The 60,948-nt window shown below is 48.2% G+C and overlaps 1 protein-coding gene across 1 annotated transcript; it reads right to left on the reverse strand.

Annotated features, from left to right (window-relative positions):
• Window positions 1–39,182: 39,182 nt before the first annotated feature.
• Window positions 39,183–58,433, reverse strand: DOK2 (docking protein 2). The gene is made up of 5 exons (XM_028742165.2): window positions 57,735–58,433; window positions 54,303–54,584; window positions 51,078–51,192; window positions 46,071–46,249; window positions 39,183–43,290 (listed from the first exon to the last, which is right to left on the reverse strand). The coding sequence occupies exons 1-5, from the start codon at window positions 57,795–57,797 to the stop codon at window positions 42,469–42,471; spliced, it is 1,461 nt and encodes a 486-aa protein (XP_028597998.2). The 5' UTR covers window positions 57,798–58,433; the 3' UTR covers window positions 39,183–42,468.
• Window positions 58,434–60,948: the final 2,515 nt, after the last annotated feature.

Genomic DNA, 60,948 nt, shown 5'->3' on the forward strand with positions numbered 1-60,948 from the left:
ATCCCACATGCTCCACATCATATTTTCAACGCCCCAAGGTGCCCCCTCAACTCGACACCCAGTGCAGGGAAACCAGTCACGCTGCCCTAAATCCACCTGTCTCAGGCCCAGGGATCAGGTGAGCCGATTCTGAAAAAAGCTAGGTTAGAATTGCTGGAACAGCAGCAAATGTCCCTATCTGTTTTGCTATTTATTCATTGCATTTAACTCCCCTTTTTCCCCTCCAAGGATCTCAAGGTGTCAAACATGGTTCTCCGCCTCCTCCCCACAACAAACCTGTGAGGTTTCTGGCACTGGGCTTGTGGGTTCCTCTTTGAAAACTCTGCAGGAATCCACAAATGCATCACACAGGGCATGTCATAATTTCTTTTTCAAAAATAGCTTTTATTATAAAGGAGATTATGAAACAACATGCAAGGATCTACATTGCCTTGACATTTTGCAATTTCAACTGCTGTAGCAATAGACGTTCCCAAGTGACGGTCAAAGGATGACATTTGAGTATGACATACCTTGTTATCTGTCATACATTCTGCAATACTCTACTAGCTTCCAAGATTGTGGGAATATCTCCCCCCCACCCACCCCCTAAAAATATGCACCAATAGCTGCTTTACATCGCCTCCACCCTGCCAAATCTCATTTCCAGATATTGACAGGAGTATTCCTTCCAAGATCTTTCTTCTATGTCTTTTAGAAAGATTTGCTAGTGTTGCTTAGTAAATAATTCTCCTCCTCCTTCTTCATCCCACCTTTTGATACACACCTCTTCAGGTTATCTCCATCGCTTTCTGTTGTTTGCCTCCTGCTTTCACATCATGCCCTGTTGTTAGTTTCCCAGTCAACCCACTGCAATTGGTGGTTGTCCCCTTGGTCTTTAGAAACTGTGAAGTTTCCACACTAAGGGCTCGTCCACACTTTGCTTTGCTCCACATTTCTAGGAGGTGGTTGTTGTTGTTGTTGTTTAGTCGTTTAGTCGTGTCCGACTCTTCGTGACCCCCTGGACCAGAGCACGCCAGGCACTCCTGTCTTCCACTGCCTCCCGCAGTTTGGTCAGACACATGCTGGTGGCTTTGAGAACACTGTCCAACCATCTCGTCCTCTGTCGTCCCCTTCTCCTTGTGCCCTCCATCTTTCCCAACATCGGGGTCTTTTCCAGGGAGTACATTTCTAGGTACAGGTCCACGTTTTCCCAGTCTGCAGCTGACCCTTTTTTTTTTAGCCCTGCACTTTCTCAGCGGAAAACCCAAATTGCTGTTTGTTCCGATTCAGCATGAAAGAGCAGGTTTCCTGGGGAAAGCAGTGGAGCAAACAAACGTGCTTGGACACGGATCAGGAAAGGGAAGACCTGTGCCTAGAATGTGTAGAGCAAAAGGTATTTGTGAATAAGCCCTAACATTGCTATATTCTATCAGTATGAGTCGTCCCTTGCTACATATCCTGCATATTTCTGTTTTAACTTTGCAGCCTTTCCCACTATATCCACACTCAGGCTGTGGACAAACACGGTATCTCTCTCTCTCTCTCTCTCTCGCTCACACACACACACACACACACATATTACACATATAATTTATTCATTTCTACAACAGCATTACATAAAACTGGTAGCAAGAACCACGAAGCAAAATGAAAGGCAGAAACAAAACCATTCCTCCGTCGCATGATTGGATTTGGGAGCTGCAAGGTCAGGGGAAAAACAATGCTGTCCAGGGTTGTAAAGACTGCAGAGAGAATAATTGGGTGCACTCTTCCCACCTTGGATCAAATCCATGCTTCCAGGTGTCATAAGAAAACTGCAGAGATAGTGCAGGATAGTGCGCACCCCGGAAATGATCTCTTTCAGCTTCTGCCTTTTGGAAGAATGTTGTTGTTGTTTAGTCGTTTAGTCGTGTCCAACTCTTTCTGACCCCATGGACCAGAGCACGCCAGGCACTCCTGTCTTCCACTGCCTCCCGCAGTTTGGTCAAACTCATGCTGGTAGCCTCGAGAACACTATCCAACCATCTTGTCCTCTGTCGTCCCCTTCTCCTTGTGCCCTCCATCTTTCCCAACATCAGGGTCTTTTCCAGGGAGTCTTCTCTTCTCATGAGGTGGCCAGAGTCTTGGAGCCTCAGCTTCAGGATCTGTCCTTCCAGTGAGCACGCAGGGCTGATTTCCTTAAGAAGGGATAGATTTGATCTTCTTGCAGTCCATGGGACTCTCAAGAGTCTCCTCCAGCACCATAATTCAAAAGCATCAATTCTTCGGCGATCAGCCTTCTTTATGGTCCAGCTTTCACTTCCATACATCACTACTGGGGAAACCATAGCTTTTACTATATGGACCTTTGTTGGCAAGGTGATGTCTCTGCTTTTTAAGATGCTGTCTAAGTTTGTCATTGCTTTTCTCCCAAGAAGCAGGCATCTTTTAATTTCGTGGCTGCTGTCACCATCTGCAGTGATCATGGAGCCCAAGAAAGTAAAATCTCTCAGTGCCTCCATTTCTTCCCCTTCTATTTGCCAGGAGGTGATGGGACCAGTTGCCATGATCTTTGTTTTTTTGATGTTGAGCTTCAGACCATATTTTGCGCTCTCCTCTTTCACCCTCATTAAAAGGTTCTTTAATTCCTCCTCACTTTCTGCCATCAAGGTTGTGTCATCTGCATATCTGAGGTTGCTGATCTTTCTTCCAGCGATCTTAATTCCGGCTAGGGATTCATCCAGCCCAGCCTTTCGCATGATGAATTCTGCATATAAGTTAAATAAGCAGGGAGACAATATACAGCCTTGTCGTACTCCTTTCGCAATTTTGAACCAATCAGTTGTTCCATATCCAGTTCTAACTGAAGCTTCTTGTCCCACATAGAGATTTCTCAGGAGACGGATGAGGTGATCAGGCACTCCCATTTCTTTAAGAACTTGCCATAGTTTGCTGTGGTCGACACAGTCAAAGGCCTTTGCATAGTCAATGAAGCAGAAGTAGATGTCTTTCTGGAACTCTCTAGCTTTCTCCATAATCCAGCGCATGTTTGCAATTTGGTCTCTGGTTCCTCTGCCTCTTCTAAATACTGCTTGAGCCTTCCTTGTAGAATTTTAAGCATAACCTTGCTAGCGTGTGAAATGAGTGCACTTGTGCGGTAGTTGGAGCATTCTTTGGCACTGCCCTTCTTTGGGATTGGGATGTAGACTGATCTTCTCCAATCCTCTGGCCACTGCTGAGTTGGAAGAAGGTATAGGGTTATAAAGACTAGGACTAGCTGCCTGAGAAACAGTTTCTATCCAAATGCGATTTTGGTTTTAAATGCAGTGTAAAGTAGTCTCTGTGGGAGTATATTGTATTTAATTATGGGGTATCAGAGTTTTTAGGGGGTTAACCAGGTTGGGATGGCTGGGATAGTAGGCTTGTTGGCTTTTGAATGTCTGATGTAGATTTTTTCAATTTCGCTGTTCTGTATGGGACAATGACAATAAAGAGTATAGTATCGTATCGTATCGGGTGGACTGCATCTATAGGATGTTCTAGAAACCAGTAAGATTTGGAGGGTGACAAATTCCTCCAAACAGATTTGTATTCAGATGTCAGAAACAAACAAAATGGCTGTGTATTTGCAGGACACTGATAAAGGAGGATGAGTGGAAAGCCATGCAACTCGTCTACATGGGTGTGGAGCAACGCTCTCAGAGACAGGGAAAAACCAGCCCAAGCAGAATTTGGAAAGTTAATAATTATAGGGGATTGGCAGGGCCAGCTAATTCTTTACTTGACACAGAGAAGACATGTACAGCTTAAGAACAACGCAACATGCCAGGGGATGTGCTTGCTGGTTTCCCATGGTGGCATGTGGCTGGGCACTGCAAGAACAGGGTGCTGGACTAGACGGGCCATTGGCCGGATCCAGCAGGCTCTTCTGGTGTTCTTAGAGTGTTGAACCAGGACCTGGGAGACCAGGGTTCAAATCCCCACTCAGCCATGAGGCTCTTTGGGTGACCTTGCACCAGACACTCACTCTCAGCCTACATCTCACAAGGATGTTGTGGGGATTGAAGAAGGATGGGGGGGTTTAAAAGTCTGGGAAATGATATATAATGAGTTGAGGAAAATGTTCCAATTAACATTTGTTAAAAAACCTGAAGCATTTCTGTTAGGGATTGTAGGAAAAGACTTGCCAAGGAAACTTAAGAACATTTTCATGTATGCGACAACGGCGGCAAGAGTCTTAGTACCACAAGGATGGAAGAATGAAGAAATCCCGACTGAAGAACTGTGGCAAGAGAAACTGATGGATTATGCGGAATTGGTGAAACTGACACACAAACTGGGTGACAGGGACAATTGTGACTTCAAAGAAGAATGGGAACCTTTTACACAGTACTTAAAGAAACAACAAAATGAACTGGACTCCTTGGCAGGTTTTGAATAAACATACACAAATTTATTATTAATAACACATAGATAGAAAAATTAAGGATTTTTATAACTTTATAATATGCTGAGAAGTACATGTATTGAAAACCCAGAGAGAGGAGCTGAGGGAAGTCTGGGGGGGGTTCTTTTGGGGGGAGGGAAAAGCAGGGGTGTTAGGGACGCGGGTGGCGCTGTGGGTTAAAGCCTCAGCGCCTAGGACTTGCCGATCGAAAGGTCGGCGGTTCGAATCCCCGCGGCGGGGTGCGCTCCCGTCGTTCGGTCCCAGCGCCTGCCAACCTAGCAGTTCGAAAGCACCTTCGGGTGCAAGTAGATAAATAGGGACCGCTTACCAGCGGGAAGGTAAACGGCGTTCCGTGCACTGCGCTGGCTTGCCAGATGCAGCTTGTCACGCTGGCCACGTGACCCGGAAGTGTCTGCGGACAGCGCTGGCTCCTGGCCTATAGAGTGAGATGAGCGCACAACCCTAGAGTCTGGCAAGACTGGCCCGTACGGGCAGGGGTACCTTTACCTTTAAAAGCAGGGGTGAATTAAGGAGGATATGTTTTTGATAAAATGTTATGTTGAAATTCCTAATAAAAAAACTTTTTTAAAAAAAAGAAGGACGGGGAGAACCATATACACCACCTTGGGTTCCCCGGAGGAAAACAGCTGGATATAAAGGCAATAAATAAATAAATATGAATCCGTTGTCGACATTTCAAAGATTACACAACCATAACACCGGTTCTTGTGAGGCTCTGTTCAGGCGAAGGGATGCTCCCCTTTGGAAAAGCTGCTCTGAGGTGTAGCCCAGATCTTACCTTCAGTGGCAGATGAGCCCTGAGGGGGAGCACACGGAATGTCTCCATGCAACCACATCGCAGACTGTGGAGGTGGGTGTGAGTGGAGGCTGCTCAGCGACAATTGCATGATGTGGCTGACAGATTATATAGAAGAGGAATCTCTTCAATTTGCATAATTTCCCTTAGTTTTGCAAAACAGCGCAGAGCATGAGAGCGGAAACAAGCAACCCATGCCAGGTACTACAGAGACAGCCCAGGGGTACAGGGGTGCCATGTGGCTGCAGCTGGCGGAGGAAAGGGGTGCGGTGGGTGCAGGACGCCCCGGGTGTCGCCACTGAGGGGGGTGACAAAATGCCGGGCGGCACTCACCACGGGGCCTGCAGCGCGCCCAATCCTCTCCCCCCCCCAGCTGTAGGGAAGCTGAGTGGGAGGAGGCAGGCAGACTCCATAGGCCCTTGCCTCACCCCATGGGCGGCTTGCACTGCCCCCGGGCACACCACCCCAGGCACCCAAGCGGCTTCCTCTGCTGCTGGCTGTCTGGAAAAGTTGAGGACCCATTTATACTAGGGTTACCAGACGTCCCTGTTTACCAGGGACAGTCCCCGGAATTGCAAATAAGTCCCCGGACAAATTCCATCCCTGGAATGTCCCCGGATTTCATCTAATGTCCCCGGGAAACGCAGCAGCGGCAGTCTCAGCAGCCCGGAGCAGTTGGCTCTGGCTGGCTTCAGGAGCTGCTCAGAAGTCCCCATATGATGGTGGTTCAAGGGCTCTAAGATGCAGTTTCCGGGCTGCCTCCACCTTCCCTGACCCCAGCAAGTAAGCTGTGAAGGGAGGCTTCATGCCGCCTATCAGAGCAGCCTCCCAATTCCTACTTGCGTGCAAGCAGAAGCGGGGCAGGGGGCCGCTCCGATGGGAAGGGAGACATTGCGCTGCCTGAGAGCTCCCTGCCCCCTCCTGCTTGGACGCAAGTAGGAGTTGGGATGGGGCTGCTCCAAAAGGCAGTGTGAAGCCACCCTTCCCAGCTGAGGGATCCCCGCCCCCTCCTGTTTGCACACAAGTAGGAATGGGATTGGGGCTGCTCCAATGAGAAGGGAGGCATCACACTGCCCGAGTCTTGCTGCCACCGCCACTCTCGGCCCTCCTTCTCCGCCTTCCCTGCCTGACCCACTGCACAACAACCCAGGGGCTGCCCAGGCTCATGGAGAAAGGAGATAGAAGCCTCAGAGGAAGGGGAAATATGGCGGTTGAGGTCAAGGCCACCCCTCTGCCATCGCCATCGCTGCAGGATCACCATCCCGAATTTGTAGTAATTAATTAATTTAAGTGTGCCAGAATTCATTGAAAAAAACTGGTAACCTTAATTTATAACCAACATTTCCAGAATTTTGAAGGATTCGTTGATTGCAGAGTAGGGCCCCATCCTCCTGCTACGTCCTTAAAGAGTGTTGTAAGTTTGGGGAGGTGTCAGTCTGGACGACGCCTGAGTCCCTTCCAGCCCAGCATGATCTGAGCTCGGAAGCAAACTGGAAGCTGGAGACGTAGAGACCTGCTTGGTCTGTGCTAGATCCAAAGCTATGACTAATGGAGAACTAAGATCTGTGGTTCCAGTTACAGATGGGTAGCCGTGTTGGTCTGCCATAGGTAAAACAAAAAAAAATTCCTTCCAGTAGCACCTTAAAGACCAACTAAGTTAGTTCTTGGTATGAGCTTTCGTGTGCATGCACACGAAAGCTCATACCAAGAACTAACTTAGTTGGTCTTTAAGGTGCTACTGGAAGGAATTTTTTTTGTTAAGATCTGTGGGGTATTAATGCTGTCGGCTCCTCCATCTTATGCTCAGGTTTATAGACTCCACTCGCCTTCATTCCAAGGAAACCAGAACTTGGTTAAGTGCCTGGAACCACTGGAATTTCATGCTGCTCAGAGATTGGGGTGACGTGGAACAAAGAGACTCTGTTTGCAGAGGAGGGAAACGTGTCCTTTTGCCAGTCTCCTCCCCACTCCCCTGGTCTCCTCATTCCTCAGCATCCTCCCCCAGCCCTCCTCCCCCCCCCCCCCACTCAATCTTTTCCAGCAGTTCTTGTCTTTCCCTCTTAGTCATCATTAGGGTCAGGCTGATCCCGTTAATGGTATTTCCATAATTGAACAAGGAGGATGGCTGTGCAATATCTCGAGAGCTGAAATACTCTCCAGGGCTCCATCAGCTCAGCTTTAATGCAGTTTATTGTTATTTTAGCCTTCGTCAAGTATTCAGCAGGAGCTGGGGGGGGGGGGAATATGCCAGGCTGACGGGCAGTGAAACGCGGAAACAATTAGCCAAAGAGCTCTTGCACTCGTGCAAGAGGGCAGCGGCGCAGCTGAACTGCCAGTCCAAGGACTGGCTCCCTGCCCCTGATACGACCAAACAGCTCCAAGGCCCATGACCTCCCAGGCTCAGCAGAAGGAGGCACCTGCCACTCACCTGCAAGGGCTCTCTTGTCACACTCTATCTTGCAAGGCCATCTCTGCTCAGATTCAAGGAATCTGGCACCAAGCTGGTCCAAGAGGAGGCCACAATCCAGATGCCAAATGCATATTCAGTCATCTTGCAAGACGCAGAGCTCTCTTGTCTTACCTGTGGAGAGTGAATGGTAACGTTGGATGGGATTCCCAAGGGACATCTAGTCCCACAGCTAAAGAATCCCTGACAGACAGCCACCCAACCTCTGTTCAGAAGCCTCCAAGGAAGGAGAGTCCACCACCTGCCAAAGAAGTCTATTCCACTGTCAAATAGCTCTTACCATCACAAAGTTCTTCCTAATGTTTAGCTGGAATCTCCTTTCTTGTTATTTGAATCCAAATAACATGGGGTTTGGGATCGCCACTGTTGAAGGGCAAGGGAGGTATGGCAGTGGGGGCAAAGCGTTTTGAGATGTAGTTATGTTCAAACCTCTTCCAATCTATGCCCCCTCCCAAGGGACGAGGGTAGGGTGAGCAGGGATTACCCACCTCCGTCACTGGTGTTGTGCAATGCCAGGTCTACAGGCAATAAAACCACCACCATGTGAGACTTTTTTATCTCTCTGGGGGTTGACCTGGCTTGTGTGACGGAGACCTGGGTGCGTGAAGGTGAAGTAGTCACCTCCCTATTTTTCTATGCAATGGCTGCAGCTCAGACTTTAGTGGCAAAGGGGTGGAAGGAAGAAGTAGTCCCGGCAATAACAGATTGGCATAACAAGCTACAAGAATTTGCTGAAATGATGCAGTTGACAAATAGCCTGAGAGGCAATTCGAAACAAAAATTTATGGAAAAGTGGGATAGATAGAAGATATATGTTCAAAAATACAGTAAAGGTTCACTATCTATGCTAGCATTCTATTGACATTGGAGAGAAACTGAGTTGAGAAATAAGACCAAGGGTAAAGATAAAGTAAAGGTACCCCTGCCCGTACGGGCCAGTCGTGTCCGACTCTAGGGTTGTGCGCTCATCTTGCTCAAGAGGCCGGGAGCCGGCGCCGTCCGAAGACACTTCCGGGTCACGTGGCCAGCGTGATGAAGCTGCAACTGGCGAGCCAGCACCAGCGCAGCACACGGAAACGCCATTTACCTTCCCGCTATAAAGCGGTACCTATTTATCTACTTGCACTTAGGGGTGCTTTCAAACTGCTAGGTGGGCAGGAGCTGGGACCGAACGACGGGAGCTCACCCCGCCACGGGGATTCGAACCGCCAACCTTACGATCAGCAAGTCCTAGGCACTGAGGTTTTACCCACAGCGCCACCCGCGTCCCAAGACCAAGGGTACATATTGATAAAGGAATGTATGTACCCTTGGTCTTATTTCTCAACCCAGTCTGTCTAGGGAGACAACCAGAACTGTACAAAGGCTGGATCTCCTGCAATTTTTTCAGGTGAAGAGAAGGACCAGAGGCTTCCCTCCTTGGTGACATCACTTCCAGGGGGGGAGGGCAGAGGGAGGAAACCGGCAGCCCTGCCCTCTAGAATTCACTGGTGTGCTTTCCATCTCACATTTTGAGTCAGCATTTCACAATTCAGAACACAGAGGTAGCAAAGGCTGCAGATGACTTGAATTCCCAGCTTCAGTGTGCTGTTATCAGCCTCTCCCTGGGCAGAAACCAGAGTCCGCCAGCAAAATATCCAGGGTTCGAGCAGACACTGAGGTCCAGCGCCAAGGGCATTCTGGCGGTTCCCTTGGTACGAGAAGCCAAGTTACAGGGAACCAGGCAGAGGGCCTTCTCGGTGGTGGCGCCCGCCCTATGGAACGCCCTCCCAGCAGATGTCAAAGAGAAAAATAACTACCAAACTTTTAGAAGACATCTGAAGGCAGCCCTGTTTAGGGAAGCTTTTAATGTTTAATAGGTTATTGTATTTTAGTGTTCTGTTGGAAGCCGCCCAGAGTGGTTGAGGGGACTCAGCCAGATGGACGGGGTATAAATAAATTATTATTTTTTATTATTATTATTATTATTATTATTATTATTATTATTATTATTATTATTATTAAAACACCAGGCAGGCCCCACAAATAACCCAGAGATGCATTTTAAATAAAAGGGCACATTCTATTCATGCAAAAACACGCTGATTCCTGGACCGCCCGCGGGCCAGATTTAGAAGGCGATTGGGCCGGATCCGGCCCCTGGGCCTTAGTTTGCCTACCCATGGGTTTAGATGTTTAAAGTGCAACACATCTGCAGGTAAGACGAATGGGGGGTGGGGTGGGGTGATGGCTTCAACAGGGGTTAATTGAGTGCTGGAACTGGGCTGGGGGGGTGATGACTGAAGGGGCTCCAAGCTGAGGGGGTTTGTGGTGAGGAGCTGAATATCAAAACCAGATTCAGCCCATGGTTGGGCGAAAGGCATTTCTGAGGCTTGAAAGGCCCTTGCCAGAGAAAGAGGGATGAGAGATCATAAGATCCCCCTGGAAGAAGGTTGAGGGGGGGTGCTGCTCAGGAGCAACCCCTGAGTAGGAATAAGCTCCAGGGGTGATGAACCCCAAAGCACCAGAGGGCGAGAATGGCAAGTGCCCGCCTATTATGGGGCGCCTTTCATGGAATCAGAGCGAAACCCCAGTGGCCGGGAGACCTCTTTGGATCAATAGGTGTTTGGGGTGACAGACTAATGAGCTAAGAGGTGTTAAATGAGCAGAGGAGGCCAAGGGGATCGATGGCGAATGTGAAGGAAAGGCAGCTGGGCCTTGGCAGCCCTCACAGGAAACACTTGTCTGGGTGTTTACGAAGCTCCAGTAATTGCCAATTAATTTCACTCAAGCGACGATAAAGAAGGGGCAGGAAATGGCTGCTTTCGGCAAGGACCTGGGCAAGAGCCCCAGAGGCCAGTTGACATCAGTGAGGTTTCTCTCCGTCCCCTGACTCTGGAGAGGCCTGGGTTTCATGTAAATGGGAATAAGAGGGAGGGAGGGAGGGAGGGAGGGAGGGAAGATATTATCCCCTGCCAGTGAGTGGCACAGAAGGCAGGACCCTCTGGGAGGGATGAGGAGGTGTCAAGCCAACTGGCCCTTCTGCATACGATTTTTGCATTAGCTGGCATTCCTGCAATTCAACGGGTTGGACTGGATGTCCTTTGGAGGTCCCTTCGAAAAACAACAATTCTAGGAGTCTGTGATTCCTTGGAGGTTTTTAAAAATAGGTCAGGGGGCCATTTTGGGGGGATTCTTTAGTTTATTCCTGCATGGGACAAGATACACACACACACTTTTTGGTAACAGATTTATGTCAAGTATGGAGAACCTATAGAAGTCCATCCAAGCCATACAACGGGGGGGGGGGGGGCAGGCAGGGTAACCACTCAATGTAATTTTATATTACAGTGGTGCCTTCGTTCTCAAACTGAATCAGTTCCGGAAGTCCAGTCCAAAACCAAAGCGTTCCAAAACCAAGGCACGCTTTCCCATAGAAAGTAATGTAAAAGCGGATTAATCCGTTCAACCCCTAAAACAGCAATTTAACATGTATTTTGCTATCGAACGAGACCACTGATCCATAAAATGAAAGCAATAATCAATGTACTGTACTATAAAATAAATAAGACAGTATCATAGATGATAAAAATTAAAATTATAAATTTTTCTTACCTGCACTCCTGATCATCATTGTTTGGATGGGGAGCTTTTATCCATTTCCGCAGTCACACAATCAAATCAATCAGTAGCTGAACTGGGTTCCACACAGCGGCGGAGGAAGTGGGGGGTGGGGGTGGGTCGAGGGTGGGGCACACCGCGGGGCCTCCGGAGTCTGCCTGCCTCCTCCCACTCACCTGCCCTACAGCTGGGGGGGAGGCAGCAGAGGGACCATTTGGGCAGCGCAGAGCCTGCGCGCGCCCAGGCCACCACGTCTCTCCCAGGAGTGCCACTGGGCATTTTGTCACCCCCCCTCCGTGGTGACACCCAGGGCGGCTCGCACCCATTGCACCCCTCCCTTCCTCCACACCTGGTTACACACAGTCACAAAAACAAATGAAGCGAAAAAGCCTCGAAAACAAAAACGCAAAATAAATAGCAAAAATAAAAGCACCAAACTTAATCCATCCCGGAAGTCCTTTTGACTTCCAAAATGTTTGAAAACCAAGGCGCAGCTTCTGATTGGACTGTTAAGTCCAGTCACGGACGACTCTGGGGTTGCGGCGCTCGTCTCGCTTTACTGGCCGAGGGAGCGGGCGTTCAGCTTCCGGGTCATGTGGCCAGCATGACTAAGCCGCTTCTGGTGAACCAGAGCAGCGCACAGAAACGCCGTTTACGTTCCTGCCGGAGCAGTACCATTGCGGGGATTTGAACCACCGACCTACTGATCGGCAAGCCCTAGGCTCAGTGGTTTAACCCACAGCACCACCCGCGTCCCTCGAGAACCATGGTACCACTGTATTTTGCATTTCTTCCCAGTTCCACAAATGCAAAAAATATTTGGGAGGAAAATATACCAGATGTTTCCATCTTATTTTGGAACATAGGAAGCTGCCTTCAGCTGAGCCAGACCCCCTGGGTCCTCCAGCGCAGTAATGTCTACCATGCCGGGGGGGGGGGGGGGTTCAGTAGGCCTGGCACAGGCCCCAATTTGGCAGGCCCCAATTGGACGCAGGTGGCGCTGTGGGTAAAACCTCAGTGCCTAGGACTTGCCGATCGCATGGTCAGCGGTTCGAATCCCCACGGCGGGGTGCGCTCCCGTCGTTCGGTCCCAGCGCCTGCCCACCTAGCAGTTCGAAAGCACCCCTAAGTGCAAGTAGATAAATAGGTACCGCTTTATAGCGGGAAGGTAAACGCCGTTTCCGTGTGCTGCGCTGGTGCCAGCTCGCCAGAGCAGCTTCTTCACGCTGGCCACATGACCCGGAAGTGTCTCCGGACAGCGCTGGCCCCCGGCCTCTTAAGTGAGATGGGCGCACAACCCTAGAGTCGGACACGACCAGCCCGTACGGGCAGGGGTACCTTTACCTTTACCTTTAATTGGCCCCAGCACCTTATTTATTTATTTATTTCATAATATATATACACCACTTAATTGTAAACAAAAAAAAACTTCTTGAAGCTGTTTACAAAAAGAAATTAAAAATGAAAGTATCAATAAGAAAAATTAATTTAAGACTTTCATAAAGTTAAAAATTAGGATTTAATTAAGTAAGTTTGATTTAGAACAGTAAGAAAAGAGAATAAAATAGTTAATAGCTGGAATATTTTTAGTTTAAGGATGATATTGGAAAGCTGTTACATGCAGATACAATTAAATTCAGAAGGGAGGGATTTGGGGAAGTCAATTAATAATGCAAATAAAATTGGGGTTTTAAGGGCTATGGGATTAAGATTGCTTTTTTATTGTTGTTTTGTTTTTTAGTATTGTATTGTTTTTTCTTTGGTATGTTTTCTGTCTTTTTCTATGTCATATTTGTTATAATTGTGGAAAATTTAATAAAAAATTGGGGGGGGGAGACCTTCATAAAGTTAAAATAGCAATAAACTAAAAACAGATTTTAAATGCTTTTCGCAGGTGGCAAAAACAGTGCAGCGAAGGTGTCTGCCTGGTGTCAACAGCATACCCTACAACATTTCTCTGATGAAAATAGGAGTGTCCTACCATATCCTCCAACATTTTGGGATCAAATTAGCAGGTGGCGATAGCGACGGAGAAGAGGACATTCTTCACCACCTCTGTTTGCACAGAAAACAGCAGCAGGAGACTCTTTCAGGTGGTTTGCAATTTAACGGAACCACCTGCACCATCGGGGCCTGTTAAGGCCCCCAGGATCTCCTGCAATGATTTTGCAAAGTTTTTTGCAGATAAAGTCGCTCAGATTCAGAAAGAGGTAGACTCCACCGTGGGAGCAGGGCCAGGGCGGGAGAGTGCTAGAGTCCTGTGTAGTCAAGTTGCGTGGGATCAGTTCCAATGTGTTACCTCTGAGGATGTGGACAGGCTGCTTGGACGAGTGAAGCCAACCACCTGTCTCCTTGATCCTTGCCCATCCTGGCTAATAAAAGCTAGCTGGGAAGGGCAGGGCGATGGGCTTTGCGGGGTGGTGAATGCTTCCCTCTGTGAGGGAGCCTTCCCAGACCCACTGAAAGAGGCAGTCATTAAACAACTTCTTTAAAAAACACCCCGATTGTTGCTTGGCAAGGGAGGCTCACTGGCCAGGAGGCTCACTGCTGTCAGCGAGCCGCACCTTGGCCATACACAGGTGCACCTTGATTTTGGATCATGCTACTAGCCATGATTGAGGCTCACACTGCCTCTACAGTTGGATAAAGCAATGCTTCTGCATTAAGGTTACCAGATTCTTTTCAATGAATCCGGGGACACTTTTCAACTTCAATAGATTTTGTATGGGTGCTGATTTGTAAATCCAGGGACTGTCCCTGGGAAAGTCTGGTAACCTTATTCTGAATACCAAGTTGCTTGAAACCTGTGATGGCCTGGGATTCGGACTCGGATGCTGAACCTGAGGGATCCCAGCCTGCACAGGATTCCCCGCCTCCAGAACCAGCTGAGCCGGGGCTGGGGCATGAGCCTGAAGGGTCCTCAGGTGCAGGCATCAGCTGAGTCTGCTCTGGCTCCTGAGGTGATGGAGGACCCATTGCCTGCAGGTGCTCCACTCTCAGCCCCATCAGAGGAAGCTGAGGTTGCCTCTGGGTCTGGTAACCCTCCAGCCTCTCCTGAGCTGCAGAGGCTCAGGGCAGAGAGGCGGAGGGAACTAAGTTCCCGCAGGAGGAATGCTTGCCTCCAGGCCAGGAGAGGCGAGTCACCAGAGGATCAGGGCCACCTTATGCCTCGGGGCAGATAGAAGCCGGCCAGCCCCAGTCCCAGGTTGTGGGAGCAACGTTGTTTGTTGCTAGTTCCTGCCTGAACCCTGTCCTGCTTTCCTGCCTGAGCTCCTGACCCGCCCTGGCTCCCTGCTTGCAAGCCTGTTCCTGACTTCACCCGGCTCCCTGCCCTGCACCCAGCTTCAGCTACTATGGACTGCCTCCACGTTGCACCTTTGATCACGGACCGGACTTGGACCTCGCCTTTCGGGTAACCCATGGGACCAGCACAAAACCATAGGAGGGGAAGAGCTCTTGTGCTCAAATCCTGCTTGCTGGTTTCCCACGGGCATCAGGTTGGCGGCTGCGAGAACTGGATGTTGGACCAGATGGGTTCCCTTTGGCCTGATCAAGCAGCCTCTTGTTAGGTCCTTAGGGTTGCAGTGCTCTCGCCCTCCGTTTCCACCTGTGGCTGCAGCACCTGTCAAGTTCTTTGTCCTGCTAGGAGTCCTTCCTCCCCCCTCTGCAGCAACAGACAAACCTGAGTGTCAGGGAGGCAGAGCGAGAGGAAAACCAGGCCTCCCCAATTATGCAATTCTGCGAGTGGAGGCCTCTGTATTGCCTCGCCCTGTCAGTTTGACTGACATAAATCCCAGCATCAGGGATGGGGATTGTCATTTAGCACCTCTAATACCTCCTGGGTAATGTCATTACCGCCTCCTCCTCCAGCCACTAATACGGTTTGGAGCTGCACCGTGGCGGCACCCGGGACTCGGCGCCCGCCCAGAGAGAGCATGTGGTAACAGAGTAGCTGCCTAATCTGAGGAGACAGCCAAGAAGGGGGGGGGGGGGCAGGGAGGCCGGAGCCTCCGAGTGGGAAAGAGCAGTGGCCGTGCGCAGGCAGAATGAAACCCACCGGTTCACCCTCAGAGGTCCCTTGTTTGCAAACCACTGCCCCATAGGTTGGCTCCCAGGGGCAAATCAAAGCACTCCATCCCTTCCTCTCCTGGGACCACCAATGGTTTAGAGGTGATCTATGGGGCTGGAAGCCAAGCCTTATGAGGAATCATGCTTGAGGGAGTTGGTTAGGCTTAGTCTGGAGAGATGATATGAGAGCCATCTTCGAATATCTGAAGGGCTGTCACTGTCACGGTCCGGTCTACGGGCGATCGAAGTCCTGGCTGAGGATGTTGGGACCGGGGGCAAGATGGCGGGGTGGGAGCAGGAACGAGAGTCCAGAAGCCAGGGGTCCGAGGGTCAGGAAGCAGGGAGTCATGAAGTCAAGGGTCCAAGGATCAGGAAGCAAGAAGCCAAAAGCAGCAAGGCAGGAAACGCGTTGCTGTGGCAAAGAGCCAAAGGGAATTGCTGACATTATATCCCTTCCTGGCTCTTGCCACCAGGTGCTGTGAGTTACCAAGCAGCCTCACCTGTGCAGCCGCGCTTTGCCTCTCCAGAACAAACTTAGGAAGGCCCCAGTCCTGCGAAGCCCTACTGGTCAAAGGGCCCGGCTCCTGCACACACTCCTAACAGTCGCTTGGAGGAGAGGATCTAAACCAATGGATTCAAATTACAGGAGAGGAGATTCTGATGAAACATTAGGAAGAATGTTTCTGATGAAACATTAGGAAGTCTTTGTCACCCCATCCGCAGGGTTCAAATTTGCTCTTTGAACCTATTGCACAATAAACTTTGGTCTACAGCTATTTGCTCCGGTTGGCTGGAATCCTTCCTTTGTTCCGCAGGGACCCGCGGGCTCTGCCCGACGAGCTGGGTGACTGAGCAGCCTCACACATAGATTTTTCCGTAACACCAAGCTAGCAAGGCCAGAGCTCAGGGATGATGGAAGTTGTAGTCCAACAACATCTGGGAACCCACAGGTTGAGTACCGCTGGTCTAGATGGTCCCTGGGATCCCTATGACTCTTAGGGTCCCTTCCAACTCTACAATTATATGCTTCTATGACCTCTGGTCTGCTGCTTAGATTGCGAGTTAACACCCATCATTGCCACCCTTCCCTTCATTCATATGCCAAATTAACTCGTTATGTCCTCCTCCTCCTCTGCCATTGGGGTTAGCTAAGTTTGAAAGAAGTGCTAAGGCGATATCTCTCCAAGATTGCCAGGCAGGGCCTTGACACACCCACAACTGACAAATCTGAGGTGGTTTGGGACCCTGTATTTCCACAGCACGGGTGGTGCTGTGGGTTAAACCACCTGTGCCACTTGGGCTTGCCAATCAGAAGGTTGGTGGTTCGAATCCCCACAACGGGGTGAGCTCCCGTTGCTCGGTCCCAGCTCCTGCCAACCTAGCAGTTCGAAAGCAAGAAGTGCAAGTAGATAAATAGGTACCACTCTGGCAGGAAGGTAATTGGCGTTTCTGTGTGCTGCTCTGGTTTTGCCAGAAGCGGCTTAGTCATGCTGGCCACATGACCCGGAAAAACTGTCTGCGGACAAACGCCGGCTCCCTTGACCAGTAAAGCGAGATGAGCACCGCAACCCCAGAGTCATCCACGACTGGACTTAATTGCGAGGGGTCCCTTTACCTTTACCTTTATTTCCCTCTAAATGGTTGTTTGGCTTACCATTCACTTGCAGACCCAACTGTATTGTTCCCAAAACAATGAAAAATAGAAGAGGAAACTTAACCAACTAAAGTTTGAAGGTTATGAAGCACCTGTTGTTGTTCTTCCCCCTCCATCCGCAAAACAGAACATAGGGAACTATGGAACTCACCCCCACAGGAGGCAGTGATGCTCACAAATCTGGATGGCTTTAAAAGAGGATCGGATAGATTCATCGAGGGCTGTTGATGAATACCAGCCAGAATGACTTTGCTCTGCCTCCAAGGTCTGCGATAGCAATGCTCCTCAATTCTAGTTGCCGGAAACTGCAGGAGGGGAGAGTGTTGCTTTTGTGCTTGGGCTGAGAGTTTCCCACAGGCATCTGGTAGGCAACCATGAGAACAGGATGCTCCCCCAGATGGACCATTGGCCTGATCCAACAGGCACTTTGTATTGTTGCAGGAACACCCCCCCCCCCCATCATTCAGTTTGTAAAAACATGGCATACACACACACTCACACACGACATACGTGACGCTTCTGTTATAAATTCATAGAAAATCAACCATACATCGGATCTGCACCGTTCCACTTTTATTTTACTCCATGAAGGAAGGACTACAAAATGGAGAAGGTTTGGTACAGGGCAGCCATAATCCCTTGAGCATACCAGCACATACACAGGAGCCCTGCCCAGTTGCTATGCCAACACTGATGGTCCTAGACCAGGGGTCTGCAACCTTTAAGACAAAAAGAGCCACTTTGACCTGTTTCCGAAGGGGGGGAAAACTGGGAGCCGCAAAACCGGGAAGGTGACGTCGGGACGGTGTGCAACTATCGCACGCACCGCCCCCATGCGACGTCACTGCCAGTACAGCGCCCGCCACAGTGGGGAGTGTCAGGGCGCACAATGCGCCTCCTCCCCTCGCTAGTATCTGCCCCGGAGCCGCAGCAAAGGTGTAAAAGAGCCACATGTGGCTCCGGAGCCGTGGGTTGCAGACCCCTGTCCTAGACAAAAGACCATCAAGGTCACAAAGGACTTGCATATAGGAGTGGATTCAACATGGACTGGAACAAAGGACAATGATCTGGGGGCAGGAAACTGCCAACTCCCTCTGGAAATGACTCATGGGGAGGGGGAAAGGAGGAACCAGCCAGGTGACAAGATACTCAGGTTACCTCCACAACTCCTCCCTAAACCCCTCCTTTTTGTGATGTAGTTGTGATGTAGTTCTAGGGGTGTAGCTTGGGGGATTAGTAACTAATAAAAGTTGGGGTCTTCTTTTGTTCTGGGCTTCCATTTTGTTTCACCTGGTGGCAGGTGGGAGTCCTTTCGTGACAGTCTTCAATAAAGACCAAGCCTACTGGCTGCTGTTTTGCTCTGGTATTCCTGGCTGGTGTCCTTGTTTTTTTGTCCAAGGGAGCCCTCGGATTTCTCTGTTACCAGTATGTTCTAATGCTCTCAACCCCTGTCCTCCTCCTCCTCCCTGCCTGGAATCGTTCTCTGCCATTTCGATGGAGGAGGTGGCTCTCATTCAAGAGCAGCAGTGACAGCAGCCCTGACTCTCCCCACAATCTGATCGAAGCCCTGGGCTTTGCTCTCTCACTCTCTCTCACATACACATTTGTTCCCCAGCTGAGCGGCTCCTGCCAAACAGCAGCCTCTGGATGCGGAGCTGGGCTAAGTCTCTGTTTTGATGAGCCAAGCTCTGAAATGCATTAGGCTCAGTGTAACACAATCCGAGTGGGAACTCTCTAATCAGGTTAGGTTCCTCACCTGATGACAAGCAGCGCCTCTCTGAGGAACATTTCATTTGCAGGCTCCTGTTTGCTCTTCTGCCAGCCCCGGTTGCCTCTGCATCATAGCCTCCAGGGGTGTCTCAGCAACACTTAGCATCCTGGGCCCCTTCCAGGCTGCTGCTCTTTTGCATTCAGCGACATTAATAGCAGCAAACTGATGCACAAAGTGGATTTGGCACTTTTGCAGAGCAAAACTGCTCCCCTCCCCCCAAAAAAAGAACCCCATGCTTTTTCTAAGAAAGGAAGCGGTGGGAAAATGCACTGGACAATTGCTTGACACAGCGCAATAACACCTCCCCTTTTGCAGCATTCGAGGAACTTCAGTAATGGTTGCAAGGTAAAGGTAAAGGTACCCCTGACCATTAGGTCCAGTCGTGGCCGACTCTGGGGTTGCGGCGCTCATCTCGCTTTACTGGCCGAGGAAGCCGGCATACAGCTTCCGGGTTGTGTGGCCAGCATGACTAAGCCGCTTCTGGCGAACCAGAGATGCGCACGGAAACGCTGTTTATCTTCCCGCCGGAGCGGTACCTATTTATCTACTTGCACTGGTGTGCTTTCGAACAGCTAGGTTGGCAGGAGCAGGGACCAAACAACGGGAGCTCACCCGTTGTGGGGATTCGAACCGCTGACCTTCTGATAGGCAAGCCCTAGGTAGATATAAGAAATTAGATATATTAAGAAAAAGTTTAATTATGCTAAAAGTGTGTATTGGCAATAGGTAATATGAAATCAAAATATGGAATAGACGGGAGGTTGGGTCTTTAGTGTTAAGACCAATTTATGTTTTATTGTTTGTTAAGAAAATTATGTGTCTATGGTTATTCCTGTGTGTAATTTGGTATTTGTGTTTTTTCTTTCTTTTTTTCTTTTTTTCTTTTTCTTGCTGTATCAATAATTTTTTTTAAAAAAACAAAGACCTCTGCTCTTGTAAACCAGAATGAATGCTCCGCAAACAGCCATCTGCTGCTTGCGTTCAGGATGACAGCTCCAGGCTCCATAAAGATCCCTCATATGCACCTGCCCAGGTTTTGAAGTCTTCAGGAGAGTCCATTTTCTCGGTCCTGCCACTCTCCCAGGCGCACTTGGTGGGGACGCAGGAGAGGGCCTTCTCGGGGACTTGGAACTCCCTCCCTAGAGAATCCAGACTGGCCCCCTCCTTGCTGTCCTTCCACCAGCAAATGAAGACTTGCTTTTGCCAACAGGCTTTGGGAAGCGACTGCATTAAATGAAAGGGCTGGCACTGTTCTGTTTTTATTGTAATTATTTGTAGGTTTTTAATTATTCTTCTTCTTTGGCGATCCCTCGTAACCGAGTAAGATTGTCTTCCATAAACACGGTTTTAACAATGAGTCCGTAAGTGACTGTGGAGGCCAATTCTGGATCCACACGTCCTTCCACAGTGGGGACATTGGTTTCCGGGCGGGAGTTGATCACGGTGTGGATTTGCCAAGCGTGCCTTCCTCTTAGCACGTTTCTCCCTTGCGTCCTGAGTTTGAGTGTCTTCAAAGCCCATGACACCTTTGGTAAAGGCTTTTCTCCAGCTGGAGCGCTCACAGACTCACAGTTGTCAGTGTTTATACTACATTTTTTTAGATTTGCCTTGAGACAGTCTTTAAACCTCTGTTGTTGACCACCAGCATTACACTTTCCATTTTTAAGTTGGGAATAGAGTAGTTGCTTTGGAAGACGATCATCAGGCATCCGCACAACATGACCAGTCCAACGAAGTTGATGTTGAAGAATCATTGCTTCAACACTGGTAATCTTTGCTCCTTCCAGTACACTGATATTAGTTTGCCTGCCTTCCACACACACAAACACATATAATTATATTAATGTTTAATTGTTTTTTTAATGAAGGGAGGGCATGTATCCCCCCCCCCCGCACACCCGACAGTTGGCTGAGAGTACCCTTGGGAGCCAAGACTGACCAACCCCCTACAGGAGACACCAGAATGCATTAATGAGAATGAATAGCTGCAAATGATGGACGTGAATAAATAGCAGCACATGGCGGCTATTAATTAACTATTGACGGTTTTTGACTGGCAGATCCTCATTCTGAAATGTTTTTATCTGCCACGTTTGTTTCCATTATTTTTTGCTCTCGCGTTGGTTTTCTTTTTATGGGATTCTTGCAGACCACACTTAGCAGTGTGAATGCCTCAGAAGGGCAGGCTGAAAGATTTCTGCATTAATGAACACATGATGAACAACAGCACCACAGGTTGGCTTGGTTAAGAATTAGTGATTAATTGTTAACCATGAACACCTGCTCTCCTCCAAGTCAGCCAGACTTTCAGAGTTGACAGGGAGGGGGAGGAATGAAGAGGGCCTACTCCGTGGGTAGACAACCTAAGGCCTCGGGCCCGGATCTTTCTAAATCCAGCCCGCAGACGGTCCGGGAATCAGTGTGTTTTTACATGAATAGAATGTGTCCTTTTATTTAAAATGCATCTCTGGGTTATTTGTGGAGCACTGGAATCATTCATATATTTTTTCAAAATGTAGTCCGGCCCCCACAAGGTCTGAGGGACAGTGGACCGGCCCCCTACTGAAAAAGTTTGCTGACCCCTGGCCCTTGTCCTTTTTGCGGCTTGTACTTCCTGTAATGTCTGTTCCCCCTGTTATGTACTGAGTTGAATAGGATCCAAAAGGCAGCAGTCTGATTGGTCCTAGAACAACAGGATTCAGAATGCAACAGTCTTATTGGTCCACAGGAGCCACCCAATCCAGCTCCAGGTGGAAGGGAATCCGCAACCTGATTGGCCTACAGGAGAATCCCGGAATTAGCCAATCACATGGGGCCCATTGTGGAAATAATGTATATAAAGCAGACATTCTGGGGGAACTTCCATTCCTCCTCACCACTATGAGCTGAATAAAGAGCATGAAATCCACTCTCGAATCCAAGTATATTTCACCACCACCCCCCAGGCACGCTTTGAGCACAGACAGCCCAGTTGCTCCCCGTCACCCAGCTAAATGGCTTTAAAAGAAAATTAGACACACTCGTGGAAGAGATGGCTATTGCAGTGGCGTAGCGTGGGGGTGCAGGGGGGGCCGGCAGCACCGGGCGCAACATCTGGGGGGGGTGCGCGCTCGTACTCGCAGCTCTCTGCCCCTACCTGGCTCACTCACTCTCTCTCACTGCAGTGCTGACTGTGCAAATCCGATCCGAGCCGCAGGGTCGCCGCCCACTGTGGGGTGGGGTGCCAGGCGTGCGGTGTGGAGAGAGAGGGCGCAAATTACTTGCCTAGGGGGCGCAAATTACTTGCCTTGCCCCGGGTGCTGACAACCCACGCTACGCCACTGGGCTATTGACAGCATTGGCTTGTTAGCTTATGCTCTGCCTCTACGGATGGAGGCAGCAATGCTTCTGAATACCAGTTGTGGGAAACCACAGGAGGGGAGAGGGCTGTTCTTGTTGTGCTTGAATCCTGCCTCCTGGTTTCCCACAGACATCTGGTTGGCCCCTGTGAGAATTGGATGTTGTCCTAGATGGCTTGATCCAGCAGGCTCTTCTTATAAATGATGGAACATGTTCAGACAGGAAGCAGGGATGGCCACCAACCCCTGGACAGCGACAGCCTCTGCACCCATCTTCCTCTGGAGTGTTTTACCTCTTCTGTCTTTTACCTCTTCTGGATTTAAATTTCTCCTTGCAATATACCGAGTCCACAAAATAAGCTGGGGAAGTCATTAACATAGCTCATCCATGTTGTGGGACAACATGTTGTTGTTGTTGTCCCGCTGCTTTCCCAGAGGAAATTTGTGTTTTTACCACTTTGGGTTTATCCAGACTTCCTCATCTCCTGGCATTTTCTGACTCAGTCAGAATAAACAGCAATTCTGGTTTTCCCTGATTGCCATTTGTTCCAAACGGCTGCTAAAGAGCAGGTTTCTCCCTGGAAGGAAGTCTGACCGACCCCTTGGTCATCTCTGAAATGCACACTATCAAGATGTCAGCTGTTTGACAGTGGGAAGGACTCCCTCAGAAAATGGCGGCCTCTTCTTTGCTGGAGGTTTTCAAGCAAAGGTTGGGTGGCCATCCATCGTGGGTTCTTTAGCTATGATTCCTGCTTTGCAGGGGGTTGGACTAGATTGCTTTTTGGGTTCCTTCCAACTCTACAATTCCTTGATTCTAAGATTCTGTCCCCATGCAAAGCATTGCAGGGAACACACACGACCACACAGAGATGTTAATTGAAAAGGTGCTAAACGCAAGCAGTAGGCTCAGACCAGGAGTCAGCAAACTTTTTCAGCAGGGGGCCAGTCCACTGTCCCTCAGACCTTGTGGGGGGCCGGACTATACTTTGAAGGGGGAAAATGAATGAATTCCTATGCCCCACAAATAACCCAGAGATGCATTTTAAATAAAAGGACACATTCTACTCATGTAAAAACACACTGGTTCCCAGACTGTCCACAGGATGGATTGAGAAGGCGATTGGGCCGGATCCGGCCCCTGGGCTTTAGTTTGCCTGCCCATGCCCTAAGCCAGGGGTCAGCAAACTTTTTCAGCAGGGGTCCCTCAGACCTTGTGGTGGGCCGGACTATATTTTGGGGGGGAAAGAAAGATGAACGAATTCCTATGCCCCACAAATAACCCAGAGATGCATTTTAAATAAAAGGACACATTCTACTCATGTAAAAACACACTGATTCCCAGACCGTCCGCAGGCCAGATTTAGAAGGCAATTGGGCCTGATCCAGCCCCCAGGCCTTAGTTTGCCTACCCATGGCTTAGACCTTTGATTCACCAAGCCCAGGTTCATTTATCTATATCCCATCTTGTCTCCTTCACTGACATGGAGCTGCGTCTTCAGACCTTGCCCTGGTACCAGATTTCCCACTCAAGGCCTTATGTTTTCTTACGGAGTGTTTTGAAGAAAATCTGGGAATGACCTGAGAAGGAAACTGCCAGGGGTGTGGTTGTCCTCTAGTTTCAGTTTCTCCTAGTATCTGAACATCTATAATACCCATCTTATGTGGGTTCACCAATGTAACTAATGAAACTGATGCAAAAGGTTGAAGAAACTGGCTCAGTCTATGATCAATATAATTGCCATCAGCTTTATTTTACTAGCCCTTGAAAGCCTTGGCAATTTTTGATGAAAGTTTCAATGTAACATTTCCAGTATAAAAATTCTAGTTATACAAGTTGCAGTGAAATAATTAAGTTAAAATAATTTTCTTATTTCCCAGTACCATAGCATCCCAAATTAAATGAAGCTTAAAAATACCTGTAATCAGTGCTTTTTTCCTAGAAAAAAAGGTGCTGTTACTGCGTACCAGTGAGTACCAGCAGAAAAAAGCACTGCCTTTTAGACGTCTGCAGCAGTTTCTGCCCCGATCTTTTCTGTTTCTTTCACAGTAAGTTTCCGTGCTGTTAAACTGATGTCACAAAAGGACAAAATGCCTTTAACAAAAAACAGATGACTTCTTGATCAGAACAAAATGTTAATCTAGACAAAACGTTTCCCTGGTTTTTTTCCCTTTGGCCCATATATAAGGGACATTTTTAATGCATAATATACATTCTCCGTCTGATTCAAGTTACAGATACAAAGCCGTATGGAGACAGGGACCTGCTCGTGCCTGCCGTCCAACATGGCAGAAATTCAAGAGAAGAGCTGTGCATGATGAAGAACAATGAATTGTCAAGGTCCCAAGGTCTTTGATGGATTTTTTTTTTTTTTAAGTCCAGTGCTATTGAGAAAATTTTAATGCTTGCCACAACCATTTGGAATTGTGGCTCCTTTGCGATTGTGGGATGCATCTAACTAGCTTCTGTTCAGAGTAGATCTACTGTAGGGTTACCAGATGTCCCTGGTTCCCGGGGACAGTCCCCGGATTTGCAAATATGTCCCCAGACAAATTCCGTCCATGGAATGTCCCCGGATTTGCAAATCAGTCCCCGGGAACTATTATCCTTTATATACACCATAAATTTACTCCAACTTTCTGGAAACCTCTGATCGTCCTGATCCCAGATTCGTCCCATCAGTTTGGCTAGCTCTGCATAACTCATATCATTTTCATCTGCCACTCCGCAATAGTAGGAATTTCTTGTGATTTCCAGTTTGGGGCGAGCATGTTTCTTGCCGCTGCTGTGGCGTACGTAAAAAGCATTTGATCGACTTTCTTAATTTCTTTCCCCATCAAACCTAACAAAAAGGCTTCTGGTTTTTTGTGGAAGGTGTACTTAAATATTTTCTGGAGATTTTGAACTACAATTCCCATCAGCCCTAGCCAACAGAGCCACATCAAGCTGGGGCTGATGGGAGTTGTAGTCCAAGCCATTTGGAAAGCACCAGGATGGGGAAAACCTGGCTTAGGCAATCTGAAACAAACATAACACATTGATTCTGCTCTGTGTTTGTTTCTCTTGCCGGTGATCTCCTGGAAGCACTGGGATGCTAAATGTTTGTTTGTGGTGATTTCTGGGTAACAAACACATTGATGGAAAGAGATGCTGCGATAAGGCACCTCCAGCTCACTTCCAGGCTAGAAACCCCTATGCCATAGCTGTCAACCGTCCCTTATTTGGTGGGAAAGTCCCTTATCCCAGCGCAGTGTCCCGCTGCTGTCCCTTAAATTTCCCAGGTTTCAAAGGAAGCAGCTCCTCTTCCTCCCTCCCTGCTGCCAGGGAGGAGGGAGGCTCCAACTGTGTTGCTTGGCTGCGTTGCTCACCCAATAAGGAGTCGAAGAACGACTGGGGGGTGGAGCTTGCATGCCTTGTGCCGATCAAATCGGCCGCGTTGCCTGGGGACTCGCCTTTGCTCATTGCTTCCCAGCGGAGAGGTGATGGTGGTTTTCCTTGCTGCATCCCCTTTGCCGGGTTGCTGCGCTGTGGGAACCACCGCTTGAGGCTTCGTTTGGCTGCTGGCTGGGCTTTCTGTCTTTGGCTCGGAGGGGCTCAGAAGTTGAACATACCTGTGCCCTGAAAATCCCTTATTTTGGCTGCTGATCCCTTAATTTCGAGGCTGCTGGTCCCTTATTTTCAAATCTGTAAGTTGACAGCTATGCCCTATGCTGTCTGGGATGGTAACAGGACCCCCTTGGCACATCGACATTCTGGAAGTGGCTGGATGTGGAGAGGCAATTTCACCTGCCCTGCTTGACTTGTGAGGGGCCATCTCCATACTTCTTCTACCCCTCTGCATTAATGGTGCCCCTGTGCCAAGAAACACCATGAACACAATATAACCTCGGCCCCCGGTGACTCTCGACAAACATCCAACCAAACGAAGTGCCCTCATTTGACTGCGAAATGAGAAAAAGAAATGAGAACATCATTTCAGACCAGAACCTCTGAGGATTATTATCGCAGCAATTTTTTTCAAAAAGTGACCAGCAGCAACAGACCTCCGGTTTGGACCAGGAAATGCCTTTCTCTAATTTGTGGTCCCTGGAAGAGAACTGCAAGCTCCGTCCTCACCGGCACAGGGGCGAGGAGAAGCCCAGGGCTCCACAAAATGGACATTGGCTGCCACCAGCCCTCCTTTTTCCTCTAATCTTGGAGTGAGGACCATTCACTCGGGGGGGGGGAGGTGTTAATTTTGGTTCTGGGGAGGAAGTAGCATCCAGTCCATCTGAAATATACTCGGAGTCGAGTATGGATTTCATGCTCTTTATTCAGTGAGGAGTGCCAGTTCCCCCGAGATGTCTGCTTTATATACATTATTTACACAATGGGCCCCCATGTGATTGGCTAATTCCGGGATTCTCCTGTAGGCCAATCAGGTTGCGGATTCACTTCCACCTGGCGTTGGACTGGGTGGCTCCTGCGGACCAATCAGACTGCTGCATTCTGGAGCCTATTGTTCTGGGACCAATCAGACTGCTGCATTCTGGATCCTATTCAACTCAGTACATTACACCATCCCTCTCACATTCCTCAGAAGAGCAAGGGGACTTCTCTTCCCATTCAAAATCCCACTGACTAATTAATGAATGTTAGAATGATGGGATGTGGGTGGCGCTGTGGGTAAAAGCCTCAGCGCCTAGGGCTTGCCGATCGAAAGGTCGGCGGTTCGAATCCCCGCGGCGGGGTGCGCTCCCGTTGCTCGGTCCCAGCGCCTGCCAACCTAGCAGTTCGAAAGCACCCCTGGGTGCAAGTAGATAAATAGGGACCGCTTACTGGCGGGAAGGTAAACGGCGTTTCCGTGTGCTGCGCTGGCTCGCCAGATGCAGCTTGTCACGCTGGCCACGTGACCCGGAAGTGTCTCCGGACAGCGCTGGCCCCTGGCCTCTTAAGTGAGATGGGCGCACAACCCCAGAGTCTGTCAAGACTGGCCCGTACGGGCAGGGGTACCTTTACTTTTAGAATGATGTTGGATTGAAATTAAGTGGTTTCTAGCTAATGGTATAAAAGAATATGAAAAAATGGTTTTTTATAAGTAAAAATTTAATGTTATAACAATTTAAGATTAAAGATCTGGGTAGAATAAAGAGGGAAAGAAACTGCTGAGCTAATAAATTGAACTGGAATACAAAAAAGGGAGGTACGAGGAGGTCCGGGAAACAAGTAAATGAAAAATAATGTGATGAAAGGATTGATTGTTTTTAACTGTTTTTATTTTGTATTTTGTATTTTTTTCTTTTTCTATTTTGTAATGTAAAAACCCTAATAAAAATTTTATTTAAAAAAAAAAACAAAATCCCACTGACACACACACAGCAGGGTAAATGTCAATAATCCTACACACACACACACACACACACACACACACACACACACACACACACACACGTCTGGACACATGAGCAGGATATGTCCATATGAGTCTGACACAAACACACACACAGACCCCAACAACCATTTTAAGAAGTTTTATGTAAAGGAAGGCTTCAGCCGGCAGGAAGGGAAAAGGTGCATGAATGTTTTTGTGGCTAAGTTCAGAAAAAGGCCAAAGAGCTTCAGGCCTTCGCAAAAGTCCATTGCTTTCTGGGTGCACCTGAATGTTCTTGGCCTCCCAGCGGAAGGTGCCACCCATCTACATGGAATCTATTCCACCTAAGTTCTGAGCTGCGACGACAAAATCTGCATCAATCATTTGGTTTCCCATAGCATTCTTTTTCTTAAGAAATCATCTCTTTCTCTTGCAACATCTCCTTTGGTGGCAGTGTGTCAATCAACTCAGCATAATTGTCCCAAGCTAATGTTGCATATAGAGTTGAAATTCCTATTTGAGAAAGCAACAGGCTCGTTCTCTTATCAACACAGCGCTCTCTCTCCCTCTCTCTCTTTGGTACATTGTCTTCGGCTAAATGTAATTTTCAAAGCAAATGTTTGTTCTGTTCTCCTTTTCTTTTTCCTCGTTCGGCCATAGAATAAATCTGTGCAAGCTTGGAGACCCTCTGGATACGGACGTCTCGGGATTCTGAACAGCCTCCTTGTCTCCATGCACACACCCAGATGTACACAGGAACCCAGCTGGCAAGCACTTGGGTCCTTCACTCAGAGTCATGCTGCATAATTGGGCAAATGCCACTTACAACGGGAAATTAACAATCAAGCAGCATACCAGGGCTTAGAGGGAAAGAGGGTGCAGTTTATTACAAGAGCAGAAGAATCCATTAATTACCTAGGCTGTACTCAGACTGCACTGACACTGACAATTGCTTGTTTATTTCTAAGGGGTGGTAAAAAAAGAGGAGCAAATAAAGAGAAGGGGAGGGAGAGTCAAAGGAAGAAGAGAAACAGGCGTCAGATTCCAAACAAGCCTTGGCAGCAGCAAAGTGGCTCCTTGTTGAAGAAGGTAAAAGTGCAGACTTGCACGCTTTATCATAAAAATATTAGAAAGACCTGCTGGAATAGGTCAGTGGTCCATCTGTTTTGGGGGGGCAGGGGGCGGGCAGGTGTGGGGAACTCCCTGGTCCTGAATGGGGTAACTGTGCCCCTGAAGGACCAGGTGTGCAGCCTGGGAGTCATTTTGGACTCACAGCTGTCCATGGAGGCGCAGGTCAATTCTGTGTCCAGGGCAGCTCTCTACCAGCTCCATCTGGTACGCAGGCTGAGACCCTACCTGCATGCGGACTGTCTCACCAGAGTGGTGCATGCTCTAGTTATCTCCCGCTTGGACCTTTGAAGGGGACCCGGAAACTGCAATTAATCCAGAATGCAGCAACTAGACTGGTGACTGGGAGTGGCCACTGGGACTATATAACACTGGTCCTAAGAGATCTGCATTGGCTCCCAGTACTTGCATGTGTCGAACTGCTAGGTTGGCAGGAGCTGGGACTGAGCAATGGGAGCTCACCCTATTGCGGGGATTCGAACCGCTGACCTTCTGATCGGCAAGCCCTAGGCTCAGTTGTTTAGACCACAGCACCACCTGCATCCTGTTATGGGGGTTAGATCCTCCTAAATGTGTTATGAGTTGGGGAGCAGATCTCCCTAATTCTTAGATTTAGTGAATGTCAGGAATAAACCAATGCTTGCAGTATTAAGGGAAGTTGCTAGATGCTGAATCTAGCAGGGTCAAAAAAAGGCAGGCCAAACCTGTATGGCTGGCTGGAGAGGGGTGGAGCCCTCCCCACCACATACACACCTGAGTGAGTAGCAGAGGCAAAGGCCAATGGTAGCAGACGAAGGGCAGGTTTAAGATTTAAAGTTTGAGTGACGTAGGCTGGTGGGAGGCCCTTGGAGTGGTTTAGCAAGAAGGAGAAGCAGGGGCAGAGCTCCATGTGAGTTGGGGATGATGGGATGGAGGAAATAAATTGCAGAGGATGGCTTTTTGCTGTCCTTGGAGTCCAAGGCTGCGCTCCTAGAATCATAGAATCATAGAGTTGGAAGAGACCACAAGGGCCATCGAATCCAACCCCCTGCCAAGCAGGAAACACCATCAGAGCACTCCTGACATATGGTTGTCAAGCCTCTGCTTAAAGACCTCCAAAGAAGGAGACTCCACCACTCTCCTTGGCAGCAAATTCCACTGTCGAACAGCTCTTACTGTCAGGAAGTTCTTCCTAATGTTTAGGTGGAATCTTCTTTCTTGTAGTTTGGATCCATTGCTCCGTGTCCGCTTCTCTGGAGCAGCAGAAAACAACCTTTCTCCCTCCTCTATATGACATCCTTTTATATATTTGAACATGGCTATCATATCACCCCTTAACCTCCTCTTCTCCAGGCTAAACATGCCCAGCTCCCTTAGCCGTTCCTCATAAGGCATCGTTTCCAGGCCTTTGACCATTTTGGTTGCCCTCCTCTGGACACGTTCGAGTTTGTCACTGTCCTTCTTGAACTGTGGTGCCCAGAACTGGACACAGTACTCCAGGTGAGGTCTGAATACAGTGGCACTATTACTTCCCTTGATCTAGATGCTATACTCCTATTGATGAGGCCCAGAATTGCATTGGCTTTTTTAGCTGCCGCGTCACACTGTTGGCTCATGTTGGCTCCAGCAGGAAGCCAGCCCCTCTTGAGTTGTGAATGCTCTGAACTCTCTCCATCTAGACGCAGGTTGTAAATATGTGTAAATAAACCATATTTCATAAAGACACTGCAGTCTCTGCTGAGCCTCATTGTCTCAAAAGGGAACACAAACCCTGGTAAGCATTTCTGCAGCCCCTGGAATCTCACACCTCCCAGCAGACATTGGGGTGGCATGTCACAATATATAAAGCACCTATTTGAATGCTTTTGAGTAATGCTTGCACATTACTTAAGAAACCATAACCATTACTCAAAAGCATCCAAATAGGTGGCTGACATATAGAACTGCACGTTGTCACAGGATGTGTGTGTGTGTGTTTTAAGTTACAGTGAAAGTCAGGAAATTGCAGTGAACGACAGAGAGATGATCACTTGCAACAGTAGAATGGGAGGGAGAAAGCTCCCTTCAAATAATTTTGCCCTCCTGTGCAAAACAAACAAAGAAATGGCCAGCTTAACTTCTGGATTGTTGCATCAGCAATTGGGCCCATATGGCATAAGAGAGTGTGATGGTTTTGCTTACTTTATTTCATAAAATTTATACACTGCATGATTGTTAAAAATCCCAAAAACCTCAAAGCGGTTTACAAAGAGAATAAAACAATAAAATTGTTAGTAAAGAAACCCCATCAATAACTTAAAACATAAAATCAACAATAAGCCAAAAACAGATGTATCCACATTCTATGTGTCTGGGTAGGCTTGTCTAAACAAAAATGTTTTTAGCAGGCTTCCAAAAGAGTACAGTGGTACCTCTGGTGGTGAACGGGATCCGTTTTGGAGCCCCGTTCTCAACATGAGCAGAACGCAACCCGCGTCTGTGCATCTGCACATGCACGGGTCACGATTCACCACTTCTGCGCATGTGCATGACGTCATATTGAGCATCTGCGCATGCATAAGCAGTGAAACCCAGAAGTAACCATTTCCGGTACTTCTGGGTTGCCATGGGACGCAACCTGAAAAGATTTAACCCGAAGCGTCTTTAACCCAAGGTATGACTGTACAGCGAAGGCGCTTGCCCAATGTCAATAGGCAGGGAGTTCCAGAGTTCAGGTGCCTTCCACACTAAAAGACTGAGTTTTTAGAAATGTGGGACAGGTATTATGTGACACCTGTAGCAGTTCCAGTTCCACCAATTGAAGCAGCTGAGTGGGTGTGTATACCAATAGTATGACTTGGCCCAGTAGCAAATTGGCAACCAGTGCAGTTTGTCAACCGCAATGAGATACACGTTTACCATCATAATGCTGGAACTTCTGCTAATTAACCTGACGGCAGTCCAGTACGCACTTAAGTGACCTCTAGCTCAATGGGAAAGGTACGCGGGTGGCGCTGTGGGTTAAACCACAGAGCCTAGGACTTGCCGATCAGAAGGTCGGCAGTTCAAATCCCCGCAATGGGGTGAGCTCCCGTTGCTCAGTCCCTGCTCCTGCCAACCTAGCAGTTCGAAAGCACGTCAAAGTGCAAGTAGATAAATAGGTACCACTCCAGCAGGAAGGTAAACGGTGTTTCCGTGCGCTGCTCTGGTTCGCCAGAATCGGCTTAGTCATGCTGGCCACATGACCCGGAAGCTGTACGCCCTAACCCTCAGCCAGTACAGCGAGATGAGCGCCGCAACCCCAGAGTCGGCCACAACTGGACCTAATGGTCAGGGGTCCCTTTACTTTTAGCTCAATGGGACACATTGCTGAGAAGATGTGTATAGAACTGTGCTGTAAATAAAGCGGCAGAGCCAGGAGTGATACTTTCCCAGACCACCCAAAAGCGTTCCTCTCGCTGTCAGTCGCATCTCCACACACCGGAGCCCTTGGAATCGGGAAGGCGTCCATCTCTGCTCCCTTGTGCTGCCGCCGCGCCGGCACCTGACATTTCACGAGCGCAGAGTCTGGATCTTGCCGGCAACCAACTGCCGTCTCAGCAGCCAACGAGGCCCATGGGTGGCGCAGGACAGCTGATACCTGCCTCTTTCCCCCGCTGCAGCAAAACCCCAAGTCCCCAGAGAGTTGTTTCGTTTTTATGGTGAAAGCTTTCGGCTCCAGCAGCATCCAGGAAGGAAATTCAAGCTCTCAGCACGACAGGAGCCCCCGCTTCAGTATTGCTGCGTTAATTGCTTAAAACAAAAATCCCCTCAAAACTATAACCTGAACTTAAAAGCGAGCTTGGGGGCGGGCGGAGGGGGGGTGCGGTTTGAATCCTTCTCCTTCTGCAAAAGAGCCCTTGATGCCAAGCCCGGTTGGTCCACAGCGAGGCCTCCTGCTGCTCCGCTCTGCCAAGGAAGCCACTGGAATCAGGATGACAATAAAGCAAAGTGTTTCATTTATAATTCAGAGGCAGCTGGAAAGTGGTTTTTAAAAACGGGCTGAGGCAGTCAAAACTCTGGTCTCTTGACATGCTTTCCAGAAGAGGCCCCTTGGGGAGGACGGTGACTTTCAAAAGAGTCACTCGGCCCCCGACACGAGCCATCGCCAAGGCCTCAGCCCTTGAGAGGTTCTCCCCTAGGACAGGACCTCCTGGGGTCAAAATGCCAAGCAGCGCTCTGGCCTGGGCTTGCCAGAGGTCAGGGGCAGCTGGTCCTTTGGGGTGAATGGGGCGCTGGCCCACTTGCCACAGGCAGCCCTCAGCCAGCCCCCACCCGCCTGCCCGTCAGGGATGGAGACAGGTGCGCAGGTCAGCACAAAACAATGAATCACCCAGTGAAGGTAGCTCTTCATTCAAGGAAATAAACCACAGCTCAGACCTAGTGGGCTCAGCAATTCTTCAGGTCACAGGCTAGTCATACACAAATGTGCCCTTAAGGCAGGATTTGTGAGCACAGAGACAATGGGGCGGCTTTCCCCATTTCCATCCAAACTGCAGAGGAATATTTGAGGTCACTGAAAGAGTCAAAATGGCTTCAGGACTGTTTTCCTGTACTGTTTCAGGCATGTGGTTTATATATTTATGTATGTGTTTGCCTGCTACATTTATGAACATTTATTTTATGTCTTAGACTGTTATGTACTCAGTTGAATAGGATCCAAAATGCAGCAGTCTGATTGGTCCTAGAACAATAGGATTCAGAATGCAGCAGTCTGATTGGTCCTAGAACAATGCAGCAGTATGATTGGTCCGCAGGAGCCACCCAATCCAGCTCCAGGTGGAGGTGAATCCGCAACCGGATTGGCCTACAGGAGAATCCCAGAATTAGCCAATCACGTGCGGACCATTGTGTAAATAAATAAATAAATATAAAGCAGATATTTGGGGGAACTTTCATTCCTCACTACTATGAGCTGAATAAAGAGCATGAAATCCACACTCGACTCCGAGTGTCGCCTGTCTCCACCTCCACCTCCAGCCCCAACTACCACCTGGGAGTCTGAACTGTGCTCTGCTGCAGCCTCTTCCCATCACTAAACCCTGTTACCTCTTCTTTTCCCCCCTCCTCCCAGTCTGCTCCTCCTTCTGTCTCTGACCACTCACTGTCTGACCACCAATCCCTTGGCTTGGAGCCCTCTTCCCATGGGGGTTCCCTAGGGGGATTCCCTGGCCGGTGCCTTCTTCCCAGAGGCGGCAGTTTCTGAAGGAGAATGCAGGGGTCGACGTTGCGCGGTGCATGCCAACGTCATGCGCGTGGTGTCAGGACGTCGGAGGAGCCACTGTGAAAATAGGATGTTGGGTGGTGCCCACTGGCCGATTCAACAGGCTCATGTTCCTCTGTTCTTAAAAAAGTGCAGCGTGGTATAATTTGAGGGTGGGCACTATAAGACAGGGCAGGAGCACCAACGCTCTACCTGGCCCACTCTGGGTGCCCCTGCTTAAAATAAGGGTGTATGAGCAGGCTTAACTCTAGCTTGCCCCTTCTCTCTGGTCAGATCGCACCCAGGAACTCCGCTCAGTCCCAGCTGCGTGGGCACAGCCTCCTCTGGCAGTGCCCGAGGCAAGGAAATCCGACATGGGCGGCCCAGCTTTCCAAGATGCTCTGCGGCTCCTCTTCCCTGCTCGCCTCCTAGGATCAAAGGTTCCTGCTTGGGCGAACGCTTCATTCAGGAGCAGTTCCTGAGCTGGCAGTGGGACAATGCTTCCCCCCTGTGGCAGAACTGCTGCACTCCACCAGCCTCCTGGCACACACTTTCTCAGCTGAAACTGGCTGTGGAGCAGACCTGTCTGCCTGCTCAGAGGTCACTTGGGGCTGGGATATGTGATACTTACATTTGCCAATGGCCAACCAGTGCCAAGGCAGAAGGGAAACTGAATGAGACCCTGTTTAGTTTTTCTCTTTTAATCTTTAATATTATTACATTCCATTGAATCTCCTTAATACTTCAGTGGGGACGCGGGTGGCGCTGTGGGTTAAACCACAGAGCCTAGGACTTGGCAATCAGAAGGTCGGTGGTTCGAATCCCCGCGATGGGGTGAGCTCCCGTTGCTCGGTCCCTGTTCCTGCCAACCTAGCAGTTTGAAAGCACGTCAATGTGCAAGTAGATAAATAGGTACCACTCCGGCGGGAAGGTAAACGGCGTTTCCGTGCACTGCTCTGGTTCGCCAGTCATGCTGGCCACATGACCCGGAAACTGTACGCCGGCTCCCTCGGCCAATAAAGCGAGATGAGCGCCGCAACCCCAGAGTCGGCCACGACTGGACCTAATTGCCAGGGGTCCCTTTACCTTTAATGCTTCATTGACATAAGAACAGAAGAAGAGTCTGCTGGAACAAGCCAAGGGCCTGTTCCAGCCAGATGGACAAGGGCACTCTGCTCTCCTTCCGTGGTTTCCAGCAGAAGGACATTCAGAAGCACTTCTGCCTAGAACCGTGAGGGTAGACCATAGCCGCCATGCCTAGTAGTCATCAATAGCCTTCTCCATTCCATGAATTTGTCCAATCCCCTTTAAACGTCATCTCAGTTAGTGACTGTCACTGCCTCCTTTGGCAGTGGGTTCCATTAACTCTGTGCTGCACAAATAAAAAGGTAAAGGGACCCCTGACCATTAGGTCAGTCGTGACTGACTCTGGGGTTGCAGCACTCATCTCGCTTTATTGGCCGAGGGAGCCGGCGTACAGCTTCCGGCTCATGTGGCCAGCATGACTAAGTCGCTCCTGGCGAACCAGAGCAGCGCACGGAAACGCCATTTACCTTCCCGCTGGAGCGGTACCTATTTATCTACTTGCACTTTGACATGCTTTCGAACTGCTAGGTTGGCAGGAGCAGGAACCAAACAACAGGAGCTCACCCTGTCGCAGGGATTCAAACCCCCAACCTTCTGATCGGCAAGTCCTAGGCTCTGTGGTTTAACCCACAGCACCACCCGCGTCCCTATAAACACTTCCTTTTCCCTGCCCTGAACCTTCCAACATTCAGCTTCACTGGAGTCCAGTTCTAGTGTTATGTGAGAGGAAGGGGAGAGGATCTCTCCACTTTCTCCATGTCATACATGATTTTTTAAAGAAAAAAATCGATTGTGTCACTTCTTTCTGCCAGAGTGGTGCATGCTCTAGTTATCTTCCGCTTGGACTACTGCAATGCACTCTACGTGGGGCTACCTTTGAAGGTGACCCGGAAACTGCAATTAATCCAGAATGCGGCAGCTAGACTAGTGACTGGGAGCGGCCGCCAATACCATATAACACCAGTCCTCAGACACCTGCATTGGCTCCCAGTGTGTTTCTGAGCACAATTCAAAGTGTTGGTGCTGACCTTTAAAGCCCTAAACGGCCTCGGTCCTGTATACCTGAAGGAGTGTCTCCACCCCCATCATCCACGCTGGACACTGAGGTCCAGCGCCGAGGGCCTTCTGGCGGTTCCCTCATTGCGAGAAGTGAGGTTAAAGGGAACTAGACAGAGGGCCTTCTCAGTAGTGGTGCCCTCCCTGTGAAACGCCCTCCCATCAGATGTCAAGGCAATAAGCAACTATCTTACTTTTAAAAGACATCTGAAGGCAGCCCTGTTTAGGGAAGTTTTTAATGTTTAATACTGTATTGTGTTTTTAATATTCGGTTGGAAGCCATCCAGAATGGCTGGGGAAACCCAGCCAGATGGGCAGGGTATAAATAATAATATTATTATTATTATTATTATTATTATTATTATTATTATTATTATCCTTGCCTTATCTCTAAACTAAAAAGTCCCAAACAAGGGGACTCCCTCCATCCATAACTTGACACTATCACTCCAAAATTTAACCCTCTCAGGCTCCAGGTATTTTGGTTCTGGGTGTTCCGCGGTCTCCCCTGGGTCGATCGAGACCCCTTCACCAAGCATATTTGGCCTCCACCAATCGTGTCTGAGCAGTTTTCCTTTTGGTCCTGCCACTTTCCCTAGGAAAACTCAGTTTCCTGCCAAATCTGAACATACGGCAATTGGGTTTTCTGTGGATTGCTATTGTTTCTGATTCAGTGGTGGGCAGTGGGTATTCCTAGGGAACGTAGCAGGACACACAGGAAAAAGGGAGACCTGGAAAGTGTGGGACTGTGCCTGGAAAGAGTGGGGCAAAGAGTTTGTGCACTTGTGGGATCTCTCGTACTCTGGAAGCTCACAGTCTGAATGGCAGCACAGAAGATACCCAACAATGCAAGAACATAATTTTAGCTGCTCTGGTCTGCCACAAAGATTTTTCCTCGAGTCTGCTTAGTTAACGAACCATGATAATTTCCCCAAGAAATATGTCACTGTATTGGGGATAGATGCTTATATATGCTTCCTTTAATTTGCACTGAAATTGCCAAGTACTGAGACTCCCAGATTTTATCCAACCTAGTTTTTTGGTTTTGATTTGGCTGCGACTGAAAATTCTCTGCCACCATCAGTGGGTGTGAGACTAGTTCTCTCCAGGTTTGTGGGACCTCTTTGATGAACAAGCTCCCAACTGGGTCCCGGGCCGGATTTAGGTTTCATGAGGCCCTAAGCTACTGAATGCAGGTGGCGCTGTGGGTTAAACCACAGAGCCTAGGACTTGCCGATCAGAAGGTCGGAGGTTCGAATCCCCGCGACAGGGTGAGCTCCCGTTGCTTGGTCCCTGCTCCTGACAACCTAGCAGTTCGAAAGCACGTCAGAGTGCAAGTAGATAAGTAGGTACTGCTCCGGCGGGAAGGTAAACGGTGTTTCCGTGCGCTGCTCTGGTTTGCCAGAAGCAGCTTAGTCATGCTGGCCACATGACCCGGAAGCTGTACGCCGGCTCCCTTGGCCAATAAAGCGAGATGAGCGCCACAACCCCAGAGTCATCCACGACTGGACCTAATGGTCAGGGGTCCCTTTACCTTTACCTTTAAGCCACTGAAGGTAATGGGGCGCTTTATATGTCCAAATGTCCTTTGCCAAAAACAAATTGTCACTGTTTTTTTTTGTGTTGAATATATATGCTATATGGTAATTTATGGACCTAATAGGTATCTAAAGCCGTTTGCACATAACAAAATATGTATTTTATCAAAGTAATTGTTGAACTGAAATACAATTAAGAAGTATATTAATAGTGATATGGGGGGTGCAAGAGAGTGGGGCCCTAAGCTATAGCTTGTTTAGCTTATATGTAAATCTGGCATATTTACCCGCATACTTATATGTAAATCTGGCATATTTACCCGCATAGGTAATATTTACCCGCATACTTGCACCCGCATAAGGACGCGGGTGGCGCTGTGGGTTAAAGCCTCAGTGCCTAGGACTTGCCGATTGAGAGGTCGGTGGTTCGAATCCCCGCGGCGGGGTGCGCTCCCGTTGCTCAGTCCCAGCGCCTGTCAACCTAGCAGTTCGAAAGCACCCTCGGGTGCAAGTAGATGAATAGGGAACACTTACTGGCGGGAAGGTAAACGGCGTTTCTGTGTGCTGTGCTGGCTCGCCAGATGCAGCTTTGTAACGCTGGCCAAGTGACCCGGAAGTGTCTCCGGACAGCGCTGGCCCCTGGCCTCTTAAGTGAGATGGGCGCACAACCCCAGAGTCTGGCAAGACTGGCCCGTACTAAATCTGGCACTGCTGGGCCCAATGGTGTTGAATGTTTAAGTCCCATTTCCACAAATTGCCAAAAAACATGGGCCACTGTGCCACCGGAGCACGATTTCTGTTCTCATCCTGAAGCAAAGTTCTTAACCCGAGGTACTATTTCTGGGTTAGCAGAGTCTGTAACCTGAAGCCTCTGTAACCTGAAGCATCTGTAACCCAAGGTACCACTGTATATGTTTTGACTCCACAGAGTGGGAACTGATGGAGACAGGATGTTTATGTTACTGTGTTCTGTGAAATGGGACTATTGTCCTTTGTTCTTTTTCTCTTTGCTGTCTGATGCTAGAGAGAGAGGGAGCCATCTTGCAGTGCTCCGTGTGTGTTTATATGTAAATAAAGTAGATTAGCCAAAATGCTGAGTTGTTGAGGTCTGTTATGCAACTGCGCAGACTCTGCGGATCCCTAAGTGTGCCGGTGTCGGTTGGCATCGGTCACTGTAATGTTGCTGAAGAAAGCTTTTGAAGCTCCTGAACAAACGACTCTGCCAGGGTCCTACTCGAGTGTCTCTGCCAGGGTCCTACTTGAGTGTAGGCTGAACTCCTGACAGGTAAATGCAGCATCCTGCAGACCTGCAGCTCACCACCAGGGACACACATATCCCAAGACTATGGGTTTGAGTCCCACTAGCTCCTGACAGCCACCTGGCCATAATCTTGAAAAGTACTTTCCATTGAAAGAACTGGGATTGGAGCTCAGATTTAATATGCAAAAGCCGAAGTGAGCAAGGATACAAGATGATATCATAATATATACGAAACAATAAATACAACTTTAATTAACACACTGAGAAACAATATTATGTAGAGAAGATCGCACATGGGTGAAGGGAAGCAATGGATCGGGAAGAGGGAGGCATAGGGCGATACTTGGAAAATTGTCAAGGATACATAGGTGGATTTAAGAGGCAAATAACAAGGAGTTAAAAGAAGAAGTTTAACATTAAAGAGTAGAAAAACAAGAGAATTTGGTAGAAATGAAAATATGTGAGTCATGTTTTTGCTTATATTCTGGTTTATTTTGGATGTAAAGTCTTCTGTTGAAAGGACTGAACATAAAATAAAATAAAAATAATCATGAAAAGTATTTTCTGAATTGTTAGGTTTATGGAAGAGGAAGTGGAAGTGGCAAAGATTGTCAGATGTGAGTTCAAGTTTCCAAAGTTGTTGTTACCCTAGGTAACAGTGATACAGTAATACGCAGTGGCTTTCTGTAGTGAGTGAGATGTAGTGAGTTTGCAATATTAATTTTCTCGTTAATCATTTAGTATTTATTGATGATTTAAACTATGTTTTATGGGTGCTTTTTGCTGATTTGTGTATACATGTATACTGCCTTGATTTTGTTTTTTAATGAAAGTGTGAATTATGAATGCGTAAGTAAATAAACAATGACATAGGGGGTTTGGGTGCTTTGAAGACCCAAAGTCGGAACTTCAAAGCGCCTCGCAGGCCCTGCTAAAACAGAGGGGTTAAACCTATGTTTTAGAAACTGTTTAAACCTGCTGTGATCAGGAAGGAGTTTGCATTGAATCCTGCCAAACTGAGTAGGATTTAACCCCTGGATGGGGAATCACTGAGTGCAACCAACAGATAATTGAGCCCCACTCATCAGCTGATATCCCTGACCCATCAAAGTGACATCAGCTGACTGACAGCTGGATGGTGGCTTTCAGAAAATGGTCTCATGTGCCTAATTTGAGTTCCTTGGCCCATGGATCATACATTTCCCACCCCTCACTTACTTCTTCATTAGTTGCTCTCCACAAGATCCTCTTTAAAGCTCCAGGTGGCTTGGGGCCAAAATTTCTGAACTCAACACAAGGGCCTTTTCTTTGAATTTGACTCTTACAGGATGATTGTTGACATGGGACAGAGACTTTCTGTGGTGGCCCGTCTGTGGAATGCCAACATGACTGTCCTTTCAGCAACAAGTGAAGACATACCTGCTTACTTAAAGACTTTTTGTAGGCGTTTAATGCTTTTTAGCTTTCTCTGCTCTTTTTAGCAGTCTCTTTCGAGAGTTAGGAACCCCACAGAGATCCCCAGAAACACCACTCCAAAGGGGGAGAAAGAGAAAGAGCGACATGCTAAGCCATCAGAGTGGGAGCAGCTCAGAAGACTGGAAGAGAGACCAAGGCCTCTGGGTGGCTCAAGGCAGAACTTGGCTTCACCTCAGATCAGCTGAGCCACAAGTGGAAGGCAAGCGCCCTGCAGAATGAAAAACCTTATGCGTGTTTGCAGAGCAGCTATATATATCATAGTCTTCACCCTTTAATATATTTCATGTAGGGAAGCCGTACTGGCGCATAATGCATCACATGGCACACAGCCTTCAAAATTGCAGCAAGCCTGCTCTCTCCCACTCAGTTGGATCTACCTGCAATAATGATGGCCAGAATACTTCCTTTTTTTATGTTTAAAATTTTTATGATTTACCAACAACCAAAACACAAAGTGTGAAACCCCCCAGGTGACAGATACATTGGGTATACATAATCAATAATAACATATTCAAATCAACCATATGTACAATTTTATAAACGTTAATACTCCTCCATCCACAAAGTTTATTTGACTTTTAACATTTTAATTGCCCCAAATTGTTCAAACCTACCCAAATAATTCAATATCTTCTCAAACCATTCCTCCTCTTTCTCACTGACCTTAAACCCTTTCATTCTGTGTATCTTCACAGTTAGATATTCTAAAATTATAATATTCAATTTTTTTCCTCCATTGGTTCACCCCAACACTTCTACATTTTTCCAGTTACTCGCTATAACCTGTCTGGCCGCAGTTACCATCCATTTTACCCATTTACATTCCTCTTTTGTTTTGAACTCGGTGCTACTCAGACTAATAAGAACCATTAATTTAGATATTCCCACCTTCCTACCCAGAATTTCTATACCAATCTGTTTCCAAAATTCATTAACGAATGGACAATCCCACCACATATGACTGTACGTTCCCATCACTCCACATTTCCTCCAACAATTCTTACTTCCAGATTTTGTAATATGATATAACCTTACAGGTGTATAATACCATTTTTGTACCAACTTCAACCCCTGTTCCTGGATTATCCCAGAGGGTCAGCAGACTTCCTCTATAAACATACCACATTTCGCTCTATAAGATGCACCAGACCATAAGGCGCACCTAGTTTTTGGAAGAGGAAAACAAGAAAAACAATATTCTGAATCCCAGAAGCCAGGACAGCAAGCGGCAACGCTGCGCAGCGATCCTGCTTGCTGTCCTGGCTTAAGGGATAGCCGCGCGCAGCTTCTCCCGGGCAGTGGGATGAAGGCTTCCATTGCCTGGGAGAGGCTGCGTGCGGCTAAGGGTCCCCCAAGAGCCGCACTCCCTTTAAAGAGCGTGCGGAGTGTGTGTGCGGCTCCTGGGGGCTTTTCCCCGAAGAGCCGCACACACGCTCCGCGCGGCTCTTTATAGGGCGTGCTGAGCAGAGCCTCCTGCCTGCATTCGCTCCGTAAGACGCACACACATTTCCCCTTACTTTTTAGGAGGATAAAAGTGCGTCTTATATGGAAGAAGACTGGAAGAAATTTAAAGACTATTTGCAGAAATACTGTAAAATTAATGAATGTTAAAATGATGTTGGATTGAAAATAAGTGGTATTGGTAACAAGGTTAATAAGAATATGCAAATATGGATTTCATAATGGATGAAAATACATAGTAATAATAGGTTAAGATATAGAGTTAAGATAAATGAAAGAGGGTAAGGATTTGCTGAATTGATTATGTAAATGGGAATACAAAAAGGGAAGGTGTGAGGAGGTCAAGGAAACAAGCAAATGAGTTTAAAGATATTGAAAAATTGATTTATTTTTAAAGTTTTTCTTAGCGATTTGTTTTTTGTATTTTGTATTTTTTTTTCTTTTATGTATTTTTTGGTAATTCCTGTATTTTTCTTGTTATCTTTTTTCTTCTCCTTTCTATGTTTTCCTTTTAGTTTGTTAATTTTTGTTTTAATTTTCTTTATTCTGTAAACCTATGTTTTTTGTAAAATGCTAATAAATATCTTATAAAAAAAAAGAAAAAAAGAAAAGTGCGTCTTATAGAGCGAAAAATACGGTACTTGAGCTCTGAGAGGAGGGCAGGCAGGGAGGCTGCACCTGGGCTCATCTCCCACAACAAATGAAACAAAGTGATCCTCTCATTTCCCATCCACCCCCTTCATATTCATTCATTCATTCATTCATTCATTCATTCATTCCATCCTCTCCTTTCACTGTGCATTTTTCTTGTTCTTGAGGCTCAAGATCACCTGATCATATGCACTTTCTCCAAGCCCATTTTGATCTTGCACGGGGGCATAAGCTGCCGCCATCTTAGGCACAGAGTAGTCATCCAAGCTTGGGTTGTAGGGGTATTCGTGGCCGATAGGGTCCTCAGGAGTGGCCTGCACCTTCCAGGCGTCCCCTGTGAACTCCTGAGGCTCATCGTACACCAGGTGGGCCAGACTCTCTGGGTCATCATAGATGTGGTGCAGCCCCAGAGAGGCAGGGGACAGGCCCAACCCTCTGGTCCTGGCATGCAAGCCGGCTGCCCCCGGTGGCTCCTCGGTGGCAGGCAAGGGGAAACAGCTGCCACCTGAGCTTCCCAACGACTTGGGGATGGCATCAAATGGCTCCGAGTACTCAGACATTGATTCCTGCTGGGGTTCTCGCCTGTGGTGGGCATCAGACCCCTCCATGTAGGGGCAGTTGGTGCTGGAGAGAGGGCAGCTGGCCGTGGGCTTGACTAACCTGCCCTTTGCTGGTCTTCCTTGCCAGGTGGACTCGAAGGAGAGGGATTTGGTGCCCGCAGTACGGAATGACTGCCCTTCTACCAGCACAGTGGCTTTCGCCCCCTGGGCACCTTCGACAGGCTTGGCTGGGCTGGCGGCCCCGGCAAGAAGGGTGGCAACTGAAGATGCACTGGAGGAGTTCCTCTGAGCGTTGATGGCACCTTCAATGACCTGGATGATCTCGCTGCCCTGCTTGGTGGCAAATTCAAAGCTGCCTTCTCCAGAGGCACATCTCCGCCCAGCTTCAAAGGAGAAGATGGCCTAGGAGAAGAAACACAAGGTCTCCTGGGGTCAGTCTGTAGGGAGGGACAAGTGGACCAGCAGCTTGAAATGCTCCTCTCTGCTGGGCAAAGTCAGGTGAGGCCCATCAAGGTAAGCAGAGAGTCAATGGCACCAGGTGAAAATGATGTATAGATGGTACTTAACCCCTGTAAAACTAGCTGTTGAATAAATGTTGAAATACACATTTATTAAGAAACCAGAAGCCTTTCTACTTGGAATAATAGGTTTGGAATTGCCCCAAAAAAGATGTTAGATTGTTTTTGTATGTCACAACTGCAGCTAGAATTTTGCTGGCCAAAAACTGGAAACTACAAGAAGTACCAACAGTGGAGGAATGGCAGATGAAGATGATGGATTTTTCGGAGCTAGCCAACCTGACCAGAAGAGTCCGTGACCAGAGGGAGGAGGAGCACCAAGAAGAGTGGAAGAAATTCAAACTTCGCTAAATATGTTAAGATAATATACCATATTTTTCGCTCTATAAGACGCACCAGACCATAAGACGCACCTAGTTTTTGGAGGAGGAAAACAAGAAAAAAAATATTCTGAATCTCAGAAGCCAGAACAACAAGAGGGATCCCTCTTGCTGTTCTGGCTTCTGGGATAGCTGCACAGCCTGCATTTGCTCCATAAGATGCACACACATTTCCCCTTACTTTTTAGGAGGGACAAAGTGAGTCTTATAGAGCAAAAAATACGGTAAATAGAATCACTTGTGAGTACCAAATAGGCTTAGGATTTGAAAATGTGATGTGTAAAATACTATGTTAAAGTTAAAAATGAAAAGAAAGAAAGATGTTAATTGACCAAGTAAATTTTATGTGAAAATAATTTTGGAAAAGTTACAATGATTTATATGGAAACTCAGCCAGGGGGATTTGAGGAAGTCACCTAACAATGTTAATAAAAGTGGAACTACTATAATCAGGTTAAATGTTTGTCGGTTTGCTTGTTTGTTTTTTGATATTCTTTTTTCTATCTGTTCGTTATAAATTTGGAAAACTAATAAAAAAGGGGGGGGGAGAGTCAATGGGACCAGGAGGCTAGAAGACCGGAGCTCCCATAACAATTCTCCATCTTCTAACAACATAGGAAGAGCCTGCTGGATCAGGCCAGGGACCCATCTAGTCCAGCACCCCCTTCTCACAGTGGTCAACCAGATGCCTCTATTGGGAAACCAGCAAGCCCAAGAACCACACCACCTGTGGTTTCTGGCAACTAGTATTCATTAGCATTGCTGCCTCCAATTGAGGAGGCAGAACAGAGCCACCATGGCTGGTAGCCATTGATAGCCCTCTCCTCCATGAATTTATCCAATCCTCTTTAAAAGCTATGCAAGTTGGTGGCCCTCACTGCTTCCTGTGGGACTTAAAATGCTCCTCTCTGCTAGGCAAAGCCAGGTGAGACTTAGGACCGCCAAGGTTGGGTGGCAGATATTAGGTAGGACCAGGAAACTGTGAGATGGGGAGTTTCCATCACAGCCCTCCATCTTCACATCTGGTTCAGCCCAAAGACATCACCCTAAAGAACTCAAACACAGAATTGTAGAGCTGGAAGAAGCCCAACCGGTCATCTAATCCAAACCCCTGCAATACAGGACTTACTTCCTCTGCATGGTTCCTTCCCTGGGATGTGGGAAGAGAAGAACTCAGGGCATCCTGCAGGAGGGAGAGTGGAGGGGGGGCAGGAAAGCCCCACCCAGCTGGCACAAAACTTCCTCCAAAGACAGGAAATGGCTCTGCAAAATCATGTGTGATGGCTGGGATTCGGACTCGGATGCTGAACCTGAGGGATCCCAGCCTGCACAGGATTCCCCGCCTCCAGAACCAGCTGAGCCGGGGCTGGGGCATGAGCCTGAAGGGTCCTCACCTGTGCTGGGTCCTCAGGTGCAGGCATCAGCTGAGTCTGCTCTGGCTCCTGAGGTGATGGAGGACCCATTGCCTGCAGGTGCTCCACTCTCAGCCCCGTCAGAGGAAGCAGAGGTTGCCTCTGGGTCCGGTAACCCTCCAGCCTCTCCTGAGCTGCAGAGGCTCAGGGCAGAGAGGCGGAGGGAACTAAGTTCCCGCAGGAGGAGTGCTCACCTCCAGGCCAGGAGAGGCGAGTCACCTGAGGATCGGGGCCACCCCATGCCTCGGGACAGATAAAAGCCAGCCAGCCCCAGTCCCAGGTTGCGGGAGCAACGTTGTTGGTTGCTAGTTCCTGCCTTAACCCTGTCCTGCTTTCCTGCCTGAGCTCCTGACCCGCCCTGGCTCCCTGCTTGCAAGCCTGTTCCTGACTTCACCCGACTCCCTGCCCTGCACCCAGCTTCAGCTACTACGGACTGCCTCCACGTTGCACCTTTGACCAGGGACCGGACTTGGACCTCGCCTTAGGTAACCCACGGGACCAGCACATCATGATTCCCCCACTACTACCCATTTCACAGACTTGGCTCCTATCTCAGCTCCCTCCTCCACTTCCCCAGGGGCGTACCATCTCCTACTGCCACCCAAGGTGGGTGCACACTGTCAGTGGAAAACCAGGTGAGCAGGACAACCCTCCCCCCCTTAAACAGCCAGGAAGGAACAGCAAGGAGGCAGGGAGCGGAAACACATCTGGAAAGGAGGCACATCTGGGAGGCATGGTCAGTGGAAAGGAGGCAACACCAGGCCACTGGCAACTTCCTATCCACACCACCAGGTCCGCTTAGGAACAGCAACTGTCTGGCATTGCACACCTGAAATGTGCTGCACTGGAGACAAACGCCCCACAGCCATTACCTTGTCATGACCGAACCTCCGCAGGAACTTGTACGGCCAGGTGTAGATCACTTCCCCCGCTTGCTTGTCCCGCAGCTCCAAGGCATCCGCTTTGGCACAGAGAAAGAACATGCCCCAGATCTGACAGCGCTCAGAGGCCTCGGTTGCCCTCACGGCCACAGGAAACTGCCTCTCAGCAGCTGGAAGGAAACATAAGAACTTAAAAAGATCTTGGCTGCGGTATCAGGCCAATGGCCCATCTAGTCCAGCATCCTGTTAATAATAATAATAATAATAATAATAATAATAATAATAATAATAATAATAATTTATTATTTATTATTTATACCCCGCCCATCTGGCTGAGTCTCCCCAGCCACTCTGGGCGGCTCCCAGTCAGTGTTAAAAACAGTACAGCGTTACATATTAAAATCTTCCCTGAACAGGGCTGCCTTAAGATGTCTTCTGAATGTCAGGTAATTATTTATCTCTTTGACATCTGATGGGAGGGCGTTCCACAGGGCGGGCGCCACTACCGAGAAGGCCCTCTGTCTGGTTCCCTGTAGCCTCACTTCTCGCAATGAGGGAATCACAAGAAGGCCCTTGGCACTGGACCTCAGTGTCTGGGTAGAACAGGAGATGCTCCTTCAGGTATACTAGACCGAGGCGGTTTAGGGCTTTAAAGGTCAGCACCAACACTTTGAATCATGCTCGGAAACATACTGGCAGCCAATGCAGATCTCTCAGAACCGGTGTTATGTGGTCCCTGTTCTTACGGTGGCCAACCAGATGCCCTAATGCAGGCATAGGCAAACTCGGCCCTCCAGATGTTTTGAGACTACAATCCCCATCATCCCTGACCACTGGTCCTGTTAGCTAGGGATGGTGGGAGTTGTAGTCCCAAAACATATGGAGGGCCGAGTTTGCCTACGCCTGCCCTAGTGGGACACATGCAACTGGTATTCAGAAGCACTACTGCCTCAGACAAGGGAGGTAGGCATAGCCATCATGGCAATTGGCCCCCATTCTTTCCCTGTGGCAGCACCCAAACTTTGGAACTCCCTGCCTATTCACACGGGGCAGGTGCCTTCTCTGTGCTTTTTCTTGGCGCCTGCTAAAAAACATTTTTGTTTAGAGAAGCCTGCCCAGACATGTAGTATTCTGCTGTATGTTTTAGTTAACTGCTGAGTTTATCTTCTGAACGTTTTAAATAGGGTTGTTTTTTTTTAATTTATTGTTTTATTCTCTTTGCAAATCTGCTTTGAAATGTTTTCTCCCTCTTTTTTACAATTGAGCAGTGCATAAATTTAATGAAATAAAATGGAATTCCGTGTCATCGCAGGCTTCTTTCCAATGCCCGCTTTCTAAGGTGCAGGTTCCGCCCAAGGACAGTGAAGGTGTTGTCAACAAAAATTGGCCTTATTCCCTTATGGGGTACACAAGAGCTCTTATAGAGTCCTTTGTAGGTTCTCCATCGGTAGGAGAAAATAACAGAGGCCAGCCAGAGAATATTAAGAAGCTAGTAAGCCTGATCTTTAGGGGACGCGGGTGGCGCTGTGGGTAAAAGCCTCAGCGCCTAGGGCTTGCCGATCGAAAGGTCGGCGGTTCGAATCCCCGTGGCGGGGTGCGCTCCCGTCGTTCGGTCCCAGCGCCTGCCAACCTAGCAGTTCGAAAGCACCCCCGGGTGCAAGTAGATAAATAGGGACCGCTTAGTAGCGGGAAGGTAAACGGCGTTTCCGTGTGCTGTGCTGGCTCGCCAGAGCAGCGATGTCACGCTGGCCACGTGACCCGGAAGTGTCTCCGGACAGCGCTGGCCCCCGGCCTCTTGAGTGAGATGGGCGCACAACCCTAGAGTCTGGCAAGACTGGCCCGTATGGGCAGGGGTACCTTTACCTTTAAGCCTGATCTTTATTAAAGCTGTTGCAACAGGGTGCTCCCCTCACACACAGGAGGATGGAGGAGGACCCAGAACAAAGGTCTGCCCGCCCTTATATAGACTTTTGGAATTGCCCACCCTCGATTGCCCACCCTCAAAGTCCACATCACCCCCAGAAACATCATACATACATCACAGAAGGGGGCGGTCTAAAACAGAATCCTGAGTGTGTTGTTTATCTCCTGTCTGGCAGGTTACTAAAGGTAAAGGGACCCCTGACCGTTACGTCCAGTCGTGGCCGACTCTGGGGTTGCGACGCTCATCTTGCTTTATTGGCCGAGGGAGCCGGCGTACAGCTTCCGGGTCATGTGGCCAGCATGACTAAGCCGCTTCTGGCGAACCAGAGCAGCACATGGAAATGCCGTTTACATTCCCGCCGGAGCAGTACCTATTTATCTACTTGCACTTTGACGTGCTTTCGAACTGCTAGGTTGGCAGGAGCAGGGACCGAGCAGTGGGAGCTTCTGTCGCTGAGATTCAAACCTTATAACTACTTAATTCCTGAATCCAGGTCACAGGTCTCAGGCTCACCCTATTCACACCTTAAATGTGCCCTTGAAGCAGGATTTGTGAGCACAGAGACAATGGGCAGGTTTTTTCAGTTCTTCCCTCCTTGCAGAGAAACGTTTGGTCAGTTTGGGAGAGTCAAAATGGTTTCAGGACTGTCTTCCTGTACTGTTTCAGACATGCGGTTTATGTATTTACGTACGAGTTTGCCTTGTACATTTAATTTATATATTTGAGACCTTAAATTCTTATAACAAGGACAAGTGGGGGGAGGGAGGAGGGCAGGAAATGGGGAAGGTACGATAAGTGCCTGGGGAGCATCAGGCAGCCGTATCGGTGTGAGCCCTGCACGGCCCGCAAAACCACAGTCAGGAAGAGGGCAAGCGAGAGCTAAGGCGGAGGCAGATTTTCCATGACGCCGCCTCGGTCAGAGTGAGCACTTTACATGCCAGTTCTTGGAAGACAGGCTCCACTGTGGTGCACGCTGCATGCATGCCTGTTGTTGTTGTTGTCATTTAGTCGTTTAGTCGTGTCTGACTCTTCGTGACCCCATGGACCAGAGTATGCTAGGCACTCCTGTCTTCCACTGCCTCCCGCAGTTTGGTCAAACTCATGCTGGTAGCTTCGAGTACACTGTCCAACCATCTCGTCCTCTGTCATCCCCTTCTCCTTGTGCCCTCAATCCTTCCCAACATCAGGGTCTTTTCCAGGGAGTCTTCTCTTCTCATGAGGTGGCCAAAGTCTTGGAGCCTCAGCTTCAGGATCTGTCCTTCCAGTCAGCACTCAGGGCTGATTTCCTTCAGAATGGAGAGGTTTGATCTTCTTGCAGTCCATGGGACTCTCAAGAGTCTCCTCCAGCACCAGAATTCAAAAGCATCAATTCTTTGGCGATCAGCCTTCTTGATGGTCCAGCTCTCACTTCCATACATCACTAGCATGCATGCCTAGCCCCCACCTTTGAGCACAGAGCCCCAAGGAGAACAGAACATCGTCTTGGTTCAAACTCTGGAGCTCTAAGTTGGGCAGCTGGAGATGCAGAGCTGATCCTTTCAGTCTTTGCCCTGACACAGAATCATGAAACTGTAGAAGCGGAAAGGAACCCCACCCCCCAAGGGCCAGGTAGTCCAATGCAGAATCTCAGTTAAACATAAATCTGCTCTCAGTTTGGCTGCTTGCAAGTGTTGTAAACAATTTGTTTACAAGGCCTCTCCTCCTCCCAGAGGGGAGGGGTTGTGAGGAGGGCAGCTTCCCGCAGGGGCAGGGAGGCGTTTTCGGCTCCCTGCTCCTGATTGCCTCTGCTGCCGCGGCCAAGCCTTCCAGCCGACCAATAGGGCCTGCTGGTGGGCGGGGCTAGCCACATTTAAACAGCCGCGGCAGCGCTCAGCTCCCAGTCTGTTCCTGCTTTCTTCGGATCTCCCGCCCTCCCTCCCTCTTAGGTCAGTTTCTTTTTGTGTATTGACGTTGCTATGGACTTCGGTTGGTTGCCTTGGTTGCCCAAGGGGCCTGGTAGGACTTCTTTTATCCATTTGGCAAATTGGCACCAGCCTCTTGGTTTTTCCACCTGCCTCGTAGCAATTCGTCACAACTTTCTGGTATTGGCGGTTAGGCATTGGAATATGTGTGCTGTGTTGGAGGATTGGGTATGGGCCATCATCTACCCCTCCTCTTTTGGGTATTCCGCTAAAGGAATCCGGCGGTCGTAGATCCTGTCTGATGCCCTGCTGGTGGCTAGGGCCATGGCACGACCCCCGGTGACGTCATGGGGGAGCTTCCAGTTGTATTTGCATCAACAAGCTCCTCCCATTGGTCCTGTATACCTGAAGGAGCGTCTCCACCCCCATCGTTCAGCCAGGACACTGAGATCCAGCGCCGAGGGCCTTCTGGCTGTTCCCTCATTGCAAGAAGTGAGGTTACAGGGAACCAGGCAGAGGGCCTTCTCAGTAGTGGCGCCCACCCTGTGGAACACCCTCCCTTCAGATGTGAAGGAAATAAGCAGCTATCTTATCTTTAAAAGACATCTGTTTAGGGAAGTTTTTAATATTTAATGCTGTATTGTTTTTAATACTCGATTGTAAGCCACCCAGAGTGGATGGGAAAACTCAGCCAGATGGGCAGGGTATAAATAATATATTATTATTATTATTATTATTATTATTATTATTATTATTATTATTCCTGATATGACTCCCGGCTGTGCAGGGTGGAGTCTGGTACAGTGGTACCTCGGGTTAAGTACTTAATTTGTTCCGGAGGTCCGTTCTTAACCTGAAACTGTTCTTAACCTGACGCATCACTTTAGCTAATGGGGCCTCCTGCTGCCGCTGCACGATTTCTGTTCTCATCCTCAAGCAAACTTCTTAACCTGAGGTACTGTTTCTGGGTTAGCGGAGTCTGTAACCTGAAGCGTATGTAACCTGAGGTACCACTCCGTATTGCAGTTTCTTACAATGCCTAAGCGAATACTACTCCCATGCTGTAACCAATAAAAGCCCTCGACTCACAACACAAGCACCATCTGTCAATGGCGGCAGCCCCTTCCTCTTGGCTCCCTGCACAACTAGGGCTCTCTTGCTCTCCCCTCCTACCTTTGCAGGTGGTGCTGTACAGGGAATTCTCTGCCATGGAGAGAGCAGTGGGAGACGTGGCCTTGCCCTTCAGGAGTTCCTTCTCCAGCATCACTTTCCAGTCTTCAGTGCTTCTCTAAAACCCAAAGAGAACATATTGTTACCAGAAAACAGCGGGGTGTGTGGCTTCTACAGCTCAGCTCCCCATTAAGGGACTCAAGGGTCCCCCACGTTCCATATCAGAGGAACCTCAAAGAAGAGGAACCTCAGAGAAGCCTCAGCTGAGGGAGGATCCTGTGAAAGCAAGGCAGATCTTTATTTTCCTGTTACAACAAACAATCTCTTCCACACCTTAGGTAGGAGGCGAGGACCCTGAACAAAGGTGTGAAAGAACTTTTAAAAGCTTTGGAAATTTCCCAGCCCCTCAGCCAGATAAAGGGACCCCTGCCCATACGGGCCAGTCTTGACAGACTCTTGGGTTGTGCGCCCATCTCACTTAAGAGGCCGGGGGCCAGCGCTGTCCGGAGACACTTCCGGGTCACGTGGCCAGCGTGACATCGCTGCTCTGGCGAGCCAGAGCCGCACAAGGAAACGCCGTTTACCTTCCCGCTAGTAAGTGGTCCCTATTTATCTACTTGCACCCGGGAGTGCTTTCGAACTGCTAGGTTGGCAGGAGCTGGGACAGAGCAACGGGAGCGCACCCCGCCGCGGAGATTCGAACCGCCGACCTTTCAATCGGCAAGCCCTAGGCGCTGAGGCTTTTACCCACAGCGCCACCCGCCTCCCACTTTGCAGAGGGATAAGCCCCTTCATTCCAAGCAGTTAGTTGTTTTTCACTTGTAAATCCTGTAAATAAACAATCTAGAAAGGCGTTTTCCTGCTACCAAAGAGAAATATTTGAGGTGAGAGTCCAAATGGCTCCGGGATTGTTCTCCTGCACCATTTCAAACTATGGCTTATGTACCTATGTGTGTGCGCCCACCCTGTGTATTTATGAACATTTATTTTATTGTTTCGACACCTTAGAATTAGAGGGGTTTGTGCATGCTTTGGTTGTTTCTCACAAATATAAGAAGAGCCCTCTGCTGGATGGAGCCAAAGGGGGCCCATCTAGTCCTGTCCTCATGGTGGGGTGTTCCCTCAGCCTCCTCCCCTCTCCTTGGGAGTCCTCAGAGCAGCCACTGCTGCCATCCTGGTCTCTGGGCTATATCCCCTGCCCCAGAGAGAGGTGCCCCACAGGGGCCTGGGCCAGCCCCAGAGGCACCATTTGCCTGGGGAGCTTATAGCCAGGGCTGCTGCAAAAAACAGTTGTGCAAGCCTTTGGGAGGCAGAGACGCCAGAGGACATCCGAGGAAGGAGGGAAGGAAAGAGGGACAGAGGCCAGTGTTGCCCACTGCACCCCTGACCATCATTCGGGTGCCCCAGGGTACCACAGCACACTGGCTAAAAACCATTGGTTTAGACTCACAGCGGTTCTCAACCTGTGGGTCCCCAGATGTTGTTGGACTACAACTCCCATCATCCCTGAGCTCTGGCCTTGCTACCAAGGAATGATGGGAGTTGTAGTCCAACAACATCTGGGGACCCACAGGTTGAGAACCGCTGCACCTCAAAGGGAATCCCAGAAGCAGGATATGAACACAACAACAGCCCTCTCCCCTCTCCATATTATTATAAGAATTCTAAGGTCTCAAATATAAAATAAATATTCTTAAATGCACACATATCTAAATATATGAACTATGTGTCTGAAATAGTATGGGAGAGCAATGATGAAGCCGTTTTGATTCCCCCAATGACCTCAAATATTCCTCTGCAGTAAGGGAGGCAAATGGGGAAAGTCTTCCCATTCTCTTTTTGCTTGCAAATCCTGTCTTTAGGACATATTTGTGTATGAATAGGGTGAGCCTGTGACCTGGACTCAGGAACTAAAGTATTCACAAAAGAATGGCCAGGCTGCCCAGGTAAAGCCATCAGTGACCATTATCAGGTATCCTGCCAGACAGGTTTTCTGCTGTAGACCACCTTCTGTGATGTATGTATGATGTTTTGGGGGGTGGTCTTGGGCTACAGGGTGGGCAATATCAAAAGTCTATATAAGAGCTTGCACACCAATGTTCTGGGTTCCTCTCCTCCCTCCCTGCGTGTGGTGAGCGGGAGACCCTGTTGCAACAGTTTAATAAAGATCAGGCTTACTAGCTGCTTTGCTTCTTAATATACTCTGGTTGGCCTCTGTTCTTTTCTCCTACTGATAGGGCTCTATACAGGCTCTTGGATACCCCATAAGGGAAAAGGAGCAGTTTTTTTCTTTTAACAATAGCCTCCTTCGTGAATTTGTCTAATTCTCTGTTAAAGCCATCTCTGGTTTCCAGTCAGAATGACCAACAAGTGTTTTCCCTATTTTCCCTAACATAATGTCACAATGTATGGTTGCATAAGTTTTGTTTAAATCAGTTCTCCAGAGCTTTTGCTTTAGCTTAAACAAAACTCGATACACTTGCTAGTTTATCATGCTTTCTTTTATTCTTGCAAAAAAACACAACCCTCCCTGCAATCTTTCCCTTTAACTGACTAACTTTGTTCTTTATGACATTATCTGTTGCTGTACACCTGTATTGAAGCTACTGCATGGAACTGTACTAAAAGCTGGTAAGGTAAAGGTAAAGGGACCCCTGACCATTAGGTCCAGTCATGGCCGACTCTGGGGTTGCGGCACTCATCTCGCTTTATTGGCCGAGGGAGCCGGCATACAGCTTCCGGGTCATGTGGCCAGCATGACTAAGCCGCTTCTGGCGAACCAGAGCAGCGCACGGAAACGCCGTTTACCTTCCCACCGGAGTGGTACCTATTTATCTACTTGCACTTTGAGGTGCTTTCGAACTGCTAGGTTGGCAGGAGCAGGGACCGAGCAACGGGAGCTCACCCCGTCGTGGGGATTCGAACCGCCGACCTTCGGATCGGCAACTCCTAGGCTCTGTGGTTTAACCCACAGCACCACCCGCGTCCCTAAAAGCTGGTAGTTTTTTAAAATTAATAAAAATTGTGCTCTATTGAAGAAGAAAAAGCAATCTTTGGTTGGGGGTCATCATCACTGCCTCCTGCGACAAGGCGTTCCAAAGTTTAACTATATGTGAAGAAGGATTTCATTTCGTCAGTCCTCTGACAGACCATGGGCCAGTGAAAGGCAGTTCCACACCTCCCTCTGCATGAGACATGACCTGTACTGCCGAGTGCCATTTTCCTCACAGTGAAAGCATGCTTGCACAGCTCCAGGATCCAGGCCTCCGCCTCGGCCCTCTCAGCAGCCAGCAGGTAGCATTTCTCGGTGGTCTCCAGGAAGAAAGGCACTGTCTCCTTGGGGCTGCCGGTCTCTCCACCTGCCTCAGCCACCTGCACACAGTCCTCCAACTTGATGATGCGTCTGCTGCTATCCCCTTTCTTGGCTTTCTCCACCGACTCCAGGAGCTCAAGGCGAGCCGGGGCACAGGCGCTTTCCCTGTACAGGACAGCCCAGAACCTCCGCCATTTCTGAGGGGGAGAAAAAACGCACACAAAGGTTTGTTTCTCTAGTCATAAAAAAACCTTTGTATACTGCAAAAGCAGAGACATCACCATGCCGACAAAGGTCCGTATAGTTCAAGCTCTGGTTTTCCCAGTAGTGATGTGTGGAAGTGAGAGCTGGACCATAAAGAAGGCTGATTGCCGAAGAATGGATGCTTTTGAATTCTGGTGCTGGAGGAGACTCTTGAGAGTCCCATGGACTGCAAGAAGCTCAAACCTCTCCATTCTGAAGGAAATCAGCCCTGAGTGCTCACTGGAAGGACAGATCCTGAAGCTGAGGCTCCAATACTTTGGCCACCTCATGAGAAGAGAAGACTCCCTGGAAAAGACCCTGATGTTGGGAAAGATGGAGGGCACAAGGAGAAGGGGACGACGGAGGACAAGATGGTTGGACAGTGTTCTCGAAGCTACCAGCATGAGTTTGACCAAACTGCGGGAGGCAGTGGAAGACAGGAGTGCCTGGTGTGCTGTGGTCCATGGGGTCACGAAGAGTCGGACACGACTAAACAACTAAACAACAACAACAAAGTTTGAAAGAAGTGCTAAGGCGATATCTCTCCAAGATTTCCAGGCAGGGCCTTGACACGCCCACAACTGACAAATCTGAGGTGGTTTGGGACCCTCTATTTCCCCCGTATTTCCACATGGTTTATACATTTATTTTATATATATAAGACCTTAAAATTCTTATAATACTAGCAAGGGTGAAAAAGAGCAAATGTAAAAGTTCATGGGGAGAAGGAAACTGGGGTGACTCTCTCTCTCTCTCTCTCTCTCTCTCTCTCTCTCTCTCTCTCTCTCTCCCCCCCCCCTCTGTGTGTGTGTGTGTGTGTGTGTGTGTGTGTGTGTGTTTAAGCCCTGTGTTCATCTCCTGCCTATGGAAAGGCTGGGCTCTATCCAGCCTGATCCTTAAAGACTCAGGGCACAGCCTGCGCATTGAAGAAATTCGCCTGTTTTCTTTCTCTTCGTTAAGGGTATTTTTCATTTGCCCTTTATCAAGCAATTCCCTAGGTGAGTTACAATAATTTATACGTTTGGAGGCAAACTGGGGCCAAATTTCAGAGGGAACAGAGCAATTTTTAAAGGGTTTTCAAAGGACGGGAGAGGAAAGATATCTGGAGCCTGGTGGAAGTGATCCCTGAGCTTCTAGCCTCAAGCAAAAAAGGAGGTTCGAGGCTGGAGGAGGACTAGCTGGTCTTTTTTTTTTGCTAAATTGTATTAATTTATTAACAACAACAACAACAAGTGCAAGCCTAACAAAAACAAAAAGGAATACAAAATGTAAACCATAAAGCATCACAGCCTGGAAGGACAACAATATACAAATCCAGCAGAGCTCCAAAGGAATAATAAAGTATTAACTCATACAAAGGTTCCATTTACAAATCATAAATATGTATAAATATAAAAGCATTCCCCACTTGTGAGTTCCATCATTATTGAGAAGAAAGGTTCTAGTCTTAAATGTCTGAGCCAGGCATTTACATACACTGGTGGCAGTGCCGAAGTTACGTATAAGCTAAACAAGCTATAGCTTAGGGCCCCACTCTCTTGGGGGCCCCAAAAAAATTAAAGGAAAAACAACAACTGGATGTACATTTCCAAAATATAAGATAAAAAACAAATAAAATAAAACCTACATGCAGCAACTGTGTTTTGTGTTGTGTAGGCTCCTATGATGTAAGTAATGGGGCCCTCCTGCTCCCTAAAATATCACTGGTTTGCTCATTTCTTTATCAATTACTTTGAGAAAATACATATTTTGCTATGTGCAAATGGCTTTAGATCCCTATTAGGTCCATAAATTACCATATAGCATATATTCAACACAAAAAACAGCGACAATTTGTTGTTGACAAACGACAGCTGGACATATAAAGGGCCCCATTACCTTCAATAGCTTAGAGCCTCATCTAATCTAAATCCGACCCTGACTGGTGGCAATGAGTGACTACAACTCTCAGAATTGGCATAAGAAATGAAATAATGCTCTCTGTCTCTCTTTCTATATATATTTTCACACTCTGCCTTTTAGATACTTTTAGTTTAAGGATGTATCTGTTCAAGAAGGGCAATTTGCCAAACCCTTGAACACCAGCAATCCAAATTCTTAAGATGAAATGCCTTATAGAGTTTGTCAATTCAGCCCTGAGCTGCTGTTAGGAGAGATGAGAAATCAGTTCTTTGCTTTTCAAATCCTGTTCGGTTTCCATAGACAGGTTCAACAGAGCCAGGTGCAAAAATGGAACAATAATTTGTTTGGGTATCTCGAACTCAAAGAAAGGCTCTGCTAAAGAGAAATCATTAATACATGAAACATTATTTTTTAAAAAAAAAAATTCCTATCTAAAATGTATAACCTTTTGCTAGATTTGGACATGATTGATGTGAAAGTGGAAGAGACAATGATTAAATGGGCACGAGACTTTGGCCACACAATGTATTTAGAGCAAAGGGAGAAACTTTGGCAGGAAGATATAAGGTTTACTGCCTGTAGTACAATAAAAGAAAATTTCATCTAAATGTTCTACAGGTGGTATTTAACACCAGTCAAATTATCAAAAATCTATAAACTGAAATCCAACCTCTGTTGGAAATGCAACAAGGAAGCTGGTACAACAAAGCATATGTGGTGGAGTTGCACCCCGATTACCGGTAAGTACTTCTGGGGAGAAATACGTGAGGAGTTGAAAAAAATGCTTAAAATCCCATTAACGAAAAAACCAGAGGCTTACCTACTGGGCTTCCTTTTAGGAAAAGAAATACCAAAATCGAAAAAAAGAATTTTCTTATATGCGACCACCACAGCCAGGATAGTAATAGCGTCTAAATGGAAAGCTAAAGAACTACCTACCAAGGAGGAATGGCTTCTCAAATTAAATGAATATTTAAAATTGGCTAAATGAACAGCATCCATACGACAGCAATCGAAACAAAAACTAAAAAAATGAATGGCAATGCTTTGATGATTATATGACAAAATATTGCTCTTAAAAAGACATGCTAATATGCTCAGATTAAGAATGTAAATGCATCAAAACAATGAATTGTTTGGGTATCAAAGAGATCTTAGCGAACACCTTGTTCCAACATTCAGTGAGGAGAAGCCAGTCTTACCTTCCCAAAGGTCTGGTGCTGGAGCAGGTAGAGCAAGCCTTTCTTTACTACTGTCTCTTCCATGGTTAAGGAGGAGCAGCGGCAGCAGCAGCAGGTGGGGGACACACAATGTCTCCTTGGCCCCACTCCTGGCCTCTCTGTGGGTGCGCCGCGCACTCAGCACTGCTCAACAAGGCTCCGTTTTCCTTCCTCCACCACCCTCTCTCTCTCTCTCTTTCTAAAAAGCGTTTTCACGTCAGCTTCCTGTGGTTGCGGTCTCATCGAGAAGGGCAGAAGCTGAAGACACAGATCACTGTGCCATATGTACACAGAGAAAAGCATTTCTCACTCTCGCTCAGCAGTAGAACTCCTGGACACCCAATGAAGCTGAAGGTTGTAAAATTCAAGGCAGATGGAAGGTAGTAGGTCTTCATGCAGTGCATACATGTGGCTTAGGGCTTTCGTATCTATGGGACTGCCTCTCCTGGTATGCCCCGCAGAGGACCTTAAGGTCCATGAATAACCATAGTTTAGAGGTCCCAGGCCCTAAGGAAGTCAGACTATCCTCCACCAGGGCCAGGGCCTTTTCAGTGATGGCTCTGACCTGGTGGAATGCTGTGTCCCATGAGACTAGGGCCCTTCAGGATTTAACCTCCTTCCGTCAGGCCTGTAAGACAGAGCTATTCTGCCTGGCCTTTAATTTGAATTCAGCCTGATCTTTTATTTTCCTTCCCTTCCCCTCCCCTTTTTATGAAGATCACCCGTTCTGAGACCCCACAGCAAATTCTCCCCTGGCCTCCTTGCTGGCCCAAGTAGGACCAATTCAGCCAGATAGCACTGGGGATTATCTGATTGATTTTTGATTTATATTGTTATTCATGTTTTTATACTGTATTTTATGCTGCTTTTATAATTAAGTGTTTTAAAGTGTTTTAAATTTGTTGTTAGCTGCCCTGAGCCTGGTTTTTGAACTGGGACGGGCAGGGTATAAAATAATAATAATAATAATAATAATAATAACAACAACAACAACAACAACAACAACAACAATGATGGAACTCACACCCACATGAGGCAGTGGTGGCTTCCAACTTGAATAGCTATAAAAGGTAAAGGTAAAGGGACCCCTGACCATCAGGTCCAGTCGTGACCGACTTTGGGGTTGCGGTGCTCATCTCGCTTTATTGGCCGAGGGAGCTGGCGTACAGCTTCCGGGTCGTGTGGCCAGCATGACAAAGCCGCTTCTGGCGAACGAGAGCAGCGCACAAAAACGCTGTTTACCTTCCCGCCGGAGCGGTACCTATTTATCTACTTGTACTTTGACGTGTTTTTGAACTGCTAGGTTGGCAGGAGCAGGGACCGAGCAACGGGAGCTCACCCCATCGCGGAGATTCAAACCACCAACCTTCTGATCAGCAAGTCCTAGGCTCTGTGGTTTAACCCACAGCGCCACCCGCGTCCCTAGCTATAAAAGAGGATGAGGCAAATTCATGGAGGAGAGACCTATGAACTAGCCATGACAACTGTGCTCTGTGTCTGCAGCTGGAGGCGACAATGATTCTGAAGGCCAGTCCTGGAAACCACAGGAAGGGAGATTGTACTCGAATCTTGCTTGCTGGTTTCCCACAGACACCTAGTTGTTCACTGTGAGAACAGGATGCTGGACAATATGGGCCATTAGCCTGATCCAGCTGGCTCTTCTGATGTCCTTATGATAGCCCTCTAAAAGACAGGGGCTGGGCTGGAGGGTCCGTAGGATCCCTTCCAACTTTTACTCACAGATCCTCCTCCATCCACAGCGCCAAGGGATTCAGGCCGACTCCACAGCCAACGCGGATCTCCGTACCCCGAGAAATTCACACAGAAGTATTTCAGTTGACACAGAAGAGCCCTGCAGCTGCATCAGGTCCAAGATTTCCACAACAGTGAAGCAGGAGCTACAATGGGAAACCCACCAGCAGATCCCAACACAAGATCCCTCTCTGACAGTTGCTCCAAAGCGACTGGTATCCAGGGGCAGATTGTCTCCAGCAATTAAGACATAACGTAGCCATCATGGTTGGTAGCCACCAACAGCCTTACTACCCTCCCTGAAATTGTCTAATTCCCTTTTAAAGCCATCACCACATACAGTGGTACCTCGGGTTACAGACGCTTCAGGTTACAGACTCCACCAACCCAGAAATAGTACCTCAGGTTAAGAACTTTGCTCTAGGATGAGAACAGAAATTGTGCAGCGGCGGCAGGAGGCCCCATTAGCTAAAGTAGTACCTCAGGTTAAGAACAGTTTCAGAGTAAGAACGGACCTCCAGAACGAATTAAGTTCTTAACCCAAGGTACCACTGTATAATAATAATAATAATAATAATAATAATAATAATAATAATATACCCCAGCCAGCCACTCTGAGCAGCAGTTCCAACTTAATATAAAAACACAACTTAGTGAACACTTTAAACAAACACAAAACACCAATCCGTGCCCCCTACTCAGCATCTAAAAGACACAACACAAATAGGAAAGGGAGTGGGATGGAAAGCAAGGGAAATCAGCCCCCCAGTTAACAAAGATATGGAGTTCTACTCCTGTCCTTGAAGCTTTTAGAACGTAAACAGAGGAGGGAGGGGAGGTGACAAATGTGATCTGCTGGCCTGTACAGAGAGCCCTGCTCCCTCTGCAGCAGAGTCAAATAGTTTTATTTGATTTCATGATGCCTGTCTGACTACTACTCAGTGCTGTCCAATTCCCCAAATATTTTTCTGCAGGCTTCTATATATCCGTGGACTGCTGCCTTGCCTTGGCAATGGACTGGATGAGAGCCAACAAACTGAAGCTCAATCCAGATAAGACAGAGGCACTGTTAGCGGGCGGTTCCTTAGACCCGATGGATGGGAGGTTGCCTTGATATAGTTACAATGCCTTTGAAGGAATGGGTCTGCAGCTTGTGAGAACTTCTGGATCCTTTGCTGTCACTTTGAGTTCCCGTGGCAAAAAAAGAGTGACCAATAAATTTAATAAATAATAATAATGCATGCATGCACAAGCTATAAGGCAAATTGCAGCAGGCATTGCTTCTTGTGTACAGATGACAAGGGGGCTCTGCATAATTTCCTGAGCTTCACAAAGAGAATTTCTAAATATATATATTTTTAGATGTAAAATCTTGGCAAACAGCTTCTGATGTTAACTGGGGGAGGCGGGAGGCTTGGTGAATGATATGCGTACAGTCATACCT

Source organism: Podarcis muralis, chromosome 7, assembly GCF_964188315.1.
Source record: "Podarcis muralis chromosome 7, rPodMur119.hap1.1, whole genome shotgun sequence".
NCBI lineage: Eukaryota > Metazoa > Chordata > Lepidosauria > Squamata > Lacertidae > Podarcis > Podarcis muralis.

What these genes read in the sequence shown, in the direction of transcription:
- DOK2 (XM_028742165.2), bottom strand. Translation starts at nt 57,797, where the DNA reads ATGGAAGAGACAGTAGTAAAGAAAGGCTTGCTCTACCTGCTCCAGCAC. An exon ending in TGTGCAAGCATGCTTTCACT is followed by an intron (nt 51,193 to 54,302) that starts GTGAGGAAAATG and finishes TTTGGGTTTTAG; the next exon opens with AGAAGCACTGAAGACTGGAA. An exon ending in GGAGGTTCGGTCATGACAAG is followed by an intron (nt 43,291 to 46,070) that starts GTAATGGCTGTG and finishes TTCTTCTCCTAG; the next exon opens with GCCATCTTCTCCTTTGAAGC.